This window comes from Bidens hawaiensis, unplaced genomic scaffold (genome assembly GCF_021521415.1).
Source record: "Bidens hawaiensis isolate Kalapana, Puna unplaced genomic scaffold, B.hawaiensis_p1.1 tig00025672_1, whole genome shotgun sequence".
NCBI classification, from domain to species: domain Eukaryota; kingdom Viridiplantae; phylum Streptophyta; class Magnoliopsida; order Asterales; family Asteraceae; genus Bidens; species Bidens hawaiensis.
This window is the reverse complement of record NW_027505058.1, coordinates 87,873-159,961: the sequence shown is the minus strand read 5'-3', so window position 1 is coordinate 159,961 and position 72,089 is coordinate 87,873. Positions and strand designations below refer to the sequence as shown.

General features: G+C 36.5%; 2 protein-coding genes, 2 long non-coding RNA genes and 3 pseudogenes across 7 annotated transcripts in view; 4 read left to right on the top strand and 3 right to left on the bottom strand.

Moving 5' to 3' along the window:
* LOC143610313 (uncharacterized) overlaps positions 1-863 on the bottom strand; it is a 3,948-nt gene extending 3,085 nt beyond the window's left edge. The window contains exon 1 of the long non-coding RNA XR_013149568.1: positions 1-863. This exon is cut by the window's left edge and continues 285 nt beyond it. This is a non-coding gene — a long non-coding RNA (uncharacterized LOC143610313).
* A 6,994-nt stretch (positions 864-7,857) lies between these two features.
* LOC143610321 (mitogen-activated protein kinase kinase kinase 18-like) lies at positions 7,858-9,432 on the top strand. The gene has a single exon (XM_077084831.1). The coding sequence runs from the start codon at positions 8,038-8,040 to the stop codon at positions 9,430-9,432; it is 1,395 nt and encodes a 464-aa protein (XP_076940946.1). The 5' UTR covers positions 7,858-8,037.
* A 16,135-nt stretch (positions 9,433-25,567) lies between these two features.
* LOC143610320 (pyruvate decarboxylase 2-like) lies at positions 25,568-29,290 on the top strand (annotated as a pseudogene). Its single transcript, XR_013149570.1, has 5 exons — positions 25,568-26,011; positions 26,156-26,319; positions 27,711-28,563; positions 28,856-29,044; positions 29,126-29,290. The product of XR_013149570.1 is annotated as a pyruvate decarboxylase 2-like (transcript).
* A 796-nt stretch (positions 29,291-30,086) lies between these two features.
* On the bottom strand, positions 30,087-30,557 carry LOC143610328 (uncharacterized). The gene is made up of 2 exons (XR_013149572.1): positions 30,424-30,557; positions 30,087-30,309 (listed from the first exon to the last, which is right to left on the bottom strand). It is a non-coding gene; the product is annotated as an uncharacterized LOC143610328 (long non-coding RNA).
* Positions 30,558-33,491: 2,934 nt separating this feature from the next.
* LOC143610312 (6-phosphofructo-2-kinase/fructose-2,6-bisphosphatase-like) lies at positions 33,492-41,304 on the top strand (annotated as a pseudogene). The gene is made up of 23 exons (XR_013149567.1): positions 33,492-33,780; positions 35,547-35,610; positions 35,726-36,017; positions 36,436-36,672; positions 36,797-37,006; positions 37,125-37,214; positions 37,329-37,427; positions 37,538-37,567; positions 37,665-37,718; positions 38,011-38,064; positions 38,793-38,870; positions 38,949-39,040; positions 39,120-39,177; positions 39,249-39,323; positions 39,424-39,471; positions 39,586-39,683; positions 39,829-39,904; positions 39,987-40,049; positions 40,132-40,220; positions 40,328-40,396; positions 40,488-40,551; positions 40,993-41,056; positions 41,144-41,304. The product of XR_013149567.1 is annotated as a 6-phosphofructo-2-kinase/fructose-2,6-bisphosphatase-like (transcript).
* Positions 41,305-42,696: 1,392 nt separating this feature from the next.
* LOC143610310 (glycine--tRNA ligase, mitochondrial 1-like) lies at positions 42,697-47,963 on the bottom strand. The gene is made up of 10 exons (XM_077084827.1): positions 47,938-47,963; positions 47,145-47,550; positions 45,735-46,117; positions 45,521-45,638; positions 44,977-45,171; positions 44,656-44,880; positions 44,518-44,577; positions 44,361-44,441; positions 43,442-43,847; positions 42,697-43,000 (listed from the first exon to the last, which is right to left on the bottom strand). The coding sequence occupies exons 1-10, from the start codon at positions 47,961-47,963 to the stop codon at positions 42,768-42,770; spliced, it is 2,133 nt and encodes a 710-aa protein (XP_076940942.1). The 3' UTR covers positions 42,697-42,767.
* Positions 47,964-60,303: 12,340 nt separating this feature from the next.
* LOC143610311 (BAG family molecular chaperone regulator 4-like) lies at positions 60,304-68,689 on the top strand (annotated as a pseudogene). The gene is made up of 4 exons (XR_013149566.1): positions 60,304-60,567; positions 62,018-62,212; positions 67,085-67,231; positions 67,322-68,689. The product of XR_013149566.1 is annotated as a BAG family molecular chaperone regulator 4-like (transcript).
* Positions 68,690-72,089: the final 3,400 nt, after the last annotated feature.

Sequence of the window (72,089 nt, the reverse complement as noted above, 5' to 3'; positions counted from 1 at the left end):
CATTGTTGAAAGCAGAGTTAATGCTAACACCATAATTGACTGTAGACAGTAACAGATTTGACTCCAAACATAAAAATAAATCAAAATCAAAATTAGAGAAGTGAGATGACCTTGAAGGCACGAGAACTACACCTTATTTCATCATTTTCCCAAAAGATCCCACCCCTCAAGTCCGAATGGACTTCATCAGATCAAGTGACGAAGAGACTGAAGACGAACCGGGCAAAAAAAGCGAAGGGTTAGACCGGTTCTGCAAGTTGCTACGCTCATATACAAACAAAATTCAGAGAATCTATTTGCACACACAAACCAATTACAACACTCCTATACTGAATGCGGAATCTGAACCCGTACGTGACCTTCTTCGTAAAGTCCAAGGATCGTTAACGTTCATCTAAATGGCGACGACTTTGGCCACATAAAAGCGCAACAGCAACATCTATAGATCACAAGGCTAGTGTGCACATACAAAATTAAATCTTAGAATAAATAGCAACTTTCTACCATACTCCAACAGAAACTACTTTTCACATGAAAACCTCCTACATCAAGTCTATACTAACCAACAAAAAAAAGAGTTAACAAACTCTCTAAAGCTACCTAATGATAAAGTAAAACCTAGAAATAGAAATTTTAACTGTAAAAAACCTAAAATCATCATATCAACATATAAATTAACAACAGAAGGCTTAATTTCTAAAACATAATTAAATAAAACGTGCCCTAATTAACGAAAATTAGTCGCTGTGCACCCAAATAAAATACCAAGCATCAACCTCAAATGAGCTATAACAATAATATGCTAAAGCATAACCCTAATCATCAAACATAACGTTAATTATACTTACATATTTAACAATGATCTAATGACCAGTACTAAAAATACGTAATCTAACAATCAATCAGAAAACTCACATTCCAAAACATAATAACAACACACAAACAAACCTGATAAACAAGAACAACACGATGATCATGTGGCTGATGAATATCATGTAACAAACCTTCGTCTTAGCGGAAGCTGTACCACTAGAAACATTTAAAGTATATTCAAAATAGCAAAAATTAAACCTAAAACTCTAACAAACTAACAATTGAGTAGATGAATGATTGATTAATCGATTTAATCAACGCGAATGAAGAAAACCGTACCGATGACGAATGATTGTTTGATTGAGTGCCGACTCGGTAACCTAACGCCATCCTTTTCTCCGGCATTCGGAGTCATAGGAATCAAAGGCTCCGTTGAAGTAGAGTTTTGTTCGTGTTTTAGACGTTTCGGAGAAGTAATTGAAGGAATCAGAGCTTCGATTCATAATCGAAGGAATTAGAGCTTGTTCTTCGTGATTTGAACTCGTAATCGATTGGATCTTCTAGGGTTCTTCGCTTCGATCGGATCTCTAGGGTTTTCCCTTCGAACTCGTGTGTCTGATTTGTAATATACGAGTCTTTGATTGACAATGTGAAATGTGATCATATTAAGAAGTTGAAATGTGATCATTTAGGTGCTGTTGTTTTTTTTGAAGTGAAACGTCCGCAATCTGCGTACCATGTCTGCAGTAATTTGTAGAAGAAGAGGTGGACAAAACCTCTACAGTCGACAAAAAGAAGACTGCTTGTTTTTTAACGTCTATAGGTTCCTAAAATAACTGGTAGTGGTGTATGAACTGGTAGTAGGTGATGGTGGTGCTGAATGGTGATTGTGGTGGTGAACGGTGGACAATGGTGGTGGTGGCGAACGGTGGGTGGTGGTGGACGGTGGTTGAGTGGTGTATGGTGGTGATGGACGGTGGTGGTGAACGGTGGGTGGTGGTTGTGGAAGTGGGTGTTGGTTGGGTGTGGTGTTTTAACCCTGTGCAGACCTTAGAAGTTCTCAGAAGAGGATGAGCCAAGTCTGCACCAAGAAGAGCTTCCGCAGACGTTTTTTTAATGAAACGTCTTCGAGAAAACAAACAGTCTGCAGATGGTTTTGTCTGCGCGGCGCATACAAAAGAGGTTGCATGGATTTTTTTCAGAAAAACAAACAACTCCTTACACAACTTAAGCTTGATAGTATTTGTTTCAATTATGCATTCTGTGTCAAGTCCAATAGAGGTTTTCTACGAGCCGAATGGTTTGATGAGATTGAACGGAAAAGTTGAGATGAGAAAGGAGTCGTAAACTTTCAAGGTGAAAAGAGAATCATTTAGCGAGTTAAGATTTAAACCTCCGATTAGGCTCACTGATTCCAAAAAGGTTTAACCAATTTGATGATGGATAATCTTGAAATGAAATGGATGAAAATAACTAGGTTTTAATATAAATAAATTATTGTCTTCTGTTATAAGGCAAAGCATACACTATATTTGATGATTGGAGTTGGAGTACACTCATAAATGTGTGACAGCAAGCTACAACTCTGATCTAAACAATATAATGCACGTACACCACAAAAAAAAAGTTAACAATGAAAAAACTCAAGTGGAAATTCGAACAACAGTCGTGCATATCAAACAACATTACATTAATACATATGGACACACATTAAAATCAACTGTGTCCCACTCTTAACATATCAACGCTGTGTTATCTATATTTGGATGGTTATCTGCTTATCGCGCGATATTGCTACAAAGATACACTGGATTTGGTGTAAGGCCCCGTTACCGGTAGCCCTACTTTCGTGTTGGATTTACTCATAAACGCAGTTCTAAATATCAGAGTTAATTAAAACATTCGCGGAATATAAAAGCTTTCATAAAACACTTCATAATAAAACACGTCGTGTCTTAAAACATCATTTTGTCTTTCAAAATAAACGAAACATTAAACTTAAACGTCTTGAGTCTTCCGATGCCAGCCTCTTATTCAGTGCCACGTGTCTCCTCAAGCGAGCTGCCTCATCCTACTCACCTGCGTGCATACTAAAAGTCAGCTACGCCGAGTGAGTTCTAGTTAATCATACACTATGCAATACACATAAACTTATATTCTTTCATTCATACTTTCATACTTTCATACTTTCTTTTGTATTAACTTACTTTCATAACTTACTTTCACAGACCTCACCTCACTTTAATCACCCTTTTCCCTCTCATCATCTTTCCTACCATTCCCACCTGCCCCTTCAACAGTTCTTTCACGGCTTCCAGCAGACCCTCCCGGAGTAATATTCTTCACAGCAGTGGCTACAGTTTGAACAATAGCTGCTTGAATTGCGGGATCCAGTTGAACTCCTTCATTGTTTTCCGGGTTTCTTCCAGCTGCGCTTCCTTCAGCTTCGGTGTTGGAAGCTGTCTCAACCGAAGGTTGCTGGACACGACGAGGCCTGCCGCGTCGTCCAGTGCGACCTCCAGCTCCAACAATGTCTCCAGCTCCAGCCATCGTATTCTAAAAGGGAAAACACAAACATCATCACTCAAGGAACTATTTAGTACAAGGATAGCAAGGCTAACAGGTAATAACAGTGGCCAGCTGTGACTAGCTGATCACGTTGCTTTCCGTGTCCTATACACTTCCCTTTATGAGTCTCTTTGTGCTGGTTCTACTTAAGCAGTTAGTCAAATCAAACAATCAATTATTCCTATCCCTGTCGTTCACATATCTTTTCTTTCTCATTTACATATATCATTTAATCACACACTTTACCTTTACTGATCTTGCTTGAGCGACACATGGCATTCTTGAACTGGCATCTTCTTTCCTTTCTTACTTAAATCCCATTCTCTGTTCGAGTCTAAGCATGTAGGATGCTTAAATCTCTCGAACTTTGCTCTGATACCAACTTGTAAGGCCCCGTTACCAGTAGCCCTACTTTCGTGTTGGATTTACTCATAAACGCAGTTCTAAATATCAGAGTTAATTAAAACATTCGCGGAATATAAAAGCTTTCATAATAAAACACGTCTTGTCTTAAAACATCATTTTGTCTTTCAAAATAAACGAAACATTAAACTTAAACGTCTTGAGTCTTCCGATGCCAGCCTCTTATTCAGTGCCACGTGTCTCCTCAAGCGAGCTGCCTCATCCTACTCACCTGCGTGCATACTAAAAGTCAGCTACGCTGAGTGAGTTCTAGTTAATCATACACTATGCAATACACATAAACTTATATTCTTTCATTCATACTTTCATACTTTCATACTTTCTTTTGTATTAACTTACTTTCATATCTTACGTTATAAAGAACATTACGCCCTACATTCCTCGAGTATTATTAGGGCTCGGTACCCTCCTTCCTCGAGTATTATTAGGGCTCGGTTCCCTCTTTCCTCGAATATTAGTAGGGTTCGGTTCCCTAGTTCTCGAATATTAGTAGGGTTCGATTCCCTCTTCGTTACCGTACATCCATCCTTTCCTGCTTTTATTAACTTTATCACATTCATACACATAAGCATACATATCATACTTACCTTATACTTAGCGTTACAACCTGACAGTACGTGCAATATCCGAAGATCGTTCACGTACCGTCAAGCCATCATTCATACATTTCACATTATTCACATAAGGCATACACTTATCTCTTAGGATAAGCGTATTAACAAACATATTGAGTATGCACACAGCCCCGAAAACATGACACATAATTGGGGCTAGAAACTCACCTGAACACGGTTACGTTCACCGTTAATCGTAATCCCTTTCTTCAGTTATGCACGGCTGACTGTATAACAAGTATACGTATCAATTAACTATCACTACTCATATTGTATTTCTATCTTTATATGACCCACAACGAACGGGGGTCCGGGGGCAGCGCCCCTGGCAGCGGGGTCTAGGGGCGGCAGCCCCTAGCAGGGTCCAAGGGGCAGAGCCCCTGGCTGGGGTCGAGCTAACTTAACTTTTTCATTAACTGTCTCAACACATTTTTCATTAGGTTTTTAATTTATTTTCTAAGCGAACTTAACTTTAGGCGAAGTTAAACCTTAAGCGAACTTAACTTTAGGCGAAGTTAAACCTTAAGCGAACTTAACTTTAGGCGAAGTTATCAGTTAGGCGAACTTGGCCTTAGGCGAAGTTATCAATTAGGCGAACTTGGCCTTAGGCGAAGTTACCAGTTAGGCGAACTTGGCCGTAGGCGAAGTTAAGCCTTGAAGGCGAAGTTAAGCTTTGAAGGCGAAGTTACCGTTTTGAAGGCGAAGTTGCCCAGTTCGCAGGCGAAGTTGCCCAGTTCGCTACGGGTTTGGTTTTTATCACGCATTTTGGCGATTTTAATACCCTTGTTATGGTTCGACATCACCCACTAACGTTCCCTAACCATTTCGTTCGTATATATATCCCGTATAAACTATAAAGCTTGGATCTTTAAGCTTAAGGACATTCAATAAAACATAAACTTTAAAGGTCAAGAACATACCTTTTGTGCTCGTTTGGATCTCGTTTATCTTGTTTAATCACAACTAATCGTTTGCTCTCTCTCGGATCTTGCTCGTTTAAGGTGTGGGTGTGTTTGGAGTGTGTAGAGATTATGATGGAAATGAAATGAGGGTTTAGGGTTTTAGCTTGGTTTTGGGGATATTTATATCCCTTAAAGCCCATGGACCTAAGGCTCATTCTCATTTAACCCATCTCAATTAATCTAAGTCCATGATCCGTTCTTTACTCGATATCAATTAATTAATAACGCGAAATCACTAAACGTAACTCTCTTTATTCAACATTATAAATTTTAGGATGTTACATTTGGACCATTACAATAGTGTCATGAGGTAGATCATATATTCTAGTTCGAAGTGGTCTCAATGGTATTGTGGTATCACATTTCATCTTCCCAAGCCATGAGAACGAGAAAACTTGTAAACGCAATGAAAAAACTCTATAGAAGATCCATAACTGAAGCCCCGTAAACGCTTCAAATATCAAGTCAGTAAATGTATACAAAAGATAAACAAACATGAATATGTATCACAAGTAGGGGTGTTCTTTGGGTTTGTTTTTCGTGTTTCGGGTTTTTCGGGTTTCAAAGTTTTAAATCTTGACCCGAAACCCAACCCGAATCTCTCACGGATTTTTCGGGTTCATGTAATTCGGGTTCGGGTTTTTTCAGGTTAGGTTAATTGGGTTTTGAGTATCCTAGAATACAAAACAAAAAACAAAAATAAAATTAAAACCTACATGCTAAAATTAAAACAACATATATTATTCTTTGCTCGTAAGCAAATAATTAATTAATAAACTAACACAACTTGATAAAACAATCCAGAAGAAGAGTAAAGCAACTCGAACCAGCATAATCGTCTTCAATCGGGCGTGATTTGGTTGTTCGATTACAGTTGCTATTAGTAACAAACGGATAAACTATCAATAAACAATCGATCAATAATAGTTGTGATGACAACAATAGATTAGGACCAGATTCTGATAACGTTAGTCGCTAATACTAAGCCCATTATATATAAACTAGTTGTTAACCCGCGCGCTGCTGCGGAGACGATAGTTTGAACAAAATTTATAAGAAACGTCAATAAAACTAAACATGTCGCAATGATAAGTTTGTTTTTTTAATATAATATATTTAAACATATAGAATAAAAAAAATAAACTTGCCAATCATATGGGTGAATAAATGACCAAAGTTGAAACTAATTCATATATTTACTAAAGTTAAGGGGACAAAACTGTAATTATATTAAAATTAGAACTGCCAAAATTTATTAAATTTAAGTTAAAACTTTTCTGCTTTAAATACTTGTAAATTGATGCAACTATGACTGGTACTTTATAATCCGCACCTCGATTTTGAATAAAATTTATATCAAACTGTAGATAAAATAAGAAATTTGCAACCGTATATTTGATTTTTTTTTAATGCAATATACTCAAGGATGTACAAAAAATAGTAAAAGAAATAGATTTGAGGAATATGTGGAGAAAGATGAAGGGGTTGAAATGTAAATACTGGTTAAATTTACAAAAAAAATGCAAAGATAAAGGCGAAATAGTGTAATTATATAATACCAAATCAATTGTTACGTAGGATGTGTTGATAAAAAGACACTTTTAGTCCTTAAAATTCAAAAATGGATGCTTCAACTCTTATACTTGTTGCAATGAGTTAGGTACCTCTTAAAATTTAAGAGGTCCCTAACTCATGCATTATATATAGTTGAGATATATATTTAATTTCAAAACTAAAAAGTTATTCGGGTAATTCGGGTTGACCCAAAACTTATAAATCAAACCCGAGAACCAACCCAAATTACTTCGGTTCGGGTTGATATTTTCCCGGGTTCGGGTTTTTCGGGTCGGGTTAGCTCGTGTTCGGGTACGTGTTTTCTCGGGTTGGGTTTCGGATAAAAGTGATAGCCCTAATCACAAGTAGGTGTAGTGTGCGTGGTGAGGTTCGGTGCGGTTTTTGACTAAAATCAAACCGAAAATCAAAGCTTCGGTTTTTGAAGTTTTTAAGACTTTTCAATTTCGGTTTTTTGGTTTTCGGTTTTTTCGGTTATTGTCATTTGAGCTTGAAAGTTTTTATTTCCATTCAGTACGGTTCAATTTTTCGGTTTTTATTACATGCAAAACCACAACCAAACCGTTAGTACGGTTTTTACAATAACATAAAACCAGACCGTCGGTTTATCTTTCAGTTTCGAATATGTTTTTTCGATTTCTTACACACTCATAATCATAACGGTAGATGTGTAAGCATTAATAAGTTAATTTATATTACTTTTAGTTCATTATTCTTTTATAAAGGCAAATCTCTTATTTCTCGAAACTCGAACCAATAACATAATTTAAAAAAACCGTTAAACAACTGAACCGGAATATTTAATTAAATTGTTTTTTTATCGTTGGTGAAGGAAGTAGATAAGAGCAAGTAAAGTGGTAAATAATTAAAAAAAAGTTGCACTCCTCATGTTTTATACATCTCCAAGACATGAACCCAACTTCTCCAAGTAACCACATGCACTGGATTAGGATTAATAATGTAACATGTATATGTCACTAATTCATGCATCCTTATTCACCTTCCACCCCTATATATATATACACACACAAACCTAACAAACTCAAACATATTTTAAACAACTCCAATTACACAATTGTACATAAATGAAAAATCACACTACTATAGATAAACCTAACTGGTACCGACTAAATTGCATCGGTAAAGGATCATTCGGTACCGTCAATCTCGCAGTCAACGAATCCGATCCTGGCCGTACGTTCGCAGTCAAATCCGTCAACAACAAATCCACGGAGCTTCTCCGTTGCTTAGACAACGAGATCAAAATTTTAAAAACTCTGACGTCACCTTACGTCATTGATTATCTCAATGACGACGTGACGTCAGAGTCTGGTTCTGTGTACCGGAACCTACACATGGAGTACATGCCAGGTGGAACGATTGCTGACGTGGCGGTTAGAAAACATATTAATGACGTGGATGTTCGGAGTTACACGTGGTGTATTACGTCAGCATTGAGCTACATTCATGGCAGAAATATTATTCATTGTGATGTAAAAGGCGCGAATGTGTTGATCGGAGATACTCCGGCGACGGCGAAGCTGGCGGATTTTGGTTCCGCGATGGAATTCGGTGGTTCTCCGGCGGTGACACGTGGCAGTCCGTTGTGGATGGCGCCGGAGGCAGTTAGAGGCGAGTATATAGGACCGGAGTCTGACGTGTGGTCGTTAGGGTGTACGGTTATTGAAATGATCACCGGAAAGCCAGCGTGGCAGGACGGAGGAGTTGATACTCTCCGGAGAATAGGATATTCCGATGAGGTACCGGAGATTCCATCTCCCGTACCTGATGATTTACGTGACTTTTTAAATAAGTGTTTAAAACGACGTCGTAGTGAAAGATGGAGCTGTGATCAGCTGCTACACCACCCGTTTCTATTATCCTGCACTTCACCGCATATCACAGTTTATAAATTATCTCCAAGATGCGTGTTCGATTGGTCTGACTCAAACTCAAGTTCTTTGAACGGGTACACGCTTGACACATGTCAATTTAGTAAAATAAATAAATATGACGCGAAAAAAAGGATTGGTAAATTGGCTTCAAGTTCAGGGGTAGTTTGGGAATCGGAAGGATGGGAGGTGGTACGGCACGTGACATATTCAACGTGGGAATATTTTGAGGGGGTAAATTTGGAATATACAGAAAGTGACCAAAGTACAAGTGGTGAAGCGTGGGGTACTATGGTGGATTGGATCTATAGAGATGGTGTTGATGTAAATAGGTGTTGTAGTTACATGTATGTTTATGTTTGGATTGTACATATGTTTGGGATGATTGTGTTTAATTTTAAAACTATTGAATATATTCGGTACACGCAATGGTTACTTAAATGCCTAGTCTTCTTTGGGTTTAAACGTAAACGGATTTACGTGGTTCAGTCTAAACACGTGAAATTTTTTTATAGATTAAAATTTATAAAGTTGTATGATGAGATACAAGTCATATGGCAAATTGGGCAATTGGCAATGGCATCTTAGCATCTACCCTTTTGAGTCGTGGGTGGGTGGTGATTTGGCACACTCATATACGAATTGAAATATTATATGATTGACACCTATAAAAAGATACAATATTGATATCGATTAATTGATGTGAAGTGGCGTGATAACACCGTTTTCAAGTGTAAAAAATGTAAGATGGGTAAAAATCATATAGCTTACTATCATTGTGGACTATTTTAAGGTTCTCTCATTTTCATAAAAGTCCATGACTATTTTACATGTTTAACAAAAAAAATATTACACCATAAAATCAAACATTTAATCTTCTTTAATTTTAGTACAGTATTGTTATTCTTTCTTAAAATAATCAACTTTTTTGAAATATCTCATGTTTTGTGTGTATAATGTGCATGATTATATGCATGTGTAATCATGAAAATAGGTTGTGTAATCATCAATCATCATATAAGTTGTGTTATGTACATGCACAATTTTCATATTAGTTTCGTGATCATATAGCTATGTGCGTAATTACTTTCTAGACGAAGTTACCACTTGACCTGAAGACACGTGTATGATAACTTTTTACGTTTTGTACACTAGTTCTTCGGATATTATTTTACCCTACATATATAATATGAGAATATTAAAATGAAAAAAAGAAGAAGCCTACTGATGTTTGCTGTTGCTATTGCTTTATGACCAACATTCAAAAACGAATGTGGCGAAGGAATATGCCTTAACAAAGAAGATAACACCATATAATTATATATACTTTTACAAGGCAATCATATATTTATGAAAATACTTGTATAACCTTTTAACTTATTTATATCCTTCATCAATATCCAAAGCTCTCCCTTTAAACCTTTGTAGTGTTTTGCATGATACATGCACTTTTGAATTACTTTTATGGCTATCATTATCCTAAACCAAGACAACCAACATGCGTCTAGAAATCAAATCCATGGGTAGATTTTCAATATAGTGTCACCTTTCGTCCTAGTTCTTATCCATTTTTAAAACGAAAAAAAATGAATTTTGTATGTACAGAAAGGTACATTACATGACCAATATTAAGAAAAAAATTGGAAAACCGTACAAGCAATTAACGATCGTATCTATCATGATTAGGGTGGCAATCTTGACCCAAACCCTTTCAAATGAGTCAATTTGAGTTGTTTTAAAAGTTAAATGAGTTGGTTTGGGTAAAAGGTTTTAACTAAATGGGTCAAAATGAGTCATTTGAAATTCCATTCTTTTATTTTCGGGTCAAAATGGGTCGGTAAGTTCAAAGAAATAGGTCGATGTGAGTTAGTGTCCTAAGGAAATGTGACAGGTTTCGGATCGGAATGGGTTTTCGTACAAGACAGGTTTCGGCACGAAACGGGTTTCAGATTGGAACAGGTTCGGTTCAAGTTTCAAGCTAACACGAGTTTTCACCCGTGACGTGTTGGGTTTTGGTTTCTTTTGTTTCTTTCTGGTCGATTCCGGACCCGTTTTTGTTCATTTTTTCAGTTTTGTTTTTGTTCAGTTTGAATTCTTTTAGTTTCGTTTTGATTGATTTTTTCGATTTCGATTGATGTGGTCCGGTTTTGGCTTTTTGTTTCTTTGTTTCATTTCGTCGATTCTTTCGGTTACGGTTCGATTCTAGGTGGTTTTTTTATGGAACGAGGACAACGTAGGAAACATTTTCGTGTTTTTACTTTTTTTGTTTATGATTTATATTTTGAGTTATAATTTTTTTCTTATTATTTTTAAATTTTTTTTGAGAGTTTTTTATCTTAATATAAAACCCTTCAAAAAAAATTCAAAAAAATAATTATAAAAATCATAACTTAAAATATAAATAAAAAACGAAAAATATAAAAAATCTAAAATGTTTCCGCCATTATTCTCGTTCACTAAAAAAAACCCGGTTCGACCCTAACATATTTCGACAATAACCCTTTTTTTAATTGACCCGTTTTGACCCAAACTCATTCTGACTCATACTCGTTTTGACCCATGACTCATTTCAACCCATGACTCGTTCGACCCAACCCAACCCATTTGCCACCTCTAATCATGATTAAAGCAACAAGTATAAATGTTTATGTATCATTAAAACAATCAATAATCAATGAATCATGCCCAGTAGAATCGCACCAATAGCAAAACTATAAGTAGGGTCTGAAGATTGTAGGACGTATCATTAAAACAATAGGTATAAGTGTTTATTTGTTTATTAATGTTCTCTATTTTAAATTTAAACATTCTAATACACTCACACACACACCTTGTTGATGATTTTATTGTTATCAAGTCATTTTAGTTGATTTGAATTAATGTAAACAAATATATTTCTTTTACATGTTAGAATGTGTTAAGTACACGTTTGAGATTATCCTTATTTCTGACACTGACGAATGTATGGCTAAGTGAATGTGCCGACTACGAGCGAAAAGTGGATTGCAATACTTTCAGAATTTGGATATTCGTTTTTGCATTCAAAATTTTAGATACGGATTCGGATACCAGATAACAAATGAAAGTAACCAAAATTTTCGAATACCCGACTTTGAACACCAAATGGAAGTAACCATAATTCGCTACTTCAATTCAAGCGCAAGCCCCCTTCTATTGCATAACCTAAAAAAGCTATAAACAAAGTAGAAAAGTGGTTGCGGGAACGATACGCTTTGGTTACCAGCGAACGCTTTCAAAGGCGACCAGTTTTCAATACTAGTTGTTACCTTACGCTGCCATTTTTTTAATATTCTTGAATAGCATGGCTGGGGGCTAAGATAACTCAAATGGGAGAGCCGTGTTATGGGTGACCTTATTGCACGGTTCAGAGAGCACTTGTGTATGTGATGCAAGTGAACGTGTACGAAAAAGCTGTCGTAAAGTTTCGTTGTTCGTTCCGTCGTCGACCCTATCTATGTTTCTACGATGGCCCAAGAACACGCTCATTCTTCAGCCGTAGAGAGACTTTTGAATTGCGGGGGTACCATTACGAGCTCAATATATACGAGTGTTTCTAAGATACTATAACCTTCATCTAATTAAAATTATATACAAGTGTGTCAAGTACAAATATTTGATAGATCATAGATTTATCTTTTATGTGTTTGTGTGATTTAACATTCTTAAACCACATGTTATACATTATTTAAGTCTTTGGTCATTAAATTATTAAGATATATCAGTATAACCAATTCATGGGTTAGGCCAGCTTAGGTAGTATTATTATAATAGTTGAAGTGGCATGGTGGTGAGTTGGTGTTTGTAAGACATGTTTGTTGTGAAGGGAGCAGCTAATCACCCACCTAATCATAGTATCATGCTCCTTAATCACATGTCATTAATTAATTAAGTCTCTTATATTGAGAAAATTTTTGATATTAATTATTGTAAGTGGTGTAGATCATTATTATATTATCCTTAATCCTTAAATGTTAATTATTAAAGGGATTTAAATCATATGTTTTATAAAAAAACCCGATCAACTTCTATTAACCATCTCGGAAAGTCACCTTAATTGGTCCATGACTAGGTCTTATTAGACGTTTAAATACAAAGAAATAAGTTAAACCTAAACTTAAGTAAAAAAAACGTAGTACTTTGATGAATAAGATAACATCAAGATCAAACATGCAACTCAACGAAGTTAAAATATATCTAACCACCAATTATTAAAGCTCTAGCGACCCTTATTACCTTATACAAGGTGACTTGTAGGAAGATTCGTGCACGTTTATTTACTAGTAGAAAATTGATTTGGGACTTCCACGAACTTTCTTTAAAAATAGATTCTTTTGGAATTGAGCGATGTTTTGGCTGGATCTCAAATTTGGGTTAGTAGTTATCTAAAATTCATATGACGTCTGCAGTAAGTAGAGTCTAAAAATTTATTTTTTTTCTGCTAAGCTATCTCATATTACATCCCCTCTTGATAGGGGTGTTCTTCGGGTTCGTTTTTCGGGTTTCGGGTTTTTCGGGTCGGGTTCTTCGGGTTTCAAAGTTTTAAATATTGACCCGAAACCCAACCCGAATCTCTCACGGGTTTTTCGGGTTCGGGTAATTCAGGTTCAGGTTTTTTTGGGTTGGGTTAATCGGGTTTCGAGTATCCTAGAAAACAAAATAAAAAACAAAAAAGTTTTATAAATTACAATGCTAATATTAAAATAACATATTATTCTTTGCTCGTAAACAAATAATTAAATAATAAATCAACATAACTTGATAAAACAATCCAAAAAAAGAGTAAAACTAACTCGAACCATAATCGCTTTCAATCGAGCGTGATTTAGTTGTTCGATTACGGTTGCTATTAGTAATAAACGAAAACATGAATTAACAATAAACAATCGATCTATAATAGTTGTAATGACAACAATCGATTATGACTAGATTTTAATAAATTTGGTGGCTGAGTCTATTATACCTAAATATATATTAATTTCAAAACTAAAAGTTTATTCGGGTTGACCCAAAACTTATAAATCAAACCCGAGAAACAACCCGAATTACTTCGGTTCGGGTTCGGGTTAGTCTTTTCTCGGGTTCGGATTTTTTGGGTCGCGTTAGTTCGGGTTCGGGTAGTGTTTTCTCGGGTTGGGTTTCGGGTAAAAGTGACAGCCCTACCTCTTGATATAAGATAATGATTCTAGCAAAAACACATGCATCTTGAACACTTATATAGGGTTTGGACCGAATACAAACAAAATTAACGTACTAACTGTAAGAATCAAGTAGAGTAATTACATAACTACTTATGTAATTACTCTACTTGATTCTTACAATTAATACGTTAATTTCAATTGTACGTTAACCCCCCTCCCCCAACCCACCAAAAACAAACCCCACAAATCGGGTTCACCTTGAAAACCCGAACCGGTTCGGAACCGGGTTTTTTTACACCGGGTAGAAAATGACACCGGTTCCAGTCAGGAACCGGTTCGGTTCCCGACCCGAACCGATGCCCAGAAATGCAAACTTTTAGGAACCGGGGTAGGGTTGGAATCGGACCGGTTATTACGTAAAAACCGGTTCCACCGGGTTTTTTTTAAATTCAACCAATATAGCCGTTAGAAACCGGTTCCAACGGCTATATAGCCGTTTTTTGACCGTTGGAACCGGTTTTATTACTATATTTAGCCATTTTTCATTCTATAAATACCAATGTATGAGTGTGTACTTGTTAAACCACTTCCAAAACTATAAAACACACTCCAAAACACAATTAAGCTTAAACCGACAACAAATGGCAACTAATGACGACGTTGTTATGGTGATCGAAACAACAAGATGCCCGGATGTTTAGGTTCATTACGATTTGTGTCTAATGACCGACTCACATGAGATGGCACGTTGCAAATATTGCTCGAAGTTTCTTAAAGCATGGACCAACTCGACATTACGAAAACACACGAATAAGTATTGTCGAGAGAAAAGAAGTTTGGATGCTAAAAAAGCGGAAGTGGGAGAATCGTCTGGCTCTACAACCCAAAAATAAGTATTCCCGAATTAAAACGACAGACTTTGTTTTTTAAGTTTTAGTTGTTATGTTTAGTATCGTTTATGTTTTAATAATGTTTGTAATAGTTATTGTTTAAATAAATAAAATGTTCGTCGTTATTAAAAAAGTAACAAAAAATTAATCATGAGTAACAAAAGTAATTATAATTAAACAAATCAAAACTAAATATTAGTTGAACAAGTTACAAATAATTTTACTAAAACAAATAAAAAACACAAATTACAACTCTTCTTCGTCTTCATTATCGTCTTCACCCTCGTCTTCGTTATCGGAAGAAACCCCGTCCTCCACCTCCTCATCATGAATATGACGCTCTATTGGTATTTCGTCTTCAAAGTTCGCCTTGTGTTGTACACGATCCACCGCATCCAAATGGTCCTTTAGGCAAATGCAAACCTCTAGAGACTCGGGAGTTAATTTTGTTCTTCGCATAGATAACACCCTCCCACTAAGAGAAAAAACCGATTCGGAAGCAACCGTTGAGGCTTGTACGGCAAGCAAATCACGAGCCATGGCAGATAGAATGGGAAATTCGTTTTGTTTACCTTTCCACCAAGCCAACAAATCAATATTGCGAATTTCGTCGACCGTTGCGCCCTCAACATAGTTTGCTCCACTATATCGACCAAGTTCGCTAGTTGGTGTGTTTCCTCTTTGCCTTTTAGATGCCGATTCACGAATCCCATTCATCAAGTTTATAAGTGGGTCATTGCACGGTCTACTAGTTGTTTTTTTCACAAAAGACGATCTCGTGCTTGGACCATACATTTGAAAATAATGGTCATAAAGGTCTTGAAGGTTTTTGTTGAACTTTTCCTTCGCTTCCGTCGACAACTTCTGGTCGATCTCGTGCATACCTAAGTTGTCGAATATTTCCTCAATCGTTGTCTCAACCCCATTAACATTCCAATAGGGGTTTAATGCGGCGGCACAAGTAAAGACCGGCGGTATGTTTTCAAAATATTTTATGAACTTTTCCTTCATCACCGCAACAATATTCTTGAAGAGTTTGTTCTTCTCCGCAAAGCTTTTAAAAACACAAGACATATAGTACAATTATTGCAAAACCCAACAACTAGTAGGGTAATAGACTCCTGATAATTTTGTTGTTGACTTTTTGAACACGTCAAGATACTCCAACAAATAACCGACTTGGACCCAAACACTTTCCGGAAACATATCGGCCTCGCGTTCTTCAACAAGATTGTTATGAAAAGCTTGTAAAGTTTGGCGTTGGGCAAAAGCACACTTTAATATATGACAAGTTGAGTTCCAACAGGTTGGAACGTCCCAATTCGGCCCCAAATACTTTCTTTCAACCGACTTGCAATAGTTCTTATATTCAAGATGTCTTCTTTTACCACTTTTGAAGACATCTTGTAACATAAGTCTAAAGAATTTTAAATCGTCACAAATGTTTTCATTGTCAAGACCTTTTTGATCAACCAAGTTGATATGTGCAACACATCGAACATTGAAAAAATCCCCGAAACAAGGTGGTGAATATTTAATGATAATTTTTTCGGCCGCCTTAGTATTGTTTGATGCGTTGTCAAACGAAATCGAAAATATTTTATTTCTCAAATTGTAAGTCGTTATAACTTCATCAAGCAAGTCAAACAATTTTTCAGCGGTATGTGGGTACGGGAAGTTTTCAAAAGCTATGGTTCGTTTCATCAGTTGCCATGTCACCGGATCAACCCAATGAGCGTTGACACATATGTATGATTCGGGCAACCCGTGTGGTGCCGACCAAACATCGGTAGTTAAATTAACCATGGCTTCTAAAGAATGAAAAGAATCGATTAACTCTTTTTTAGCACACTCCCACAACCTGATACAATGACGTCTTAAGGTAGTACGACTTACATGTGTGTATCGCGGTTGTAGAGTTTCGCGAATCAACGACGTCAAATCCGGGTCATCAAAGTGGTTAAACGGCAAACCTCGTTGAATAACGAACTTTTCCATTCTATCTTGAACTTGAATCGTGTTGTAACGAAATAGTGTACCATCTTTACCCAAGTCAATTTGATCGGTCGCGTCAATCCCTTTCAACGCCTTGCAATATGGCTTCTCGATGTGCTTTCTCAAAGTAGAGTTGGAATCGTGCTTTAATAGTGAACCACATAGTTTGCAACGAGCCTTTTGATAACCTTCGTCATCCACAATCAAATCCCAGTTCTTCCATATGTCTTCGTTGCGGTTATGGTTGACTACCGTAACAACCCTTGGGTCCTCCGTAGCAGGAACGGGGGCAACAAAAACACTCTTCTTAGCCTTCTTGTTAGTTTTTTTGATGGGTGCCATAATAATATTTGGTTGGATGGTCGGGTAACGGAACGGGTTTGCTAAAGGAGTAGTATTTTAGTTTGTTTTTGAGTTTGGTGGTGAAACAAGTTGTGGAAAACAAGTCATATATAGGTTTCGGGCATCAAAAACCGGTTCCAACGGCTATATTACCGTTGGAACCGGTTACAACGGCTCTATTGTCTCTCAAAAACCGGTTCCAACGGCTATATTACCGTTGGAACCGGTTACAACGGCTATTTTGTGTCTCAAAAACCGGTTCCAACGGCTATATTACCGTTGGAACCGGTTTTTGAGACACAAAATAGCCGTTGGAACCCAACGGCTAGTTTGACCTGTGTTTGACTTTTCAAAAAAAACCCGCCGGAACCGGTTTTTTCGGGTAGGAACCGAACCGGTTACAATTAGAAACCGGGTTGGAACCGATGGGGACATACAAATAGGAGAACCGGGTACGATTTTCGGGTACAAAAATACCCAAACCGGGTATTGGGCCAACCGGGTAGGAACTGGAACCGGTTCCGGTTCGGTTCCACCAGTTAGGTTCCGGAACCGGTTTTTTTTGCATGTCTACCACACACACACACATATCTAATCTAGTCATATTTGGGTAATCTATTAATCCAGAGTTATCGTAGATCGCAACTAGCTCATATTAGCAGTCAACACAAAAGCCACAATTCACCCGTCTGGTGTGTCTATAAAAACATGTTTAAACCCCTTTTTTACTTCTAAAAAGAACATGACTGCTTGAGTTGAGCATATTTGTGCGTCTAAAATCTTGATGTTTTTAGCTACATGGTGGGCATATTATTGAAAAACTTTGTTTAAACCGAGTAGGTTATGGTCTTTTATGAAGTGACTGAAATAATTTGGTCTAAACCGATTACCTACAGACTACAATCTAAGAAATGACACGATATCAGATTCATTTAGACTATTCACTTCGGTTTCTAACATAATTTTCGGGTTGATATCGGGTGCAGTCCATGTAAAAACCAGACTCAAGTCTAAAACATCTTAGGCAAAGAATCTAAAGGTCTTGGCCAAACCTTAAGCAAACTCAAATCAGAAAAGTGACCGACCCCCCAACCTGATTACAAATTGGCGGTTTGGTAGTATTCTTAACCGGCTAAAACACCTATTCTGGGTTGCAAACTAGTTCAAGTTCTCAAAACTGTTTATCTACACCTCTACACGTCAGAAGTTAAGATCCATGACAAGTTTTGAAATTTGATCAAGAACTAAAACAACTGTCCTAGATTTGAATACAAAAGCTCACACAACAAAAGCCTTAAACTAATCAAAATCAACCTTAATAAAATTTGGAACTTTTAAGGATCAGTAAACAAGCAAAATGTGAAAAAGAAGATGATAAAGCTAATATCAACAGCAACAAAAAAAAAAAGATCAAGCGTGTGCCTCAGAAGTGATTGTTCACGAAGATACCAGCAAAAAACTTGTTGCATTGGTCCAAAAGACATTCCCATTAAACAGTCTTTACTAATCTAAACTCATATTGTAAGCAACAAATGTTGGTTTAATTTTAGGTTTGTATCAAAATCGACTGTTTTAGATATGTCCATGAAAAGCTACTGGATAAGTGATATCAGATGAAACGCAACCAAACGATATATCACAACATAAGACCATCTGTAGTGGATGGCTTTATGTGGCATTTTGGAGCCATAATGCCTAGGAACACCCGCTCCCCCAGGCATTATGGTGGTGTTTTGGGATATATCACAACATTATTATGGCTTTATATACACAACGCAAGTGTGGCAGGGTGAGAAGTAGAGAGAGGGGGAAAGAGGGAGGTGTTTTGGGATATTTTTTCCACTACGCCCACTTTTTGGAAAATGCCTAAAAGCTTACTAGGCGCCACGTGACGTAAAATGCCCGGGTGCGCTTAGTTATGACTAAGCATGGTCTAAGCAGTAGCATTTGAAAACCACAACTAAACCGATCGGATCAGAACATAAACAGCATTTTTTTAAAAACAATCAAAATGATCAGATCAAAACAAAAGAGTAGCTTAGGATAACCATAATAATAACAAAGAAAATTGAAATCCAGATGAATACCAGAGATAATAAGAATTGAAAACAATTTATTGAAAATTTTGATGCCAAAGTAACTAAAGCCATACTAAACTATAACTAATTATCAAAAACTAAAATGGAACCTAAAGCTAAAGGTATCCAAATAACATCAATGGACAACCTGTAGAATATTAAAGCATGTTAATTGTAAATGCTTCAATTATATGTATTTGCAAAGGTAATAATATCTTTCTTAAACCTAATCTGCTTCAAATGATAAGCTAAAAAAGCACAATCACTACCATATACTTATACTTAAGTATATTAATTATAATAGAAAAATACAATTATAAAAGCAGCAAAGCATCTTTGAATTAAAACATATTAGGGTTTTTAAACAAAACTCCATAACCAGATGTATCATAGCAACTACATAATTTAAAGATTAAACATAAATGAAAAGAGTAAAACGACACCGGATCATCTGCTTCAACTACTTGGATCGTTGTCTCATCTTTCGGCGCTTCCTCTTCAACCTCCTCATTCTCTTCTTCTTCCACTGTAAATATATTATTACTATAATCAAAATTTGTTAAAATTAATTAAAGTGAAATTGAAATTGAAACTGAAATGAATTAGATTAAGTGTTGTGTAATTGATAATAATAATAATAATAATAATAATAATAATAATTACCTTAGCTCTCATGGTGACGACGACTGGATTTCTGAGTAAACAAGTGCGGCGGAGTTACGATATGTTTTCATCTTATAGTGAATGAAACCCTAGCTGATTTTGTTTACTGGGCCAGGTCAGTTACCATACTTGGGCTAAGGATATTCTAATTTGGCTCATCGTTTTTACCCAATGATGTTTGAACTAGGGGTGTCAAACGTGTCAGGTTGACAGGTTGATGAGTTTTGAGTTGGCGGGTTAGCGTGTTGAGATTCTTCAACCCTAACCCAACCCATACATTTATTCGTGTCGACCCTTTTAAACTCGTATCGTGTTCGGGTTGTGTTTCGGGTCAACCCATTTTACTTTCATATACGTATACGTGTAATACTTATTGACTTAGTAATAAATTAAACAATTAATTCCTCTTGATTATATAAAACTTGTTTATAATTTGTGATAAATCTAATTGTTTTTGTGTATTTATTCCTCATTCTCAATTAACAAACTTATAGGTTCACATATTTAGCTTAAGATAAAACAAACAACCGAAATAACCATAGAATAGATAGTTAGACTTGATAATGTAAAAATGTTTGAAGTAAAAAGTAGATAAAAGTAGTGTAAAAAGAAAAAAAGTTTTACTTTTAAAAGTTAATTGATATATGAATAATAAAAAAAAAATCTAAGTATTTAACTTTAAAATTTTAAACTTCTTATCTCTAAAATCAAAATATTTAACTTCTCTCAAGTTGTTAAACGGGTTAACAGGTCAACCCACTTTTTAATGTGTCGAGTTCGGGTTGGCCGGTTTTTTAAACGTGTCGGGTTCGGGTTGACCTGTTTAAGGAAACGGGTCATGTCAGCCGTCCCAAAACTTATATTTTTTTCGTGTCGGGTTCGGGTTGGGTTTCGGGTTGTGTCAGGAATTGACACCCCTAGTTTGAACCAAGTTTAGTAGAGGTGAAAAAATGCCCGTACCGTGAACCGACCGACCACACTCTTAGGATATGCATTTTGAACTCAATATCTGTACCTAATTTGTAACTGATGACAAGGAATCACACAATGTGTTGTGCACCAATTAATGTATGTATGTATGTATGTATGTAATGTAATGTAACTAGTTGCAGGCCCGACCCAAAAGGGGTCGAGGAGGGCAAATGACCGGCCCATAATTGTAAAAACAACAATATATATCTTATATATAAATTTGTTTGTTTTAAAACATAAGCCTATAAAATGGTTCCTTGGTGCAATGGAAAGGGTGGTGGACTGGTGTACTATAGAATCACAGCTCATGGGTTAATTCACGTATCTTATTGTGGTTTATTTATTTTCGTAGAGAAACTTTATTTCGTCTTTTATTTGGGCTATTTTTTTGCTTGGTCCGTATTGAGCTTTGAAAATACAACCAAATTGATAAAATTGTCAAATTATTTATCACATAATCAAAATCGTGAATTCATAGGCCCATTTTTAGTTTGTCTCAAGCCTCAAAATTCCAAAAATTGTACTTAAATACATCATAAAGGGATTTTACAATGAATCCACTGATTCTATATGATTTATTATATTACTACCCCTTTACCACTTTATTCTGGAGTCGGGGGAGAGTGGAATTTTTTTTATTTTTTTTTTTACATTTTATTTTACAAAAGGGCATGCTGAATCATAGCAATAACATATTTTGGTTCAGTCATTTGCTTGTATAATCCCACTAAGGAAGATGCCATTTTCATTGTTACTGTTCCGGCTGTTAAAATAAGATCCGCTTGTCTAGGGCTCTTAAAAGATTCGAAGACGGCCCTGGCTAGTTGATTAACTTAGGGTGCCTATGTTATTTATCTATACTATATATAATGTATGAAAGGAGGGCAAATTAAGACACCTTAGTTTTAAGGGATTTACAAGTTAATTAACACATGGTACAACCTTTAATACATCTAGGATAAGGGCAAACTTGTCAACTAAAAAAGTCATATATGGTTATTACATAATAGTTACAACATTGATCCATTTAATTTGCTTAAGTTTTGTAAATTTTAAAAATAGTTACAACTATGATCTTTGATCTTTCACTCTTATATTATTTTTATTTTCATTTTTAACTTAACTTCCCTCATGATTTTTAAACATTAATAACTTTTTCATATGCTAATATTTTTTTAAAGAAATTACACCATAAAAACGAGCATGTTTTTCTCTTTAATTTGAGTATCATATTGTTATAGTTTGTTTCATTTAAAAAAATAACATTTTACGTAGGGGCGTTTGCGGTCTGGTTACGATGATTTTTAAATTAAACCGTGAGTCAAACCGTTATTAACTGGTTTTTGTCGTCTAAAAAAGCGAAACGGACCTTTGAAAATTGAATACGACCGGAAAAAAGTTAATGAAAAAAATCAATGGTGAAATCAAACCAATGACCGGTTTGAACGTTTTTTGGTTTCAAATCGAATAACGAACGCCCATAAACTTGTTACATGATTACAAATGTATGTGTTTCCCGCTGCATCGCGCGGGCACCCGTCTAGTGGTAGTATATATGTTAAACAAGTGTAAACATGTTTGCATTTGATACACATGAGTTATCTTAGATGTAGATGACTTGGACAATTGCTTAAATGAACAAAACACTCAAATTTTAATGTGCGCTTTAACGAAACCACCCATCAAAGTAACTTAGGAAATCGACTTTTAGCCTCAAATAATAAAATTATGTTACATAGTGCTAGTAGCTCCATTAAATTCACTAGAAGGATGAGAAAAGAACCAAAGAACAAACCCACAAAGAAGCAAAACAACAGGAATGAGGTGGATAGCATTTTCTTTGGGTGACTTGTATTGTTCCTTCTTTGTTCCATCAGGAGATATTGGGTCATAAGTCAACACGTTATCATTCGATGCTTGGGATACGTCGAGAAGATGCTCGTCCGGGCGGAACATGGTGGCTGAGGATGATCTATACATGCTATAAAAAGATAAGAACAAATAATTGGTAGAGTAAAGATATTGAGAGTGAAAAATGATGAATAGGTGGTTCAATATTATATAGAAGATGATTTAGGAGGAAAAGGTGTAAAATGCAGTCTTCTTTAAGCAGCTTCAAATGTAATCAAAGGCATATATATGCATGTGAGTATGTGACTATGACTAAATAAGTAAATACGTTACAATAACTTTACAGGATTATCAAATGATACAAACATATACTTCACATAAGTAAAACGACCAAAATACTCTTCATGTTAGTAAATCCTTGATCCAAGAGACGGATCACGTTACACAACCAGGATTGATATCTTTTCTTGCCAAAAACTTAACTTTTGTAACGGATTTTACGATTAAATTCTAGTAACGTTTATTTTACAGCTCCGAAAGTTTATTAAAAAATGTAAACACTTTAATTATTTATTTATTTATTTATTTATAACATTAAGAAGCTTGGCATCGCAAGAACGTAATTGCTTCACATGGTGGCGGCACTAGCTTCTGACACATCATTCATTTTTTCTGTTTTTTTTTTTAATTTCAGATTTGGTATCGTAACCAATGTAACTAAAACCAACTCAATCCAGATCGACTTTCCTCCGTAATGTCTGGGTTTTTCTAACTGTTGTTTTTTTTCCTGGAACCGTAACAAATTTCATTGGTCCATGTGACGGCATTAGTTTGTGACGCGTCATACAATATTTTGATTATTTTTTTGTCGGTGTCGTAAGGAACCGGCCCAATTTGCGTCGACTTGCTGCCATAACGCCAAGTACCGACCAATGTTTTGTTTTCAGTCCTTGTGTCATAACAAACATAACCGGAATCGACCCAGTTCGCGTCTACTTGCCGTTGTAACACCCTATTTTTACCGACACAGTAAAAATTGTTTTAAATGAGTTATTTTTTTTGTATAATAAGTTATATGAGTATTCTAGACGTTCGCTAATTCAATCTTTACGTTTAGTGTCTGTTTCATAGCGAAGCTAACCAATACCAATCTAATTCGTGTCGCTTTGATCGTAAGTTGTATTTATTTTTCTTTAATATGTTAAATTTTTTTATTATAAGTTATACTAGTGTCATTACTGTTTTCTACGTTGACAGATTAATGCTTTAAATTTAGTATTAGTATCATATCAAACTTCTACAAACCGAATGCACGTTAATGTACCGCCGCAACACGGCGGATACAAACCTCATTTAATACAAAAACAAAGAGTAAAATACTTTTCACGTGTATCTAAATCCTAGATTGAAGAGACGGGCCGCGTTACGCAACCAGGATTGATATCTTTATAAGCCGAAAACTAACTTTTGTAACGGATTCACGTAAAAATTTTAATAACGTTTATTTTACAGCTATGTGAGTTTTTTCATATTTAGAGTTGCCTACTTTAAAAATTTATGACAATATTTCTACTATTTAAATTGATGGAATCTAATAAAGTTGTGCATATAAATCAAACTGAAATAATTATTTAATGAAATATTGGATTTTATTAATCTTAACTATCGTCTTTTGGTCACTGCCGGTCCCAACTAATAAATTAGTTGTTGACGGTCCTAACTTTTAACGTATTTGTTCATAACGGTCCGCGACTAACAGAATCCAATATCGTTAGTTGCAAGTCGTCTGAAAAACGTTTTAGCCCGGAAAACTCACAGTCTTTCCCGAAAACACAACATTTTTGTCTCAAACATCTTGGTGCCTTTATATCGGACTTGTAGAAACTATTTCCTAATAAAAGCCCATATTATTGAGGTCGTCGGAATCCTGAAACCATAGTCGGATGTGCTCTAGTGGTGGTGGTTGGTTGACGGTGAGTCAATTGGTGGTGGTGGCGGTGGTGGTGTTTAGGTGGTGTTTTCCAGCAAAACATGCGACTTTTCTGCCAAAAACGTTTTTCCGGCAACCTGTAACTAACAGCGTTAGGATTCTGTTAGTCGCGGACCGTTAGAAATAAATACGTTAAAAGTTGGGACCGTCAGTAGCCAATTCTTTAGTTGGGACCAACTAGAGGTGGGCAAATAAACCGGTTAACCGAACCGACCTGAAAACCGAACCGGTTTGAAACCGGTTATGTAGAAACCGGTTTGGAACCGATTGAAACCGTAGGTTTGGAACCGCTTTGTAATTTCTCCACCAAAACCGGTTCCAAACCGTTTAACCGAACCAAAACCGGGCAAAAACCAGCCAAAACCGAAACCGAAACCGATCGTCACTGTTCATGAAACCGATTTCATCCCGAACCGAAACTGATCATAAACCGGTTTTGACTTTTAGTGACCAACCCCAACCGGTTTCAACCCTAACCGGTTTTAAGTTTTAATCCGGTTTATGCACCTCTAGGACCGATAGACGACAGTGACCAAAAGACAACAATTGAGATTAATAAAAATCAATATACTTTTTTAATTAATAACTAGTAATAACTGTTATTACAAAATGTCGTTTAAACCGGTACCTGACCAATAATAGTCCTGTTAACAAGGAACAAGTTTAAACCACCACCTCACACTCTCCCTACAAGTTCGAATCTCACTCAACTCACCACCTTAATTATTCCACCCTATTTCCACACCTTCCTTCACACACCATTCTCTCCAACCCAAAACAACAATGGAAGGAGCAGACGATGCCGGTATCGGTTTTGGTGACAAGGACGCGACACTAGGCCGCCACCTTGCCCGTCGCCTAGTCGAGATAGGCATTACCGACATCTTCACTGTCCCAGGAGACTTCAACCTCACCCTCCTTGACCACCTCATTGCCGAGCCCCGCCTCAAGAACATCGGCTGTTGTAACGAGCTCAATGCGGGCTATGCAGCCGATGGTTATGCTAGAGCACGTGGCGCGGCTGCATGCGTGGTCACGTTCACTGTTGGTGGCTTGAGCGTGATCAACGCTATAGCCGGTGCTAATAGTGAGAACCTCCCCGTTATTTGTATCGTTGGTGGCCCGAATTCTAATGATTTCGGGACGAACCGGATCCTTCATCATACTATTGGGATACCAGACTTTAGCCAGGAGTATAGGTGTTTTCAAACCATTACTTGTTACCAGGTAAAACATACTGAATTATATTATATTATATTATATTATATTATATTATATTATATTATTTTTTTAGCCGGTGGCCCCAGTGGGGACACACTCTATATATAATGAGATTTTACTAGACACGTTTGTTTGTTATTTATAACACAGGCAGTGATTAGTCATCTGGAAGACGCGCACGAACAAATTGATAGGGCGATCGCGACCGCCCTTGAAGAAAGCAAGCCGGTTTATATCAGCATCAGTTGTAATTTGCCTGGCATTCCTCATCCTACTTTCAGCAGAGATCCGATCCCATTCTCCCTCGTTAATAGGTGTGATCAGCACTATACAATATGTTCGTTAACGTGTCCAAATAACTAGGGGTGTAAACGAGCCAACTCACTTGAGGTTAACTTGCAAAATGCTTAAGTCGAATCGAATTTAACGATTTTGGAAGCATGCTATTTGTATAAAATTATTTATATCTATATTTTACAAAATAAAGATATAATTAAATAAATAATACTAGCCAGATTTCCCCACGCGTTGCAGCGAGACATCTGTCGATATCGATGCGTTACGGTATTGGTACTTGCTAAAGAAAAAGACAGAAAGTTGTTCAATCAATATCGAGCTCGTCACGGACACGGTGCCCTATTTTGAATACAGCTTTGTTTTCAACAAGCCCGACCCGAGCTTCACTTATCAAGCTCGATCTAGCTTGGGTGCCCAACCGAGCTTATTTGTAATATAATTTTCATTTAATAATTATTAGATATAAATTATGATAAGATAATCAAATAATATATATCCAACTATACTAATAAAAGAAAATAATAAGGATGATGTGGCAATCTCAAATTCATTTTTGACATAATCTCTCTTCTCATTGATCATATCTATCCATGAGTTATGGAGCAAAACCATATTGGAAATGGGTTATAATTTCTTTTCTAATTCTCTAATCTTTCATCTCATTCATCCTAATTATCCACTGGTCATAGGTTAAAATAATTTTGCCAAATGGGTTATAATTTAATTTCTAAGTCTCTAATTTCTCAACTTATTTATCTTACTTATCCATGGATCATGGGACAAAAAAATTTTGAGAAATGGGTTATAATTCGCTTCTAATTCTTTAATCTCTCATCTCATTATCATATTTATCTACGGGTAATTGGTTAAAACAATTTTTGTAAATGTTGTACATAAGAAAAATCGAATTTTTAAGTTTGAGATTCTAGACTTCTTATTATTTGTACTATATTTTATCTTCTTTTTATCTATAATTTTGTTCATTCTTTCAGATAATGAATCTTTTTATCTTATTTAATTTACAAATCCCGTGTAATACACGGGTTCAAAAGCTAGTCATGTTATATATAAAATTATAATTGAATAAACACACACACACACACACACACATATATATAATATATAAATGAATATAAGTTAATTAATAAATAACCGAGTCGAGTCTGAGTCAAACTTGAACTTGAAAAACCACTCACGAATAAGCTCAAACTTAAGAAATAAAGCTTCACACAACTCGAGCTCGAGCTTAACTCGTTTACACCCTTGCTCTTAAGTTAAAGTGGACATGTTGATTCCTGCAACTGTGTTCGGATTCGGCTCCTTTACACCCTTAATCTTAAGTTAAAGTAGACATGTCGCATGTTGATTTCTTATTCATATGTATTTAATTTATTCCTGATTCCTGCAGCTCGAGCAACAAGGCGGAGTTAGACGCGGCTGTGGAGGAGGCAAAAAACTTTTTGGATAAGGCGGTAAAGCCTGTATTAGTTGGCGGCCCAAAACTCCGGGTGGCAAAGGCTAAGGAAGCATTTGCAGAGTTAGCAGACGCTAGTGGATATGCATTGTCCGTAATGCCCTCGGGTAAAGGAATGGTACCCGAGACCCATGAGCACTTTATCGGCACCTATTGGGGTGCGGTCGGGACGTCGTTTTGTAGTGAGATTGTTGAGTCAGCGGACGCTTATTTGTTCGCGGGACCCATTTTCAACGACTATAGTTCGGTTGGCTACTCATTGTTACTCAAGAAAGAAAAGGCTATAATTGTCCAACCAGACCGTGTGGTTATTGGTAACGGGCCTGCTTTTGGGACTGTTTTGATGAAAGATTTTCTTGAAGAGCTCGCGAAAGTGATCACTAAAAACACTACCGCTTATGAGAATTACCATCGGATATTTGTGCCCGATGGGCTCCCAAGCCCACCAGAACCTAATGACCCGTTACGGGTCAATATTCTGTTCCAACACATTCAGAAAATGCTCACCAGTGACACTGCAGTTCTTGCTGAGACAGGTGATTCATGGTTTAACTGTCAGAAGTTAAAGCTGCCCGAAGGATGCGGGTACGAAAATTAACAAATATTATTATTGTAAAGATCATTTTCTTGTGATTTATAAAAAGAGAAAAAACTGTGTTTCTCGTGTAGGTACGAATTCCAAATGCAGTATGGCTCGATTGGGTGGTCTGTCGGTGCACTTCTTGGCTATGCCCAGTCTATACCCGACAAACGGGTTATTGCTTGCATTGGGGATGGCAGTTTTCAGGTAAAAAAAAAAAACCCTTTACTTCCTTAGTTCGGGTTCTGTAAAGTCGACCCGTGCCACCTAAGAGTGTTAATTGTGACAGTTTAACGGGTTGACAAGCTGAATTGTTCAACTCAAACATGTATTGTGTAACCTGAACACAACATGATTGTTTCATAAACTGATTACATATGCCAACCCAAATATAATATTTTCGTGTCGTGTCAAAAAGTGCTACCCTTTAGATACAAAAACATAGCTAGAGCGGCTAACGAACAAGTAAACAAGTCAAAACCGTCACCTGTATGTATAGGTAACAGCACAAGACGTGTCAACAATGATAAGAATCGAGCAAAAGAGCATAATATTCCTAATAAACAACGGGGGCTACACCATCGAAGTCGAGATCCATGACGGGCCTTACAACTTGATCAAGAACTGGAACTACACAGGCCTCATAGAAGCGTTCCATAACGGTGAAGGCAATCTCTGGACTGCAAAGGTAATCAATCTTAATAACAGTTATAAGTTAGAACTCAGTTAGCAGTTAACTAATACTAATAATAATATTAACATTTGGCAGGTAAACTGTGAAGAGGAGCTGATAGAAGCAATAGCAACAGCAACAGAGAAAGATCATTTGTGCTTCATAGAAGTGATTGTTCATAAAGATGATACCAGCAAAGAACTGCTTGAATGGGGATCAAGAGTCTGCTCGGCTAATAGTCGGTCTCCTAATCCGCAGTAATTTGATATTTTTGATTATGTAATTGGATGATGATGTTTTGATAACCAGATCCATATAACTTAGTAATTCATTCAATGGCATAAAGCTAAAATCAGGATATCATTTTTTGAATAAAATTAGCAGTGTTGGAAAAATGGAAAAGTCGATGATTAGGGCCGAATCGCACATATTAAGATGTGTGTGCTTATATATATATTAACATATATAAAACATAAAAATTCCAATAGAATGCTCCTGGTTAATCGCTACCAATACCTCACCGGCCAACTAGCACCTAACCAGGTCTACAACACTGAAAATTTAGGCTTCAACAAAACCACTTAACCAAATGTATACATAAATAGGGTGCAAACGTGCCAAGCTGTTCGAGCTTGGATCGATAAAAACTTGAAATGAGACAAGCGTTTTCTAGCTATAGCCAACCCCGGGCTTCAAACAAAGCTCGTTTACTTATTGAGATTCGAGCCCGAGCCTTGTGTATTTTAAGTTTTACATATTAATTTCACATTGCATAGCCAAGCTTAGGCTCGTTTTAACGTTTTTCATCCAAATCAATAAAATTAATTAGAAAATATACTATATAATAAATAACAAGTCAACACAGCTCGGGCTCGAACCTGGGCCTAGTAAGTCAAAACAAGCCAATATCAAGCCTAGTCTAGCTCGGGCTCAGCTCATCTGCACTTCTTTTATAAATCAACTCAGTGAATTATCAATTTTTGGTTATGTAATTGGATGATGATGATTTGATAATCAGATCCATAAAGCCTAAGTAACTCATTCAATTGCATGACAATAAAAAAAGATGATCAAAACTGAATAAAACTAGGGTTATAACAAAACTCCATAGCCAAATGTATCACCAAATCAAAAGGCAGTACATAATTCAAAGATCAAATGAAACTAAACATTAAGTAAAAACAGTGAATCAACACCAGAAGATGTGATTCTTTCTACTTGGATCGTTGTCTCATCTTTCGACGCTTCCTCTTCAACCTCCTCATTCTCTTCTTCTTCCACTATTATTATTATTATTAATATCAAAATTTGTTAAATGAATTAAAGTGAAATTGAAATTAATTAGATTATAAGTGTTGTGTATAATTGATAATGATAATAATAATAATAATTACCTTAGCTCTCATTGTGACGACGACTGGATTTCAGAGCTCTGACCGCAGCAAGTGAAAGAGAACGGCGGAGTTGGAATGAAATGAGTGTTTATAGTGAAAGAGTGAAACCCTAGCGGGTTTTGATTTGCTGGGCCGGGTTAAAGATGGATCGGTTACCATACCCGGAGCATATTAATCGAACCAAAAATGGAAATAATCGATCCAAATTCCAAACTAGTAACGTACTAACGTACTTTTCGGTTTTGTAACCGAAAATTACTGTTTAGTTTCGGTTATGGTTCGTTTGAAAACCGAATCGTGGAACTGAACCATGTTTAACTAGTTTATCGAGAAATACAAGACATATGAATAAGACAAGTAAAGAGATTTATTTATTGACAAGAAAAAGAGAAAAACGTGAACGGGGACTGAACTGATGATAAAATAGAATCTTGGGTTGCAAACAGTAATTCAGTTGATGATGAAAAAATAGAATTCTTTATTTAGTTATCCACCTTAACGACAGAAAAAATGATTGATCAGATTTTATTGAGTCGGACTCATAGTGATCATTTATCAAATAATGACTCTGGTTATCAAATGATTGAACAACCGGGAGCAATTTACTTACAATACCTAGTTGACATTCATAAAAAGTATATAATGAAAATGTTTATTATTGAATTTATGGCTCAGTCTCGTTATTCGGGGGGGGGGGGGGGGGGGAGTTTTAGACTCGATCATCAATAATTGGTTCTACAAGTTATTCTGGTCAAAAGTTTTGGGCTCATTCATTATTTTAGCCCAAGATTTTTGGGACCAAAACAAAAGTTGGAACCGAAAACCAAAAGTTAATGGTTTCTTGGAACCAAAATTTAAAATTCCGGTTACGTTTGAACCCATATTAAGAGACTACTTATGAATCAGTCAGAGTTGAAGTGTGTTTGGTTCGCTAAAAACTAAAAAGATACCTGTTGATAGTTCATGGGAATATGTAAGCTTAAAAACGTTAAATAATTCAAATGTTACTTCTTTATCGTATAGTTTTCAACTAACACTTAAATGAAATGCAAACTCGTTTTCAAATGCACAACTCATAAAAAATTTCCTTTTTAAAACTTTGTTTTTTAAGGTATACATATCACATTATTTGTTAATGCTTGCACTTGTCTGATCAACATTAATTGTTAAAGATACTCTAGTGCAGTGACTTAAGTCAGTACAAGCTGTTACCTATGTTGGTGTATGCGGAAGACAGATTTTTAAATATTTCGTAGTTCATATGAACGCCCTATCACTTTATTAAAATATCGTTGGAGGATTGATACATTTTACTTTAATGAGACCATAATTAATATGTTGTCAACAAGATCTCCTGTATTTCTTCACAACCCTAATAACTGCCAATGAATGGCGGTCAAACATGTCCTTATGTACCATAAAGTGTCGGTGGTCACGTGTTGACCATATATCGCTCATGCTCTACTATTCTTCAAAGGATATGTTGTTGTTGATTTGGCCGGTGTTTCCGGTAGTCATCTCTTATAGGCTACTATGTTTTATTGGTTTTAGCATAGTTAGTTGGAGTTATGAGAAGCAATGCACAATTGTTGCGCATAGTAACAAGGCCGAATATCGAGCTCTTAATATTAAGTTTAGTCTTTAGCGTTAGAGGTGCTTTTAGAGCTCTATTTACAGCTTGTCACCTCTAGCAAGTGATTTACATGTTACAACTTAAACCTAGCTTGAGTGTAACTAAAAAATGCTAAGTGTCTACTAAGTACTAACCCAACACTTAAAAGTAGGGATAAGCAATAACCGAATCCTTAACCGAAACTGAACCGAAAGACCAAAAACCGAAATTAATCGAACCACACCGAACTCTTCATTTTTTTTCTTCATATTTTCAAGCTTTTTTTCCTCTATTTCATCATTTAATGTATTACATGTATTAATTATTTAATACTATCATTTTCATGTATTTATCTCACAATTTCATGTACTAACATCTCAATTTCATATATTTATACACTAGTTTTTATCATCCGTATTACGTGGGCTGTTTTACATTACTCGTTTTTAATATTTATATACTTTTTTGAGTTTAATTTTATTTATTGTAATGAAATTTATAATATACTTAGAGTTTGATGATAAAAATGTTTCATAAATAACTAAGATGTTATAACCCGGTTTAAAAGTTATATGAGTCTGGTAAGACCCAAGACCCGCTTATTTGTTTACTGTAAAATTGTTTCTTAATTATAAATAATATTTTAAAAAATCATATAATATTTTTTAGTATATCATATTTTGTAGGATTTTCACATAAATAATTTGATGAGTATAATTTTTAATTTAATGGGATGTTATAACCTGTTTAAGGAATATCTGGATTTGGCAAGACTTATACCCGTGAATTCGAGTCAAATGCATGAGAAACCTCCATTTAAAAATCAAGCAAATCTGATGACTCGAAAAAAAGGGGAGCGGCCACATTGCGACACGTAGGATTTTTATGTTTTCGTTTATATATATTATAGATTCACTTAAAGTAACTTTAAGCAAAAGTTTATCCCAAATTTGATATTGGTTATTAACCAAAATTAATCGAACCAAACCAAACCAAACCACGCACAACCATACTTTAAACTTTAAAGTTAAACCAGATTAAGGGCATGTTTGCTAAGCTTTTTGTTTTTGCATTTTGCTTTTTGGTTAAATGTCTCTCCAAAAACACAAAATTGAAGCACCAAAATGTTCAAAATATCTCTCCAAAAACACCAAATTAAAGTTTTTTACCTTTTGGAGGAGTATTTTAGACACATTACCTCTCCAAACAGCAAAAAACAAAAACAAAAAGCTTAGCCAAACATGTTCTAAGAGCTAAGACTCGACAAGAAGTCAAGAAGAAATGCCCATGACTAGTTTGACTACCACACAATGCCACGTCAACCAACCAATACTGCGGTCTGGCGCCGCGTCACGCCACCTGTAAACCAGTGGGCCCCTCATCTAAAAACCCAACCAAAGCCTCCAACCCCAAACACCACCACCATTCAGTCTTATCAAAACCTTCATCTCACAATTTCAATCTTGTTTCTTGTTTCATTTCAACAAATAAATACCCATGTGGGTTCTCTTATTCCAATTTCACTAACAACACAAACTCTTTCTTAACCTTAACAAACAATGGGAACTGGTACATCAAGGAACCTTGACAGCAGCTCTCACGGCAGTGCAGAAGAGAAAGACGACCATGGCGGTGGTCAACTCTATGTCTCTTTGAAGATGGAGAACTATAAACTCAAAGGAGACCTTGTTCCTCATGTCTATGGCTCTGTTCCTCTTGTCGGCTCTTGGGATACATCCAAAGCTGTAATTTTTACTCTTTTTAACACTTCATTGTTGCTAGTTTTGAGTGTATTTACCTTCAATGTAACTTATACTTTGTGGCTTATAGTTTTCTTGAAAGATAAAGCCCTGTTATATAATCTTTTTCAATACCCATGTTCCTAGTTAGGATATAATTTCCTTGTATTAAACCTATAGTGTAACCAATTTGTGGTCGTCATCGTCATCGTACTCAGTATATCCCACCAATAGCAAAGCTATGTTAGGGTCTGAGGAGGGTCAGATGTAGACAACATTACCAGTGGCGAAGCTTGAACTAAGAAACGGGGGGGGGGGGGGCCCTCAAAATGTATAAAGAATTTCAAAAAACGGAGGGGGCCGGGCTCAATTTTTTGGCCGAAAACGGCTAAATTTACACCGCATATAAAAAATTTCGGACGAAAACATGTAAATTTACACTATTACGAAAAAAACCAGGGGGGGGGGCTCACTAACCTTCGCCCCTGAACATTACCTCTATCCCGTAGGAATAGAGAGGCTGATTCTGGTGAGACCCCCGGCTCGATAGTAGTTTTGCATCAAGCCTTGGACATAAGGCACATAACACTCAACCATCCGGACACCGGATGGTCGGTGCATGTACCCTTGTCTTTCGGCCATCAACGCCACCACATAATGCCGGATTAACCTTCCGCCACTCTTAACGTTATTTTCACGGAATTAGTAAAATAACGTCAAAAGTAGTGCAATTTCACTTTTGCCCACCCTAGGGCCCACACGCATATAAATTATATGTGCGCACCGCAAGTAGGCCGTAGTGTAACCAATTTGTAGTTTTTATTTTATCAATGTTTATGATTCCAATGTTGATTATTTTTTGCTATCTAGTCTGCTGGTAACTTATTTCCAATTCTCAATTATCATATTTCTAGACTCTGGTTTTAATAATTTTCTTGTTTCTAGATTCCACTGAAAGTCGTCTTAGGTCTGTAAATGAACCGACTGTTTGGTAAACTCGAAAGTTTTGGCGGGAATTTTGTTTATGTTTGTATATTTAGTAAACGAACGAACATGAACACATGTCTGGTTCGTTCATTTTTGTCCGTGAACGTTTGTATATGTTCGTTTATGTTTGTTTATATATGTTCATTTATGTTTCTCTGTGTTCATTAAAGTAGGTTCAATTATATTTGTTAATCTTTGTTCGATTATGTTCATTTATGTCTGTGAACTGTTCGTTTAGATTTTAAATAAACGAACACGAACTTGTTCATTTTTTAAACAAGGCAACAAGCAAACATGAACACCAAATATTTGTTCGATTAAGTATTCGTGTTCGTTTAAAGTCAAATGAACAAACACAGGCGTACCCTTGTTTGCGGTCGTTTGGTTCATTTATAGGCCTATATAGTCTATTTCAATACCCATGTTTCTGATTATGATTTATATATTTTTTTCCGTATTTAGTCTCTATGCAACCAATTTATAGTCTTTGCCAATCTTCATCTTTCTAGGTTTTATAATTTTCTTGTTCATAGCTTTCATTAAACCTATCTATAATATTTTTCAATACCCATGTTCCTATTTATAATAGTTTGTTTGTATATTGTAACAAATTTATAGTCTTTCTCGTTGTTCATGTTTCATATCTTGATAAGTTTCTTGTATCTAGTTTCCAAGGAACCTATTTTCGGTCCTAAATGAGTAACTGCTCTTGTTTCTAGCTTCTTGTGAAATCTATTTATTTTATGCTCATGTTTTTAATGTTGACAGTTTTCTATATTTTTTAGCTTCCAATGGAACGCGAGTCAATCTCAATGTGGGAATTAAGTTTTGTTGTCCCTCCTAATCATGGTAACTTATGTTATTTGTTTCTTTCAATTTTATGCTTGTGAAAGGTTTGACTTCAAAGTCAAAGCAAATGAACTAGCAGTATCTTATACCACTAACTCTTTGTCTGTTTTTTCAGAAACCTTGGACTTCAAGTTCTTATTGAAGCCCAAATACAACAATGTACCGTGCATAGAAGAAGAAGGCACGAACAGACAGTTCATGGGTGGTACCTTACAAGGGGTTGCACGGTTGGCGGTTTTTAAGTTTAATACAGATGAGATTCTTGAATATCAAGTTTTCATTAAGGCCAATAGGGTTTCACCGTTTGATCTTGCTGCTAGTTGGAGAGCTTATCAAGAAAATCTTGAACCTCAACTGTTCGCGGGATTCCTGACGTCAGCATAATATCATTGCCTGAGGGTGCCGAGGTACTTCTTTTCTATAATTTATTCATTTTTTAAGATAAAGGTGGCATTTTTGACCCATTTACTCATAAACTGTCATATTGTTTTGTAATCAGGACTAATTAATAAATCTTTTTATATAACAAGGGGCCAAAAAAAACTTTTTGCTGGTCAACTCGACCGTAACTGGCCCGTTTCATCCAATGCCAACTTGAACGGTTAAATTTTTGGTCGAAATAGAGTTGACTAGTTGAGTAGGTAATATTGCTTTTGAAATCATAATCAACACAAAAATTATAATATATAAAAAAACTGTTTACTGGCGAACACAATCCTAACGGCCGTTTCAGCTCATGTCAACTACTACTCGTTTTGACCCGTTACCAAGAAAATGAAAGTTTTAATATTTTCTTTTTTAAATTCTTGAAATTTGTATATCCAGAATGGCTCTTCAACCAGTTTGGAACTTGATCTGGAACAATACTTAGTCCCGCCCGCCCCAACTACCACGGTCTATGCTGCTAACTTGACCGAGACTCCAAGATCTTTAAAACGTGGTGGTGTGTTTTCCAATGCTGATGTGTCAACCAAAGATACACATACAGGTGTTTCTAACGATCGTCCTGGTGTTTCTAATGATCGTACAAGTGTTTCTAGTGATCGTCCTGCAACCATAAAGGTAATTACTTTATGTTATACAAATCATATCCTAATAATATCCACTAAAAATTATATTCTTATTTGGAAATCTGAAAGTAGAATGAGCTAATTGTTAATATTATTTTACCATTTATTGTGAATAGGAAACTGAAGTCGTTATCGCGGACCCACCTAAGCTACTTCATCCACCTGGCATGGTTGAATCAAAATCTGTTGGTGCATTCTCATCGTTGCAAAAACAAGATAGTCACAAAGGACTTTATGTGGATCGAGGTGTCGGGTCACCTCGGTTGGTCAAATCAGCAAGTGCACATACTTTGACCACTAGTGGTAAACCTGATTCAGGAGCCAAGGTTTGTAAAAAAAAAAAAGAAAAACATTAATATGTGTAATATGATATTGTTGCACTTATAATATTGTTTTAAATTTGAATATTATTAATAATATTATTGTTGTTATCATTATCAGAAGATGCCAGCGGCTGCTGGCGCCGTTGCAGCTGCAGCTGTTGCTGATCAAATGCTTGGACCGAAAGAAGATATGCATCTGGCAATTGTTTTGGTATTGTTACCTGTTTGACCCGTTTTGAATAAAACATAACCCGAAGTGACCCGTGCATATGCAAACGGGTCAAAACTCTTTTATTTTTATTTAAATTTTGATTATATTTGGTAGGTTGGATTGCCCGCTCGTGGCAAAACGTTTACTGCTGCTAAACTTACACGGTATCTTCGTTGGTTAGGTCACGACACAAAACACTTCAATGTTGGCAAGGTGAGTGCTTTTTCATTATTTCAATATTATATATTATTTATTCATCGTTAATATAAACCATGTGGATAATGATAAATTGCCTGATTGTTTTTTGTGATGTAATGTAACAGTATCGACGACTCAAGCATGGAACTAACCAGGTGTGCTTGATTTTGCATCGGTTTTTTATTTTATATTTATTATTTATTCATTATTAGTCCGGTGTTAAACTTATTTGATTGCAATTATTTAATGCAGAGTGCTGATTTTTTTCGGGGTGATAATCCAGAAGGCATGGAAGCCCGAAACGAGGTGAATGTCGACTAAAATTTTTAATTTTTAGTATTAATTCATGCATTGACATTTTTGTTTATTAAATGTTATTTGGAAAACACGTAAATTCTAATTGTGTTGAATTCATGTCATAGTTTGTTCATTTTCTACTAAAGTATCAATCTTTATAACACAAGTATTTGTGATTCTTGATTTGGTTGAAAAAAGAGCTACAGATAACAATTAAGATTCATTCACTTGATAATGGAACATTCTTGTACGAAGTTAATATATTTTTGTGGAAATATTTTGATAAATTAAATGGCATTAGGTAGCAGCTTTGGCAATGGATGACATGACAACTTGGATGGAAGAAGGTGGCCAAGTAAGTCCATATTATGATGTTTTCACACTTTGTTGTTCAAGATGACAGGTGCATCGATATGTCAAACGGGCTGGGCTGGATTGGGTTGTGATGATCCACAAACTCTTTGTCCGTTTTTTTACAAATAACTAATATTATAAAAACAGTATTATTGCGTATATAACCTAAATCATTGACTAAAATGGACTCTGGGCAACTTTCAATCTGACCTGTTCCCATTTTAGTTGAACTTTCTGATTTAACCTGTTTGAGTTAAAACACAGTCCATATTTGAGCCATTAATAAGTAATGAGTCAAAGTTAGGGCTGTTCAAAAAGCTCGCTGCTCGATTGAAATCGACTCGTTGAAATTAAAGCCAAGCTTGCTCGTGTGTGTGTGTCTGTGTGTGTGTGTGTATAAAACTATAAATCATGAATCATTTAGTTTACAAATTCTGCATTATATGTGTGTTACAGTTATAATTTTTAGTTTTAATATACATCAATAAGCTAAAAACATAAAATTTTAAAAATAGCGAGCCTGATGACAAGCCATGAGCTGGCTCGAGCTTTTGATGAGCCGAGCCCGAGCGCAACATTTCAGCTCGCTAAGATAACCGAGCTTAGCCGGCTGCGCTCGGTTTGTAAATGAGCCGAGCCCGAGCCCGAGCCCACCCGGGCTCATTTACAGCCGTAGCCAAAATCGCCATCTCTATTTTTGATGGTAAAAATGTTTTTTATGTTATTTAGGTTGGAATATTTGATGCCACAAACAGCACTAGTGAGCGAAGAAACATGCTTATAAAAATGGCTGAAGGCAAATGCAAGGTAAAGTTATTTTTTATTCAAATTGATGAATAGTATTCTAAGCTGTTGACATTGGTTATTGTTCAACAAACACCACAGATCATATTTTTGGAAACAATTTGTAACGACCGCCAGATAATCGAAAGAAATATACGACTCAAGATTCAACAGAGTCCGGATTATGCTGACGAGTATGCTTACTTTATAAAAATCACATTTTTTCAATTAAAAGTTTATATATATGGACTAACTTTATATATTATTTTACAGGCCAGATTTTGAAGCGGGATATCAGGACTTTAAACGGCGACTTGATAATTACGAGAAGGTAACCATAAATTCTTTAAATTATATGAATTATTTATTATTGTGATATATAATATATATTGTTGTGACTAGATTTATGAGCCAGTTAATGAAGGGTCATATATTAAAATGATCGATATGGTTAGTGGTCACGGAGGACAGATACAAGTAAGTAACATTAATTTTTTTTTTCATTTAATTGAATTTCCACATTACCTGTATCATAAAATGATAATATCATCTTAATCTTTCTTGACAAATTATTTAGGTGAACAACATTAGTGGTTACCTTCCAGGGCGGATTGTGTTTTTCTTGGTATATGAACGAAGCTATTTAATCTTTTTTTTTCCTATTTTAATTTTTGAATTATGGTTTAACATTAAAATTAAAATAGAGCTAAATGCATTATATTGATTTACTTTCTTGTAGGTGAATACACATTTGACACCTAGACCAATCTTTCTTACAAGACATGGTGAGAGTCGTGATAACGTGCGAGCAAGAATCAGCGGTGACACTCCCTTAAGGTTTATTCTTTTCTCTAATTATCTTATTTGTAACAAAAAACAGGTACAATGATTTGAAAATTTTTATTGTTTTGTCTACACGCATTTGTCTCTTAACATAAGCTATAGTTGTTGACCCGCTTTATGATCTTTTGACTTTTTTTAGTGGAACCGGGGAGCTTTATGCCAAAAAGCTTACTAATTTTGTCGAGAAGCGACTCAAAAACGAATGGGCTGCTTCTGTAAGAACCTGTACTCATTTTACTTTAGTTTGTGTATTTTTATACGAACATGACTTTTGATAATGTTATGTGTTTGACCTAGATATGGACAAGCACATTGCAACAAACAATTATTACTGCAAATCAAATTGTTGGATTCCCAAAGGTTAGTTTGTAACTTTTTATATCAGATAAATTGATTCTTTGGTTACTTATTATTTTTATACTTTGCTTACCTTTTCTTATAGATCCAATGGCGCGCACTTGATGAGATAAACGCCGGTGTATGCGATGGTATGACTTAAGAAATAAAGAAGAATATGCCTGATGAATATGAGTATGTTTAATGAAAATGTCGATGTTTTAATTATTTTCAATTTCTTTACAAGCATGAGTAAATTATAAACATTTCCATTTAATGGTCTTTTGTTAAACTTTTTGAAGGTCAAGAAAGAAAGATAAACTCAGGTATCGATATCCTCGTGGAGAGTCATATCTCAATGTGATTCAAAGGTATTGATTTTTTATATTTTTTTAATACAAAGAAAAAATAAGTTTTGACATTTTAAGAAAACTCAAAGTATGCATTTTGTATGTATAACAGGTTGGAGCCCGTTGTTATCGAGCTTGAACGACAACGCGCACCCGTTGTAGTCGTATCTCACCAGGTTAGACAATGCAACCCAATAATTTTACCTCCACAAACGGATCAAATTTAAAACAAAAAAGAATACAGGTCAAACGATCGTAAAGTGTATTTTTAGAAAATATTTTGTTTTTAAAGAAAATAGAAGCAAAAGTTTTTTTGGGGTGGGCCTGGCCTGGCCTGGCCCGTCCCGCTTGTAAAAGACACGTCTAAGTGTAACTACCCGTTGAAAGATTTGTAAATATGTCGAATGGGTTGTAACATGTATTTTATATTTAGATATTTCGTATTAATATAGTTTTTGAATCATATTTGCATTGATAAAATTTTAAAAGAAAATGGGCATGAAAGGTTTTCTTTATGGGCCTGGCCCGACCCATTTGTAAACGACGCGTTAACCAACTCTATCATTTAAAGATTTGTGAATTGCCAACATGGGTTTTAATGGGATTGTGCATTGCAGGCTGTTTTAAGAGCTTTATATGCATATTTTGCTGATAGGCCATTGAAAGAGATTCCACACAGAGGTAAACAACAAAAAAAATTTAGATAAGTTGTTTCAGATATGTAACCTTTGAAAACACGATTGATGAGTTTAAATTATTGGCGATTTCAGATGCCACTTCATACAATAATCGAGATACAAATGGGAGTGACGGGCGTGCAGGAGAAACGATACAAACTCATGGATTGATCATGTTTGTAAGTTTGAAGGAATTATGGGAATATGTAGGAATTCAAGAAACATTTGTTAATGGAAGGATTTCCTTTATTAGTTGTGGATGTCTTCCTTCATGTCAATTGAACAAAATATATTCATTTTACCTTCAAGTTTCAATAATAAAAATATAATCTTCACTTCAGAGTAAATATGAAACTGGGGGATTTTACATGTATCATCTTTATAACACCAACAATTACATAAAAAGTTTGATATGTTAAAAGATAAATTTTAGAATCTATAGCAAAAATGATAATTAAGTGAAAAGGCTTTTCGCATCATACAACCCAACGTGTGATAAGCGTGTTGTAATCCATGTGTTTAGATCTCAAAAGCCGTTGAACACTTGTACTCCGATGCGTTTTGATCTCAAAAGTTGACGTGTAATAAGCAAGTGAATCATATGTTATCAGTAACAGTTAATTATTGATAAGGTTTAAACATGTTAACCTTAAAAGATATTATCATGACTCATCAACTCTGATCAGATTTCTTCAACAAATGATCTATCCATTGTTAGAATTCTCAAAATACATTGCTCAAACCAATTGCCATATTTGTTCAATCAGATTTGAAAGCCAAGACTCGTTTCAGTTACTGTCCGATATGTCCAACTTCTATCAACTGCATAAAAACGCCACATCACGCTTAAGATCGCATCAGGCCACATCAATAAACTCGGACACTGCTTTTGAACCGCATCCCATACATTTTAAAACCAAGAATGACCCAAGACTTAAAACTCGTTCAAAAGAGACAACTAAAAAATATTCGCTCAAAATCGTTTTGTATACTTTCAAGCCAAAGTCAATAGACGACTTCAAGCACGACATGACCCTATCTCTGGCTAGTGACCAGCCATTGGATAAGGACATAAGGTAGTCAAACAAAGCCCTCTTCACAATCTTATTGACTTCCGCTTTGTAATTTTTCAAATGATAATTCTAGTCACCATTCTGGGGAAACAAAACAAATTTGAAGGTATCACTAGTTTAAGGTAAATTAACATATGCATTAATGATTAAAAAAAACACCCAACACAAACTTGGTCGCGGGAGCAAACCTTTGACAATGACCATTATCGATTAACAAAATCAAGTTGATTTCTTTAATGAACGAACACGAATAAAAAATTTTGTTCGTTGAGAGTTCGTAAACCATTCATTTGTCCGATAAAAGCTTAATGAACGATCATGAACAAGATCCTGTCCGGTGCTGTCATCCCTAGTCATAAACCTCACAAGTCCCAGCCTCGTCCCATAAATAAATAAACCACTGACCCAAACCAAGCCAACATAGGGCCAATTTGTGCATCATCTATACAACTTGTGTATAAATAAAGACTTGATTATAAATAGGACCCATAAATACGCCAAAATGAATAACATTCTAAAACATTTAAACGTAAGTCTTGCTCAAAAATGACCAAAAAAACCAAATGTTGTTTTAAAAGACAACGTTGAAAAATCGATAAGAGCAAAAAAAAAGTGGGATTTACTTAATAAATCGAATTAGTTTCACTCATCTGCAGAAGCTGAAGTATGAAGAGGGTATTTCTGCAAAATATCAGCCCATTTGCACCGCTCCTCAGATACGTCCTTTATCACTGCAGCCACCTCATCCACCTTCACACGGATTTGATCCTTGCTGTCACGCTCACGAATTGTCACAGATGACGTGGAATCCACAGTTACAGCATATGGCACACCAAGTTCATCTGTTCTTGCATATCTTTTCCCGATTGATGTACCTACAAATGGTGGCACGTTAACATATTAGGGTCCCGTCCACATTTTACATTTTTTGTTTTGAGTTGTAATAATAAGATATTAAGTAAAGTAAATTGTGGTTTTCTCGTCTGAGTCGTTTGTCAAAAATAGTTTAAAAATTGTTATTTCAGTCCCTGGTCTTTCATTATCATTGCAATCAAGTCCAACCCATTAACACCATTAGAGTTATAATATATATTATTTAATAAATTAAAAAAATATCGCATAATTTCCATATCAAAATATCCGAAACATTCTAAAATTACTATCCAAACCCGTAAATTCGGATATCCGAACTTTCAGATTAGGTATTTCAAATAATTCGGGTTTGGTTTCTGATTTTTTTTTGCACACCCCTGATTTAAGATATCAATGCATAAAAAGACCAAAAAGGCTAAAATCTTACAAAATTAATGGCATACCTGTTATATCTTTCTTGTTTGAAATCCCGGCTGCGGTCAAAGATCTAGAAATCTGTTTGGCGACTTCCTCGTACTTCTGATTTTGAACCAATGGAAAAACAGTGCATTTTATGGGGGCCACAAGAGAGGGGAACCGGAAAACATTCAACTGTTCATCTCCAGCTTTGCTTGGTCTCATGTAAAAACAGTGTTCATATAGACAATAAATAATTCGTCCAATGCCAAAAGATGGTTCAATCACAGAAGGTGTAAAAACTCTTTGGTGTTCCTTCTTTATTTCTTTTGCAATTGTCACCATGTTTTTCTTTATTGTGACTGTTTTTTGAAGAGTACAAACTTCAAATTCAACCTCCCCTTTGGTTTCTAAAGCAGCCTTTATATCCATAGCCTCTTTTTCGTTCATCGCCTAAAAAAACCACAAGTTAAATCCTCAAACTTAACTAGGATTTGGCCAAAAAAGCGTGTCGGTAACACGATATTGATATTCTGACATGACACACATCTGACAAGAAAATTGAAGTTGTGGGATTAGTTTAAATGGGTTCAGGTCAGTTCGGTCAGACACGTTTAGCTAAATGGACCGTGTTTCGGTTGACCTGTCAGATTTGCAGGTTGACGGTTTTAACCAGTTTAAGTTTGTACTTTATTTTTCAAAACATCTTTAAGGACATTACAAAAACTAATAAAATATTTATGTTAAAATTTTGACAGATTTAGTTTTGGACATGCTTTTAACTAATATACAAATACTTATAATGTGCTATATATGGTTAAAAAAAACTGTGCTGTGGATAATTCTTTTATAATAAGTTAATGTAACTTTTTATCTCAACAAAAGTGACAGTTAACAACCATACAGGTTACTGACTCTTCAGTTATTAATTCTGCAAGAAGTGATGTAAAAGATAAAATGCTTTACCTCGAGTGCTTCAACCACCATCTTTTGACTACCCTTGAATGCAAGGCCAAGTTCCTTCTTAACAGGTGCAATAACCAGTTTCTAAAAAAGCACTAAATATTAGCACCTGCCTCAATTATGAAAACTAAACAAGTGAAATAACAAGCACAGTAGCTACCTCCACTTCTATTGGTTCTGCAAATTTCTCTTGAGCTACAAGAGCCACACCACTTTTGTCCTAAAATAAGAAAGTATTCTATAAACAAAAGGTGTGTTTAAATAACTAAATTCAAAAACATAATAATAAGCTACTTACTGTGTGTGCACGCAGGTCATATGCAGATCTATCAGCAATCCCAACACACTCGATCCAACCGTAAGAAGACTCGATTTCAGCATCCCAACAATCTGCAGCATAGTGAGCCATCTCATTTGGAAGATGCTGCCTGAACCTCAATCGTTTTTTATCTATACCTAACCGTGTCAAAAACTGATAAACTCTCCCAATGAAGTATGCAAGTGTTTGATTATTAACAATTCCCTGTAGAAAGTTGAACAATTTCATATAAATTATGTTTATACGGCAATATGTTAAAAAAAGGAGTTAACATCCTTTAGAATAGATGGGAAAAGTAACCTTAGAAACCGCTTCACCGAGACAAAGTTTTTTTGCAGACTGCCCTGACATTTGTTCATCCCTTGGAAACATGAGAAATTCAAGGTCTGAAACTTCAGAATACTTTGGATGTGATTTGTCATCGGGGTCCACAAAGTGCTCTATTTCCGCAAGAGTGAATTCGCGGACACGTAGAAGACCTTGTCTAGGAGATATCTGAAAAGATCAAAGCATAAGTTAACTTCCAAAATACTTTTTTTAAGAGCATTTCAAAAGTTTGAGTAAGTAGTAGATGATATAGTGAAGACGAAAATAGACAGAATAATATTGCATATGACAAAATACTACACTTCCGTACTTTTTTACAAACCAAACGAATGAAAAGAAAATGATGGTCCACATGTATTTGAATCTCAAATGTTGTAAAGAATGTGTACGTGTAGCATTTCTCATTGCATAAGAATATAAGATAGAAAGATGATGCAAGCTACAAGAACACCAACTTCCAAATAATCAATTTAGACAAACAAAAATCTGGAATCAAGTTCTCAAGATAGCAAATTACCTCGTTTCTGAAAGCTTGGCCAATTTGAGCAGCAGCAAAAGGAAGCTTGTTCCCGTTGTAATAGTATAGGTCTCTAAAGTTAACAAATATACCTTGTGCTGTTTCAGGACGCATGTACCTGAATAATATCAAAGAAAAAAGTGTTGCACAAAGTTAAAAATGGGTAAAAAGGTAAAATTGTCACAAATATGTTTTGTAACAAAACATCACTCACCCGGTGCTCGCACCAGATGGACCAATTTGAGTCTGAAACATAAGGTTAAACGGATAAGGATCTGAAAGAGGATTCTTAGTATCTGGTGCCACTATACCATATTCCTTGATCTTCGCACCAAGTTGTTCACCAGAAAGATCATCAAGAACCGCAAGAACGTGTTTGAATTCAGCCGCCTTGTCAGCACTCATAGTCAGATCACTCTCAAGCTTATCCTTACAGAAATCTTTAAGCAAGTGATCAGCTCTGTAACAATTACCAGTCTTCTCATCTTTAACCATAAGGTCGGTAAACTTTTCAACATGGCCAGAAGCTTTCAAGACGACCTCAGGAGTCACACAAGGACAGTCAACTTCTAGCATATCCTCTTCCAGCACAAAATGCTGACACAAAGGTTAAAACAATATTAGGCACCTATATGTAACATCTTCCAGCACAAAACGCTGACAAAAGGTTAAAACAATATTAGGCACCTACATGTAACATCTTCCAGCACAAAATGCTGACAAAAGGTTAAAACAATATTAGACACCTATATGTAACATCTCCTAAACATAGAAATCTTTACTATGCACTCAAATCTATCAAAACACGCAAACAAAAACAAAAGAAAAAAGACACACCTCAATTTGTTTAGTATTTTATTCATCAACGACAAAGAAACACATACTATTACACTTCCAATTCAAAAATACATGCTGGTTCTAGTAGTTGTAGCGTTGTACAGTTAGGGGCGTGCACGAAACCGAAAATACGATCCAAATCAGAATAAAAAACAAACCACCGAAACAAAAATGTCTACCGGGTAACATTCGCAAAATCGTAAAAACCAAACTTACGTTTAGCGTTGGTTTTGCATGTATTAAAAATAAAAAACAAACCAAACTGAATTTAATCATTTATAGATTTTCATTTTTTATTAATTTAAGTAATTTATAAGAATTTAATAAATATGCAACTAAAATGTAATTTAGCCCAAATGTGAAATAAATAATCAATTATTTGTTAATTAACAAAAAAAATTGAGGCCCAAATTCATTATTTAAGGCCATATATTTTTTCAGTATAAAATCTTCAAGCTCATATAGCACAACCGAAAAAACCAAAATTAAACGGTTTTCACAAGTTCAAAAACAACAAGTATCATTTTTTTTTCAGTTTTTGGCTTTTAGCCCAAAACCGAACCATGCACACCCTTATTTAGCCTACATTTTGATTCTAGGTAGTTTCAAATTTCTCCAAATTGATATGTATGATTAATATATGCAAAAATGACATGAACCCTGTGATAGCTAGTTTCAAATTGATCAAATCCTAATTTCACAAATCTCATTTTACAATAATAATAATAATAATAATCAATAGACAGTTCATTTCACATATTACATGCAGTTAACAATAATTACCAACCTGACGCCAGAAAGCAAGAACGTTAGACTTAACGGCACAACCCGGAGGACCGTAATCATACAAACCAGCAACACCTCTATATATCTTAAACGCCGGAATGTAAAACAACCGCCGTTCAAGAGTATTAACCACCGCTTGACGGAATTCATCTCTACTAATACCGGAACCGTTAATAGTCTGACCGGAAATTGAAGCCTTGAGTTGATTCTCAATTGACGTTTTTTCGAGCTTTAACGCGTTTAAGGCTTTAACGGCTTCGTCAATCTCCGATTTCGGTGCGCCGGAGGATTTCAGCTGGCGTATCGCCGTGCCGCTGGCGTCGATGGTGGATTGCTTGGCGGCGAGTGCTCGTCGGAGTGAGTCCTCGGTGGTGGTTTGGTGATAGTGTGATGACGGTGAGTTAGGGCTTTATGGTTATGGGGTATGGATACTTAATCCGCGGGTACGGACCGGGTTTGTTTTTGGCTAACTTTTTCTTTTTGTTTTTTTTTTTATTTTGGAGGGGTAAAATGTCCAGAATGCCCATTTAAAAAGCAAAAAGCTTTAATTTGGTGTTTTTGGAAGGGCATTTTGGACATTTTACCCCTCCAAAAGCAAAAAAACAAAAAGGAAAAGCTTAGTCAAACACCCCCTAACAATAATTCGTATCTGGAACATGTTCCATCAATACCCCGTCAAAACCTGACCCGACCCTGCCTGAAAGTTGTTAAAAACCCGACAAACCTGGTCAAATGTCTTATTGTATTCAGAACCGGTTTCTACCCGACCGGTTATTGACTTTTGTTGAAATTACCTGATTTGTGCACCTATATTTATCATATTAACAAATATTATTGTTACAGCTTACATAATCAAACGAAGATGAGAAGCAACAAGTTTTCTACTCGTGTGTTGTGCTGGTCCCGGTGGTAGAGCATGTTAAATGCATTACATGTTCGAAGCTACCGCATGTTGTGGTAGGTACGTGACGGGAAGTTGATTAGTATCGATTTGAATATTTATGCTATAAATTTTGTGGCAAATTTTTTTTTATCAATGAAGTTGATTTTTCAAAAAGTAGAGAAAAGTTCATAGAGTTGAGGGCCAAAAAATATATATGTAAAATTTTTGTGGCAAATGTCTAACGAATCAAAGTTTGTAATTAAATTTTTGTGGCAAATGTCTAACGAAATTAATCCAAACCTAGATATGTTGTGAAACTTGAGAACTCAAACCAGTAGTAGCTGAATCCAGGCCAATTAACCTTCATAACTAATCAAAATTGGGCATAACATTAATGATTACAATTATTACACAACGGGCATAATTGGGTGTGCATTTAAAATACATAACTATGACACATACCTCTGGAGCTAAAGTCCGTTGTATGTGTGCGCGTGGAAATATGACAATTCCGCACGACTAACCCTCCTTACCATTGAAGAATAAGCTCTTAATCATCGCAAGAGAATATATGTATACATATTAAGACATCAAACCTGCTTTACCCCAGAAGAAAAAAGAACAACCAATTTGAGTTCAGTGTGCACCGTCACCGCCAACACTACTCTGAACTAGAGGTGAACAAATCGGTTTTTTTAAAAAAACCGGTTCGGTTATTAACCGGACCGGTTTTTTTTGGCCCGGAAAAAAACCGGTTCGGTTAATAACCGGACCGGTTAATAACCGGTTTTTGTATCTGAAAACCCTAACCGGTCTAACCGGTTAGGACCGGTTTAGAAACCGGTTTAGAAACCGGTTAGAACCGGTTAATAAACCGGTTTTTTTATTAACCGGTTTTTTAATAACCGGTCTAACTGGTTAACCGGTTTTTTTTTTTTTTTTTTAAATAACCATTATTTTTTCACAGTATAAACAAACCGGTAACTACAAGGCAAACCGGTAACTACAAGGCAAAACGGACTGACTCCATTCTTTGCTTTCGTTGTTAGGGTTCTTTGCTTGGAAGATTAAAAACACATAACTTTCATTTATAGCTTTTACATTAAAAATACAAACATTAAATCGTTATCGCATATTCGTAACTCAAAAATACAAACATTAAAGAATGCTTAGACACGATTACATTAACAACTTGCTGTTTCTTACTCATTATTTTCTTCGCTACCCGATCCCGAGCTATTCCTTAGGTAATCGTCGTACGCGGCTTCTTCATCGGTCATTGGTTGAGTGTGTCCTTGATTGACCTCGTCTTCATACAAGCCCGCCTCATAGTCCATTTCCCCCTCGAGTGAGCGTTGATGTTGTGCCCTATCTAAAGAGTCCAAGTAATCCTTGTAGCAAATCGACATCTCTACAGCTGGTGGAGTGAGTCGAGTCCTCCTAATCGATATAACCCTGCCAGAAACAGAAAAAGCAGACTCCGAAGCTACCGTGGAAGCTTGGACCGTTAGTAAATCTTTGGCCATGGCGGCGAGGATCGGAAACTCATCCTCCTTACCTCTCCACCAAGCCAGCAAATCAAGACTTCTAAATTCATCCGGAGTCATGTGTTTCACAAAGTTGGTACCACCATACCTTCCAAGTTCACTGCTTGGGGTGTTTACCTTTTGACGTTTACCGGCGTCTTCCCAAATCATGTAGTACATCCCCATTTCAAGGTCGGTTTGGGATTGGGATTGAGCAACAGCTCTTAACGAGTCATGAATTTGGGAAGACGACCCGTATTTTGTAAGGTAAACATCATACATGTTAGACAATGTGGTGTTGAAAGCATTCTTTAAAGTTTGGTTATAATAGGGGTTTTGATCGTCGTTTAACTCTAGCTCATTACAAATTTTTTCTATTAAAGCTTCAACACCACCAACATTGATGCAAGGGTTTAACGCAGCAGCACATGTCAAAACAGCGGGTAGTTGTTGAAAATATTTTCTAAATTTTTCTTTCATTTTTACACCCATATCAAAATAAGGTGCACCCCTACAATGAAGTTCACTCAACTTTGTGCACATGACAGCAATTTTTGGTAAAGCAATGGGGCTTGTTGGATAGTAAACCCCGGATAAACTAGTTGTGCAAGATTTAAAAATTTGAAGGACCTCCGTAACGATCTCAATCAATAACCAGTTTCTAGGATCGTACGGTGCACATTTACCCCTACTTGACAAAATTTGATGAAACGCAACTAGTGATTCTTTTTGTTGGATGGCTTTCTCAAACATATCACAAGTCGAGTTCCATCTTGTTGGACAATCCCAATTTGGCCCCAACCATTGACAATTAGCTTCTACACAAAATTTTTTGTATCTTGAAAATGTTTTATTGTTGCTAAAAACATCTCGTAACATTCTTTTAAAATTGTTTCTTTGCGTTTCGATCACGTTTAACCCATCTTGCATGGCCAAGTTGATAATATGTGCAATGCATCGGCTATGAAAAAACGCTCCATCACAAATAGGTTTATACTTTAATTTTAAATGGCCAACCGCGGCCGTATTGTTGGACGCGTTATCAAACGAAATTGAAAAGATTTTATGTTCAATCTTGTATTGTCGAATGACTTTATCCAAGAGTTTAAAAATATTTCTACCCGTGTGCGGGTAATCAAACAATTGAAACGCAACGGTTCGTTTCATCATTTGCCACGACTCGGGGTCAACCCAATGAGCCGTCACACAAATGTATGAGTCGGGCGAACCATTAGGTACCGACCACACATCCGTTGTTAAGTTTACACCAGTTTGTAAGTTTGAAAAGTATGAAATTAGTTCGGATTTAGCGTTTTTCCATGCTTTAAGACAATCTCTTCTAAGGGTCGAACGACTTACGTGTTGGTAGCGTGGTTGAACATACTTTTGCATCATCTCCGTGAATTGAGGGTTGTCGAAGTGGTTGAAAGGAAGTGTTTGTTGAATCACAAAGTTTGAAAACTGTTGACGTACCGCTTCAAGGTCGTACGTAAACACCGTTCCTTGATTCGTCATCTCCGGCTGCGAACTACTTCCCGATTCGTCCTTCAAGGCCTTGCAAAAGGGCCTTTGTACATGCGCTTTTAAAGTGGAGTTTGCATCTTTGCCATAAAACTTCAAACAATGTTTGCATCGAGCTTTTTGGCTACCGTTAGACATTTCGCATAGGTCGAAATGTTGCCAAACATCTTGGTTTCGTTTCGTGGGGATGACCCGAACGACCGTTTCTTCCGTGTTCGAGGCACCCATGTTGACGGATGAAGCAGCACTTTGGGAGGCCATGATAATCGACTACGAAATAAGAGCGTATGGAGTGGTAATGTGGTATAATTGAGCGTGAGATAACAAAATAATCGCGTATGAAATAAACGTTTGGAGCGTTTGGAGTTGTATAATCGAGTGTGTTCTAACCAATACCCAACCTAAACTATATATAGATGTTTGTGGGGGTAGAATGGTAAAAAAAAAAAAAAACGGTCAAAAACAAAAAAAACGGCTATATAGCCGTTTCACAACGGAAATAAACCGGTTTTTAACCGGTTAACCGGTTACTAAAAAACCGGTTAACCGGTTTTTCTATAACGGTCATAAACCGGTTTATAAAAAAACCGGTTAACCGGTTTTTTAGTAACCGGTTATTTAAAAAAACCGGTTTTTTTATAACCGGTTTGTTAACCGGTTTGGGCTCTAAAAAGTGTAACCGAAATACAAACCGGCGGTTTGTAAACCGGTCAAACCGGTTTTAAAAAAACGGTTTTTTTAAAAACCGGTTTTCGGTTTAAACCGGCAAACCGGTTCCCGGACCGGTTTTTTTGACCACCTCTACTCTGAACCATCGTTGTAACAAAGCTACAGTCCTTATATCAAATTGCACAACTAAAATTGCAAAAATTCAATTCAGACATCTAGAACAAATTTACCTAGCTTTATAGGGAGCAACCAAGTCTGCGTTTGAAATAGCCGTGTGTAGGTAACGTTTGTTCTAATCTGCAACAAACAGGTGAAAATTATATTAGATGTATAAATCTTTACTTGATATTGGCGAAGGGTTTTGATTTGTTGATGAAATCTGTAACCCTAATCAACAAATGAGAATAAGCAATAACCTAAGAGAGTTAAAAAGCAGAGGAAGAGTGAAATGCTCACCTGTAACCCTATTTAACAAAAAAGAAAGCAAACAGACTAATAATAATTCCGTCTTCGATCTTGAACAAAAGAATAGGTGCAGAAAAAATATCGCCGGAGGAGAAGAATCTAGTGAGGCTGATAAGAATTGGTTTTTAATATATATATATATAATTGTTACTAGTCAATATGAATTAATGTTAAATGACAAACGGATTCTAGCACAAGCGAATAATCCAAGGAAAGCATGAATCTCGAACTCACTACCACTTGATTTTGATTACTATAAATGGTTTCAATGGCGTACAAAAATGCGAGAATATAAGTTAATAAATGAAGAAACACTAAATGACCCCGGCAGATTACGGATAATCTTAGGTTTTAGATGCTTCTCACGAGGGTTAGGTCCGGCAAAGATGGTTATTCTTCTCGACCTGCAAAACAGACACCATGAGCTCGTCACTGAGAAGGGGGGGTCCTCCTTGCGACCACCCTCCGGCGTGAGAATCAGACTAGATTGCTCTGAATATAAGTGTATATTGAGAGAAATAGCTAGGGAGAAGATAAGATGATGATACCGTTCCAAGGTGTTGGAGTATTTATAGCCGAAGGTAGGTTTCCAAGCAGGTACGGCCAACTGTATATAATATTCCTTTTCCACCAATTACAGGCTACGTACGTGCCACGATGGGAGTTGGTGGGTAGGCAGCGGCTGATAGTGACATTTTGTACTGGAGCGTGCTCCTCATCGTACTATTGTCGGTGAGCTGTCACCCTGTGATTGGTTCATGGGCTGCTTTTGTCAGATCTTGTCTATTTTGTCCATACCTTGGCAGGTATAGTACAAAATATCTTCCAGAAGCGTACGGACTGGCTCTTTTGGGCGGGAATATTCCCGCCTTGCTCATTCTTTCCTCAGGTGACATTGCTGAAGTATGATTTAGTGCCTTATGCGTGTAACCTCACTGTTAGTGCGGGTAGCCTTCCTTCTTGGCTTGTACCCACAGCTGCGGGAACAGGTAGGGTACTGTACCAAGGGAGGCTTTCCTGCGGGAACAGCTGGATTACTGCGTGTAAGGTCTTCATCTCTGAGCATGGTGGGTCCTGCGGAACCAGCTGGTCTTTGCGTAGACGTACCTCTTCAAGGTGTGTCTTGCGGGTCCAACTGGGCTTTGCGGGGACCTACCTCTTCAAGTCCCCTCAGTCCATTGTTCTTCTCATGAATTGTTAATAAGTGAGGTGAACTTTTGGACTTTAAGCAAGGGGTTTTAAAGAGGGGTTTTTTTTTTTAGGTTTTCCGTGGGGATTCTTCCCGCAGTTTTCCTAATGTCACTTGCAGAAATTCCCGACTTTTCTGCCTGATCTTTGGTTATGATGCGGGTAGGTGTTTAACCTCTTCGCAAGTCGGGAGTGTTGAGTTTCATTTGTATAGATTTTTCACGAGGTTTTGGTAGTTTTGGACATAGTGATCAGTTATGTTAAACCACCAATTCCACTTTGAAGCTTCAAACAATCTAGTTCTCAACGTTCCCGCCATGCGGAGGTGTTATTTCTCTTTCCGCAAGCATGGCCCATAAGATCCTTCTTGGGTTCAATTCCCTGCAAGTGCTGAGTATGTGAAGGGTTTCGCCTTGACACTGTACCCGCACTTGTCTTACGGTTCCTTGTTTTCCAAGGTATCTTGGCTTCAATTCCCTGCAAGTGCTAAGTATGTGAAGGGTTTCGCCTTGACACTATACCCGAACTTGTCTTATGGTTTCTTGTTTTCCAAGGTAAGGGGGTATATTCCCTCTTATTTTTTGAATCTTTCTGAAATTCGAAGAGTTGGTGAAAGGATAAGGACAGTCCAAACGGCTGAAGGGACGTTGGCGTCTTCTGACGGTTTCAGGACGTGCAGGAAGTTATGACGACGTGACAGCATGTGGTCAATCAGGACGCTTTTTCAGGCGCGTGGGCGCGAGTTTCATGTCACGCGCCATCCTGACACCTGTTGCCAGCTTGGAATTCTTTCTGACGTGCTTCCGCCCAAGCTTTAACTTGATCCAGTGTTTGGCGGGGAAGCCTCGTCTGTTGCTTCTCTACCTGGGTATCAGTGAATCCTAGGGGAGGGTTGTTTACTGCACTTGCCCCCGCTTGGGTAACCGGGGTAGTGTTCGTAAAAATTGTGTATTCACCGGTGTTCCCCCAGTAGCTGGGGTTGTGGTTACCGGAGTTTCTTGGTCACTCAATGGCCTTGGCATCGGAGTAACCTTAACCATCTTTCCAGAAGTTTTGAAAAAACTGAGAAAAATTAGTTCTAGCTTAATGCACGGATGGCGCCAATGAAGAAACACTAAATGACCCCGGCAGATTACGTATAATCTTAGGGTTTAGATGCTTCCCACGAGGGTTAGGTCCGGCAAAGATGGTTATTCTTCTCGACCTGCAAAACAGACACCATGAGCTCGTCACTGAGAAGGGGGGGTCCTCCTTGCGACCACCCTCCGGCGTGAGAATCAGACTAGATTGCTCTGAATATAAGTGTATATTGAGAGAAATAGCTAGGGAGAAGATAAGATGATGATACCGTTCCAAGGTGTTGGAGTATTTATAGCCGAAGGTAGGTTTCCAAGCAGGTACGGCCAGCTGTATATAATATTCCTTTTCCACCAACTACAGGCTACGTACGTGCCACGATGGGAGTTGGTGGGTAGGCAGCGGCTGATAGTGACATTTTGTACTGGAGCGTGCTCCTCCTCGTACTATTGTCGGTGAGCTGTCACCCTGTGATTGGTTCATGGGCTGCTTTTGTCAGATCTTGTCTATTTTGTCCATACCTTGGCAGGTATAGTACAAAAGATCTTCCAGAAGCGTACGGACTGGCTCTTTTGGGCGGGAATATTCCCGCCTTGCTCATTCTTTCCTCAGGTGACATTGCTGAAGTATGAGTTAGTGCCTTATGTGTGTAGCCTCACTGTTAGTGCGGGTAGCCTTCCTTCTTGGCTTGTACCCACAGCTGCGAGAACAGGTAGGGTACTGTACCAAGGGAGGCTTTCCTGCGGGAACAGCTGGCTTACTGCGTGTAAGGTCTTCATCTCTGGGCATGGTGGGTCCTGCGGAACCAGCTGGTCTTTGCGCAAACGTACCTCTTCAAGGTGTGTCTTGCGGGTCCAACTAGGCTTTGCGGGGACCTACCTCTTCAATAACTTTGGGCCTCCGTATAGAATTATGTACTGGGTTGGGCCTACTTTTTTAATAATAAAATAAAGGACTTTAAACTCACCAATTTTGGGCCTCCGTAGATTAGGCCCATAGTTATTAACTTATATTCTCGCATTTTTCGATTCTTGATTTTCCAACTTTATACGCAATTCACATTCTCTTGTTCCTGTCCTTGTCAATTCAAGTAACAAATAGTGATCGCGGAGTCAATCCAATTGTAGCAATCTTTATACCTGGTAATAAATCTGATTTATTTCCTTGTAATTAGATTGGTATTAGTTATGTTAACAGTTAATAAGGTAACTTCCATAAATATCCATTACCTTATTTTATATGGCCTTCTATGTGAGTTCTTCTCTTTTGTTTCATCTTGTATATGAAAGAGTATAGTCATCATTTAGTGGCTATGATTTATTTGTACATCGTAGTTATATTATACACCACATTTCTATAGTCTATATGATAAATTATACAATAAAAAAAAGCATGAATATATTGGTGTTGCTAATCACCATTAACGTTTTGTTTTGTTGCTGTTTTTCTTTTCTTTTTTGGACAAAAGACCAATTTTTTTTAAAATTTGCTTAAAAATCACCCGTCTCTACATGCATAAAAAATAGTTCTGGTTGAAAACGGAATTTTGATCTAAAGAAAGCCTTGGATATTTAAATTACAATTCATGATTTGTAGTTAATTCATCATTTATGAAGCTTTGGATATTCGAATTATAATAGGCACTTATCTGAGTTGGTTCTTAAGGCGGTGGATATGCGTCTATCCCACCGCTCCCATCCCACAACTCTCTCTCTCATACGTAATTATTACAACAACGTTCTCTATCCATTCTTTCCCATCGTTAAATCATTTTTAATTAAATAACCCAAAACTAATCCAAATTAATAAATTTTATTAAATATAAAGTTATTTTAAATTTAAAAAATATTATTTTAAAATCATTTCGTTAATAAAAAAAAATAAAATACTAAATAAAAAGAGATAAAAAAAGAATAAAGCAATTGATTTACATTGTCTAGATTGGATATGTGGGTGTTTGCAATCTGCTCCCCAAAATCCAATTGAAGGGCGTTGTGACTTTCCTCGTAACACAAATTTCTAAGAATATTAATCTCTATTTATTCATTAGTTTGAGGATCTGTTACATATTTAAAACAAACACCTCCATCTTTCGATAATAGAGTGAAATATAATGCAAACATACATTATATTTATAATTTTGAACGGATGCATTGTCCGTACAAGGATAGCATACCTAGTCTTTAGGACACCAAATGTTTGTTCCACGCCATTTCTTTCTCGCTCTCATGCCGTCTTGAACCTTATTTGTTTTGTGGATAAGCAAATGATTTCACAAATGTTGCCCGATTTTATCTTGTCTAGAAGATAATACTCATGCTTGTATTGTACTTCGTTCACCTCACATGGACACTTTTGTGTGAATCCATGTATGACTTCGTTGAGTATGACAGTTGATAGAGTATGTTGAGGTTGTTGTTAGAATCGACGACATCAAATTATGCATGAAAAATCCATAGGTCTTGAGAGGTTATCGCTTCAAGCATAATCGTCGGTGTTCATGATCACCTCTCAAGTATTGATCTCGTCATGTCATTAGACAATTCCTATAAGCCCAAAGTGCACACTCTAACGCTATCTAATATTCCAGGAAATTAATGTTTAAAATGTTGCATGTGTTTAGAAATATATTTAGAAGAAACAATACTCCTTTTAAATCTAGATGAACACTAATTATTATTACAAAAGTTAACCTTGTTTTCATTTTTTATTATTAAATATTATATCGTTATCATCCTATGATATAGAATTTGATAAATTCTACCACAATTATTCAAATTATATCGTAGACAATATATATCACAATAAAAATGTTGTCCTGATCTTTAAAACGGGTCCATTGTTGAATATAACATTATATTATTTTAATACTCATTTGATTAGTTTCAAATAAAACAATAATAAGGATTATAATATCTCACTTTCATCACATAATAAAGTATCATATATAACATTAAATAATGTACCATGTTTCTTTTATAAAAACTATCAAGACTAATTAAAGATTACACACACTTAATATATGAAGTTAAAACTATGGTAATTTTTTTTGTCTTATCTTAACAACAAAATTCTATCATAATATAGCATATTCAAATATTTAAATAATTAAATCCACCTCACGTTTGTAGAACTTATAATTTATATGACATCAAAATTTGGCCTTATATTTAAACGAGTAAGAGCATTCACATCTCATCCCCTAAATTTATGTGAGGAGAGTATGTAAATTATAGGGTGATGTTTTGAGTGGTTGTGAGTGTAAATTATAGGGTGGAGAGAAAAATGTAGTGATTTTTTGTAAATTTGGGGAAACATTTGGAGAACATTGTTTGCCCCTGTTTATTTTTTTAATATTTGTTGGATTGGTTGTGAGTAGAGGAGAGAGAAAACTATAATGATAAAGGTATAAAAATATTATTTAATTGAACATGAGAGAGAAATGTAATATTTTTAGTGTAATTATAGTATTAAGATGAGGAATGAGATGAGAATGCTCTAAGCAAGCTAGCCAGCAAACGAACTTACCTTGGCTCGGTGTCTAAGGGTTGACTCATCTACAAACAAGTTTTTTTTTTGTTATGCTAATTTAAAAAGTAATAATTATCTCAAGAGAGATGACAAATGAGCAACAAACTCCACATTAATATGCTTTGAATCAAACTATTGATTCTATTATTTGGTTTTGTTTTTGAATTATTATTATTCAAAATATTCATTATTTTATATATATGTGAATTAATTATGTACAAAAAGTTGCACGGGTGTGTCATCATAAAAAAAAGACCTTTCATAGAAAATTACCATGATATTAATAATAATATTATTATTTTTATTTTATGTAGGAAGTGTATATATATATATATAAAAAAGTGTGCATACAGTAACCGACCAACAACCGCTAATGAACCAATAAGGCTGAGGGGTGTGGGGCTTCAACGGGGGCGCTAGAGCCCCTCCGCTCGCGCCCCCAGGCGCTAACACCACACCACCGGGGCGCTAGCACGAAAAATCATGCAGGCGTGAGTGGAATAGCGGCAGAAGAGAGAGTAAGGTGGCATAGGGGAGTGTGCAAAGAGCCGTTGGACATATACAAAGAGCCGTTGGGCTCTTATTTAATTAAAAAAAAACGTTTTTTCATCTATAAAATACCCCATTTCACCCATATCAATCACCACAACTTCAAAATAAAACCCAAAATCAACCCATCTTCCCAATTTTTTTTTAAAAAAATGGCTGGAAATTGGTACCCAAACCTAGATTCAGATTATATTGACGACGATTTATGGTCGTCACCGCACCAACCGATGTTTTATTCGGAGCCGCAAGAATCATCCGGCTTTCAACCATCCAACACACAACCGTCTCCTAACTTTGTTGTTCCGGAGACACAAGAATCACACGGTGAAGCTACGGGACCAAAAAGACGCGTCCACCGGAAAAAACAACTTGCAACGGACGGGTCGGGACCGGCTTCGACTCCGAGGACGAAACGGAAAACCACTCCGTGGTCATCGGATGAGAAGGAAGCCTTGTGTCGGGCTTGGATAGTCATTTCTGAGGATCGGCGTTGCGGTAATTGTTTTAACGTTTTTAAAAATGATTTTTAATAAAAAAGTTAAATAAAAAAGTTAAATGGAAATCTAATTTATTTATTCATTTTGCAGCCGACTACCAAAAGAGCAAGATTTTTTGGACAAAGGTTAGGGAGACGTTCTATACGCTCGTTGGGAGTACAGAGCGGAACGCCGATATGATTTCGGGTCGGTGGTCCGAAATCAGAAAATTTGTCGGCTTGTTTACTAATCTTTTCAATAGGAACAGCGGTCGTATGAGACCAAGTGGTAGTGATGATTTGGCGGTTTACAATTTCACGGTCGAAGAGTGGAAGCAGGAGTGTTTGCGGAGGTATGGGACGGTGAAGATGTGGGACGATTTAAAGTTGTGGGAGAGGTTGAAAAGGTGTTCCAAGTAGGTTGAGCTGGTGGCGCCGGACGTTGATGCGGAAGTACGGCCGAAACGGACTAAAACTAGTTCGTCTGGAGCGTATAGCACTTCAATCGGGTCGGATTGCCGCGTTGGATTCGACCTAAACATTGCGGAGGAGGAAACGTCTTCACCGCCGAGGAGGCGACCATTGGGAAGGGACGCCAAGGGGAAAAAACCGGCTGAGGGGGAAGCCGTAAACATCGCCAATCTTGTTGAATCCCTCAATAAATTCAACAAAACCATGGAGGTGGTCTCTAATGACAAAAAGGAAAAAAGTCGAATGAGAGATTTGGATTTCCTTACTAGAGACTTCAGTAACCTAAATCCGGTCGATCAAATGCTAATGGAAAAGCAAAAGGAACGTATCCGAAAGAGGTTGATCGAAGAAGACCAAGCCGAAGAATAAGAATAATGTTTTTTTTAGTACTTTAATTTTTATTTTATTTTTAGATATTAATGTGTTTTTTTTATTAATGTGTGTTTTTTTTAATAATTTATGAGTTTTTTTTAATATTACGTTGTTTGAATATATTTATAAAAAAATAAAAAAAAAAATTCGCTGGAGCCCCTCCACAGGGCCTGAAGCTCCAACGGGGGCTCCAACACCCCCCTTATCCAGTTTTTCTCTCTGCCACACGTCATAATATTATTGGCTGGAGCCCCACACTAAAGCCCCAATTAGAGCCCCAGACCCCTCAGCCTAACCAGGTGGTGGACTGGTGGTAAGTCACTTTCATATCATCTGCACTTTCACTTTCTCTTCTTCAACCAAATTCTCATTCAATTCCACCTCTCAATTCATCACCTTTTACCACTTTCATATAAATAATATTATTATTATTTCTTCACAAATCTTTTTGGTGGTCAAAGTTAAAGAACCATGAAAAGGTCAACATTAGTTTCAAAAAGAAGCAAGCCAAAAGCACCAACTGTGCAACAGCTTCAAGGTGGTGTTATTGATTGGGAAGTAAGACCTGGTGGTATGCTTGTACAGAAGAGGTTATCCGGGTCGGATCCGGGTTGTGCTGCTGCTCAAGTTATTAATATTGTAGTGTCAAATGATTCTTTTCATCATCATATTTCTTTGCCTTCAACTTCAACTTTTGGTAAGTTTTCTGGTCACGCTCTTTTTTTTTTTTGTGGAATTGGGTTGATTACTGATATGGGTACTGAAATAATTGTTAAAGATTTTATTTTTAAGTAATCTTGAATTTGGGTTGTTTTGACTTTTGAATATTTAAGATGGTTTTTTTTAGTTAAAAATGTAATCTTGATTGAGGGTTGTTGATGTTGGTTTTTGATCATTACTCATTTAGATTCTGTTATGTGTTTTTATGTTTTGTTGACTTTTCTTGTTTTGACTTACAGTTAGGTTAGGTATGCTTGTAAGTTGTAATAGTTGACTCTAACCCAAGAATATGATCTAATGAGTAATAAATATGCTACTTTTTAATAAAGATTTCATCTTTTGAGTAATCTTGAATTTGGGCAGTGATATGGGTACTTAAGTATGTTATTTTTTTAATAAAGATCTCATCTTTGATTAATCTTGAACTAAGATAATGGTTGTTGGTGGTTCTTTTGATTTTGAATCTTTAATATAGTTTTTGAATTAAAAAAATACCATCTTGGATGAGGGTTGTTGATGTTGGTTTCTGATCATTACTCATTTAGATTATATTCTGTATTTTATGCTTTGTTGACTTTTCTAGTTTTGACTTTCGGTTAGGTGTGCTTGTAGTTGTCTTTAACTCTAGAATATGATGTAAGTGATTAAGGAAATATGTTACCTTTTTTAACTAATGATTTCATCTTTGAGTAATCTTGAAGGGTTGCGGTTGTTGGTTCTTTTGGTTTTGAATCTTTAATATAGTTTTTGAATAAAAAAATGTTAACTTGATTGAGGCTTGTTAATGTTGGATTTTGATTGTTAATCATTTAGATTATATTTTGTATTTTCATATATTGTTGACTTTTTCTTGTTTTGATTTACACTTAGTTGTGGTTGTAGTTGTTGAATTTAACCCTAGAATATGATCTAATGAGTAATGAAATATGTTACTTTTTATATTAAAGATTTCATCCTTGATTAATCTGGATTAGTTGTGATTGATCACTGATATTGGTACTGAAATATGTTAATTTTTTAATTAAAGATTTTATCTTTGAATAATCTTGTATAAGGGTTGTGGTTGTTGGTTCTTTTGATTTTGAATCTTTAATATAGTTTTTAAATAAAAATGCCATCTTGAATGTTGGTTGTTGTTGTTGGTCTTTGATCATTACTCACACTCTGTGTTTTCATTTTTTTTGTTGACTTTTCTAGTTTTGACTTACAGTTGGGTGTGATTGTAACTGTTGGCTTTAACCGTAGACCCTGCAAGCATTCATGGCGTTCTTTTCCACAAGTTAGCATCAGAATCTTGATTGTGTACCAATTGTTGACCGTTTGACTTTTAAGATCAAAGTTGCTTGATCTTATATTGCATTTATTCCTTAGATGGTCATATGAATCTTTATTAATATACTCAACATGTCGGTTTAATTATGATGTAGGCGATCTAAAAAAGATTCTTGCGCGCATGATCAATTTAGAAGCAAAGGATCAAAGATTATTATTTAGAGGGAAAGAAAAGGCCGATGATGAACGCTAGCAAAGAGAGAAAGCTTATTGGCAAGAATAATGCTACTGTACAAGCCTTTGACTCGGTTATGAAAGTCAGAGCCGAAGCAGATAAACTCTCCCACAAGGTTTGTGTAGCTTACATCACTTTAAACTAACACGAATGAGGCATGTTCGTGTTTGTTTAACTTTAACCGAACAAACGATCGCGAATTGCTGAACGAACATGGTTTTCTTGTTTCTGTTAGCTCGTCAAGAAAATGAGTGTGTTCATGTTCGTTTGTTAATAGTATAAATTGTAAAGAAGATGGTTGTAGTGAAAGTAATGTTTATTACTTGAAGGTGTGAGAAATACATAAACAACTACATTTATTTATACACAAATAAACACTAGCTATCAACCCATAAAAGGCCCATGGGCTTTAGCCAACTATATGGGCTAAAACCCTAATTATAACTAAATACAACTAACACTCCTCCTCAAGTTGGAGCATAGATGTTAATCATGCCCAACTTGTTACAAATAAAATCTATCTGAGCTTTCCGGAGCGGTTTAGTTAGAATGTCTGCTAGCTGAAAATTTGTCTTCACATGAACTGGTTGAATGGAAGGAGGATCAGTTTGTGTGCCTACTACTCGATCTCTGATAAGGTGGCAGTCGACCTCAATATTTTTTGACCTCTCATGAAATACTTGATTCTTGGCTATGTGAATGGCTGACTGACTATCACAGTATAACCTCATCAAGTCATTAGAAACAACCCCGAGCTCTCTGAGAAGACGACGAACCCATGTCATCTCTGATGTTACATCTGCCATGGCTCTATACTCCGATTCGGCAACCGGGAAACCGTGTGTTGCTTCTTACTCTTCCATGATACAAGATTTCCTCCAACAAACACACAATATCCTGTGGTAGATCGTCGAGAAATCGGACAACCTGCCCAATCTGCATCTGAGAACCCTGATATCCGACCATCTCCTTCTTCCGTGAAGGCACCTACACGAAAATGACCCTGATCGGAGTATAATATACCCAAGCCAGGTGAGGTCTTAAGATATCTTAAGACACGAAGGGCAGCATCCCAGTGACCGGTGTATGGTGTAGCCATAAATTGGCTCAGAACACTGACAGTAAAGGAGATATCCGGTCGTGTGACGGTTAAATAATTAAGTTTACCAACCAACCGTCTGTATCGCTCAGGATCTTTCATTGGATCTCCTTCCTTTGGGAGGAGTTTCTTTGTAGGAAGCATTGGGGTATCAATAGGTTTACAACCCAGTAAGCCACATTCAGTTAACATATCAAGAACATACTTTCGTTGGGAGAGAAGTATTCCTTGTGGAGAGCGGGATACTTCTATGCCAAGGAAATACCTCAATCGACCTAAGTCGCTGACCTGAAACTGAGACTGAAGAAACTGCTTGAGTTCGATAATCCCGACCTCGTCATCACCTGTGATTATAATGTCATCCACATAAACAACTACGATAATCCTCTTTCCTTTCTGGTGTCTAAAGAAGACAGGGTGATCGTAGGCACTCCGAGTCATCCCAAACTGTCCCATAACACTAGAGAATCGACCAAACAATGCCCTGGGAGACTGTTTAAGACCATATAGAGAACGACGTAGCCTGCAAACTTTCGAGGCCTCCTCCTCAACAACGAACCCTGGGGGCTGCTCCATATATACCTCCTCCTCAAGAACACCATTAAGAAAGGCGTTCTTGACATCAAGCTGGCGGAGCGGCCAATGATTAATGGCAGCAAGAGCGATACAAATACGGACAGATGACATTTTAGAAACCGGAGAGAAGGTTTCATCGTAATCAATGCCATATGCCTGAGAATACCCTTTTGCAACCAACCGAGCCTTTAAGCGGTGTAAGGAGCCATCCGGGTGTAGTTTAACCGTAAACACCCAACGACACCAACAATACGCTTCCCTTTAGGAAGTGTTTCAAGATCCCATGTATGATTGGACTTTAGAGCCCCAATTTCATCTTCCATAGCCTGTCTCCATCCTGGGTGAGCGAGAGCGCTCGTCACATTATTGGGAATCGGGTAGGAATCAAGGGTAGTGGTGTACGCATGAGATTCAGGAGATAGGTGGGTGTAGGCAACATAGTCCTGAATTGGGTAACGAGTACATTTCCGGGGCTCCTTGCGAAAGGAAATAGGTATATCGGGAAGTGGGGCACCAGGAGGATCATAAACGGGAGTATCAGAGGTTGTTGGATCGGGTAAGGATGTATTAGTGAGAGGTGTGGATTGCTCAGATGTAGACGGAGTATCAGAGGGTATTTCGGGGTCGTGGCCAGGGTGTGAATCAAGAGTTGCTGATGTTTGACCCCTACCCCGCCTAGCATATGTGAAAAGCAGTGGCCGAGATTTTGTCGGTGGGTCAGAATCAGTAGAGATTGGATCGGTAAAAGGAATTGACACAGGAATGGTGGGGATGAAGGGAGATGTGGGTATATCGAGGTCGGGAAACGGGTCAGAAACAGGAGTGGAACACTCGGGAAAGTAAGGAGACTCGTGAAAAGTGACATCGGCACTGGTAAAGTATCGGTGAAGTGATGGGCTATAGCATCGATACCTTTTTTGAACCCGTGAGTAACCAAGAAAGACACAACGAATGGCTCGAGGATCAAGTTTGATGGTTTTTGGACTATGGTCATGAACATAGGCGACGCAACCAAATACTTTAGGTGCGAGAGGAAATGGATCATCATTGGGAAATAGTACAGAAAACGGTGTTTTACCATGAAGAACGGTTGAGGGCATGCGGTTAATCAGATATGTGGCAGTGAGAACGGCATCTCCCCAAAAACGATGAGGAACACGTGATTGGATCATGATTGTGCGAGCAACATCCAATATGTGACGATTTTTGCGTTCGGACACACCATTTTGTTGAGATGTATAAGCACACGATGATTCATGAATAATGCCGTTGGTTTTTAAGTATGAAGAAAAGTCGGTGGAAAAATATTCTTTAGCATTATCAGATCGTAAAGTTTTAATGGTGGTGTTAAATTGGTTTTGAACATAAGCATTAAATTCTCGAAATATGGAAAATACCTCACTACGAGATTTCAACAAATAAACCCAAGTAGTGCGAGAATAGTCATCAATAAAGGTAATAAAATATTCAAAACCCAACGTAGATTTGATAGTGCAAGGACCCCATACATGAGAATGCAACAGTTCAAAACAAGAACTGACTCGATTGGGCACCCTAGGGGGATAGGGACGCCTGGTATGTTTACCAAGTTGACACGACTCACAATGAAAATTAAAAGACGAAAGTGGTAAATCTGGTCGCATTTGCCTTAGAACCGCTGTAGAGGGATGACCTAACCGACAGTGAGCCTCCCTGACAGCGCTATCACATAAGTTTGCTACAGGATGCGAAAACGGGGATATACGATAGAGACCTCCTGATTCAAAACCAGTACCAATTACCCGATTTGTTCCTAGTTCATGAAAAACACAATGAGTTGGGTAAAAGGTCACAAAACAGTTGTTTTGTTTGGTAATCTGACTCACTGAACAAAGACTGGTAGGAAATTTAGGAACAAATAGGATAGAAGACAGTTTTAGGTTTTCCGAGTTACTGATGGATCCTATGCCGAGAACGGGACATGAAGATCCATCGGCAAGACGTACCGGTGCATGGGAAACATTTTGAAGACTAGAAAAAATACCCCGATTCCCAGTCATGTGATGTGTGGCTCCAAAATCAATCACCCATGATAAGTCAAGGCTAGAAGGTTTACCTGAATGTGCCGAGCTGGTTTGAGGATGAGGCAACTGGGAGGTAAGAAACCGTTGAATAAGATCATGCTCCTCTTTAGTAAATGTATACATGTATGTATTTTCGCCCATAGTGATACACGAAACTGAAAATTGACTGTGAACAGTAACAAGTGCGGGTAAAGGGCGGGAACAGATTCCGGCGTAAACAGTTACTCGTCGTGAACAGTTAATCCCGGCAGTGAACGTTAATTCCGGCAGCGAACAGTAACTTTCCGGCAGCGAACAGTAACTTTCCGGTAGTGAACAGAAAATCCGGCAGTGAACAGTGACTTCCGGCGTGAACAGTAATTTCCGGCGACGGCAGGAGCTTGTTTCAGATCTGAAGGCTGCTGGTGACGGCTGGTCAGACTCAGGTTCGGGTCAGATCGCGGCTAGGGTTTGGATCGAGAGCCGTAGCTCTGATACCATGTAAAGAAGATGGTTGTAGTGAAAGTAATGTTTATTACTTGAAGGTGTGAGAAATACATAAACAACTACATCTATTTATACACAAATAAACCATAGCTATCAACCCATAAAAGGCCCATGGGCTTTAGCCAACTATATGGGCTAAAACCCTAATTATAACTAAATACAACTAACATAAATGAACTGTTCGCACACGTAAACAAACACAAACGCACATAAAAGAGCGAACATTACACAGGCGAACGGATATAAACGAACATAACCGAGCAAACGCCAGTTATTATTAAACGTGAACATCAGTATGTGTGGATAAAAAAAAATAAAACTAGACTAAATTGTAACAGGCTTGAAAAAATTCAAATGAATTGGAAACCGAATGAACTTAAACAAGAGTAAATTAACGAATATATCTTAAACGTAAACGAACGAAAATAATTGAACACAAATAAATGAATTTAAATGAATGAACATAAACAAACGTTCACAAACATAAATGAACAGATGAGACATGTGTTAATGTTCGTTTAACTAAATGAGCAAAAAGTTTTGTTCTTGTTTGTTCATTTATTAAATAAATTAACTTCCCGCCAAATGGTTCACACAATGTTCGGTTTGATCATAGACCTACTTTAAACGAACTAATTTTATTAAAATGTAATCATCTTGGATCCAGATTCCTATTTCGGCTATCCATCTTTGTTTTGACAAAACCTTCAAACCGGTCAAAAAGTCAACCTTTTCAAAGCTTTATCTATTTGTGCTTCTTTAGGTTGCAGCCATGGAGACATCTGTTAAAAATGGGATCAAGGTTATGGGGAAGGAAGTTGAAGTCTTGACTGAGTTACTCATGAAGGAGTTGCTGAAACTGGATAGGATTGAGGCTGAAGGAGAAGCAAGAACTCAGAGGCGAATCGAGGTTGACTCTGACTAAATAAAAGTCAAACATACTACTTTCTTATGTTGAAAGTTAAATTCTTTACAAAACTCTTATGATGAATTTTCACAGGTGCATCGCGTACAGGGCTTTGTCGACATTCTTGACGGTCTAAAGTTGACCATGAATACAAACCGGTTTGACAAACGCAATGTGTCTACAGTTTCAGTAATGACAAAAATGGGAAACATTCGATTCTGGAGTTGGGAGCCTAAATGCACCTAACCATGTACAAAATTCAACTAAAATAACTAAAGATTGGGAGCGGTTTGAATGAATGGTAAATGTGTTTGCTTATAGTCCCATGGTTATTGTAGGAAGATGTACAAAGTGTTGAGTGAATAAAGGTTGGGACTTGATAGACAAAAGGTGTGGATTTGATTGTGTGGTAAACCACTCTTTATCTGTTCATCTGGTAGAGTTCAAGAGAGATTTTTTTAAATTTTTTTTTATCATAATTTGTGAATGTTTGTTGTGGTTACAGTTTGAATAAAGTATTTGATTAATAAAAAGTTTTGCAGGATTTATTAATAGTTTAATGTAACATGATATTGTTAGCAAATTGAGAAAATAAACTGAACATATGAAAATATGAACTCGATACTGACATAAGTCATCTTAAAAACATAACCAAAATGAGAGGACAGTTTGCATAAAGCCGAAACTAAACGAAAATACGAGAAAGGAAATCAATCAAGGATTGGGTGATACGAGAGTCTCGGCATATATCATTCGACTAGATCTATACTCCCAACTCGGAGAACAAAAATAATGATAGTGTGTCGTAAAGTCCTCTGTATTCACTTTTGTAAAAGAATTCTTTTCCTCATCCAAAACGACAAGCCAATCGCCTTCAGCACTCGCTTCCGTGCATATATGCCGCCTTGTAACACTAAGCCCCTTATCCCACGGATCGCTGAAAGCAGCCACCTTCACCCACCCATCGTCACCTGCATCGAGCCTCCACAGACCCCCCTGCTTCAAATACATAGTTACTTTATACGACACACACAGATGAATGCATCCATTGAGAACGGCTAAACTTTCACCACGATCTATTACACCATTTGGAACATGAGGAAATTCTATCTTCTTAAAAGTTTTCGTCTCCACATCAAAACACATAATCCACCATTCACTTTTAGCGTCCAACGTATAAGCTCTCACAGTAAAATAAAGGCATTGGCCACACAAAGTAGCCGAAGACCAAACGCAAGGCTCTTTACGAGCAAACAAAAATCCAATGGGTCTCCACGAGTCCAACCTGTGTGAATAAATATAAGCCCCAAAGATATTACCCGCAATCACACATACAAGTTTGTAATCATTAGACGAGTCCATATAGAAACCGACAGCATTGAGAGAAAAATTCTTGGAAAAATATAAAGTCGGGCCAGGTGATAACTTCTTGTAGGCACGGGTAAATGGATTCCAAAACACTAGCTGATTACACACCGTTGAACATAAACATACCAATCCATGCAAAGTTGCTAAAATAAATATCGAGTTCGGGGTATAGTTGTTGAGGGGAATGGTGCGGAGTTGGTCGTCGAGTAGGACGAGTTTATAGTCGTTGATGGCGCCTGAGGTGCATCCGGGCAAACGCGGGTGTGGATACGAACGATTTCCATTGCTTGCAAACGCACATGCAACGACCTATGTCGGACTTAGCAGGAAGTTTGGTTGGTATCTCGGATTCTATCAAACTAAACGGAAGCTGTTGTACATCGGCCTGGATCTGGATCTTCTTGTCCATCGTGTTTTGTGGTACCGGCCAATGACAAATTGTGCGAATTAAGGACGTGCCGTTTTTATTTCCACGAGTGCGGTTTTGTTGTAGAAGTGGTTCGGTTATATCTCTATTCGAGGACCATAGTTTAAAGTTCGCCTTTTGGTCCTTGAAATTTTGTTTTCGTTGCAATTAAGTACACCTCATCAAACCCGTTAAATATTAAGTATTTCACGTTAGGTAGTGGCACAACTTGTTGTTCGTTTGTCTTCTGTTTTCAATGTAATCACTAATTTTTAAATAAAAGGTAAATAACTTTAGTTGGCAATGAAGGACACATTGATTGAAAATAATTAACTGGTGAAACAAGCAAGTTTTTTAGTTGAAGATCATGATGAGATAACGCAGTAGAGAATAGCCAATGTGGGAAATGAGAAGAGACATACCGTTATTGACAATGACTTTTTTTATACAAAAGCATCAGATAAGAGAGGCACCTAAGGGTATCAGCTAGCGGGTATATATAGTACCCTAATTGGGAACATCATCATCGTCAGTCGTCGTCATGTCGAACACTTTTATGTTTTTTTAATTGTCGAACACTTCTAATAGGTCAGAAATCATGCAAGCCGGTTCGGGTTCGGGTCATACCCGTCACAAAACCCTTGTCATTTACAAACTGAGCTGAATCAAAGGAAACATTTTTCGAAGGAATACGCTTGGTTATCTGTTCTTCGAATTTGGCGTTGATGGTTATGTTGATTATGTTTATGGTAGTTAAACCGATGGAAACATCTTCTAACCAAATCTGAAAATAATGTGCACACTTTTCTAGAGGTCGATTATTATTGAAATGCATTTGATTTTAAGAAGCTTTTCTCTACATTTTTAGGACTTTTTATATAGATGATAGTTAATGGTTCAATACTAATTTACTTGAGAGAAGTAGGACTAAAAATTAGGAAACCTATAGATGACCAACCAAACGGTTATGCTATTAGTTTTTGAATTAGGCTCATAAAATACGAATAGTTTCACCGATTATTTAAGTTTACATACAGGAATGTTGATTGTTGACAAGTATGACCCATACTCGCCCTACGCTAGGTCTATTGATATTAATTACAAAACTGAAATCTCCTTCAAAAAACTCTTACGAATCGAATCCCATCATTTAAACTAAAACAAAACAACACTAAAATCACATTAAAAAAACCAATACAAAGTTATAAAAGAAATCAAAAATTCTAGATTTACACGAAAAATAAACCCAAAGTTATTTTTTATATTTTTGAGTTTATCCATATTTGAATTTTCATCTTCATCCATATAACTTAACTAAAAAACACATTTATCCATAAAATATTTTCACTTTTTAAAACCCTATTCTTCATATCTATCATTATTCAATTAAAAAATACTTCTTTATTCTTTTTGTATTATATTTCTTTTTTCTTCTACTCACAAAAATATTATAGAGTGAATAGCAATTTTATATGTATAGTCTATAGGGAATCACTATTCAATCCATATATCTAAACCTGGATGGGGGTGTAAACAAGGGCAAAGCTTGCTTGGTGCACGGGATGTCCCCGGCCACCCCCATTCTTTTGTTTAGTAGTGTAAACTTTCGTGATTTCATCCGGGAATTTTTATAGTAATTGAATATGGTCACCGATTGAATGCTTTCCGCCACCCCTATGGCTTAGTCTAAGCTTCGCCACTAGGTGTAAAAATTAATGAAACCATAAGCTTTTCCTTTTCACGGGTGTTAAACATTGTCATTGAATTGTTTTGCTTTTTGTTAAATTGATAATTTTCTAATCTTATTTTTCAGGGTTAATCTTAGCCTACCTAATTTTGTGGCAATTATGTGTTTTAATCAAAATACAACTTATCAAAAGATTCATGGTTTTCTTCTCCAAGAAGCTTGCAAGGTAAATAAGTTACTTAAAATCTCATGACATAGCGTGCTTGTTTTACAGAATTCGTGAGAATTTAAATGAATTGAAATTAAAATCCTATGACATAGCGTGTTTGTTTCATTGGAATTGAAATCTTAATTTGACTTTTTCTGTTTTTAATTTATATTTTGAGTTATGAATTTATTATTATTATTTTTGAAATTTTTTTTGAGGGGTTTTTGATCTTAATAAAAAATAATAAAAAAATCATAATGCAAAGTATAAATAAAAAACAAAAAATCTAAAAAAACTAAAATGTTTTCGTCGTTATCCTTGTAAAAAAATAATAAATAAAAAATAAAAACTAGTTCATATTCATTGGTCAACGAACACATTAAGAATGTATTTAGATTTCAATCCCCCCCCCTTTCCCCAAATTCCAGTTCCTATTGGAATATTCATATTCCAAATCCAGTTCCTTCAAATTCCAAATCCTATGCAAATTCCAGTTCCAATTCCATTCCGTGAAACAAACGTGCCCTAAGAGTTTGATATATCAACATGATTTTGATCAGAACCTAGAGGGTGGATTTGACATGAAACAATTTATTACAAATGGACAGAATCTGTGCATACATGTGTGAAAATATTACTAATTAGGATCGATTAATGTAGAGACATGTCTTGTCTATTTTGAACATTTCATTTGTTGTCGTACTGACGTACTGTTAACAATTGTGTTCTGCCTTAATGTATCTAATGTCAAAGTCAGATTATAGAAGTATGTTTTCATATAAATGGATACTTTTTGTTACCTAGATTTGGGTAAAACTCATAAGTTTTGTTCTTGTTTGTGTCAGTTTTCCTTTCTATTTGTGCTTTCTATTTGTGTTAGTTATTGTAATTAGTATAGATACAACATGCTCATGTAATGGAAATGACAGTTTAGTAATTGTTCACAGATAGTTATGCTAAATATGGACATGTACCCTCCACCCGCTACCCACCACGCTGGTGTATTATCCCATATAACTACAATACCCCTCTATTTATAAACTGTATATTGAGTGTGTTCACCAAACAAAAAAGAGCATACCCAGTTTACAAAGTGCTCCTAACTGTTGATTTTCTAAAACACTAATATTATAGTCTTGGATTATAGAAACTTGCTTTAAACACATGACATTAATTTACAACTTACAATTTT

Excerpts from the sequence above, each read along its gene's own strand:
- LOC143610321 (XM_077084831.1), top strand. The coding sequence starts at position 8,038 with ATGAAAAATCACACTACTATAGATAAACCTAACTGGTACCGACTAAAT.
- LOC143610310 (XM_077084827.1), bottom strand. The coding sequence starts at position 47,963 with ATGATAAATATAGGTGCACAAATCAG. Across the intron at positions 45,172-45,520 it reads GCCAAGCTTTCAGAAACGAG|ATATCTCCTAGACAAGGTCT; the intron begins GTAATTTGCTAT and ends TGATCTTTTCAG. Across the intron at positions 43,848-44,360 it reads TGGTGGTTGAAGCACTCGAG|GCGATGAACGAAAAAGAGGC; the intron begins GTAAAGCATTTT and ends TGGTTTTTTTAG.